This window comes from Coffea arabica, chromosome 10e, assembly GCF_036785885.1.
Source record: "Coffea arabica cultivar ET-39 chromosome 10e, Coffea Arabica ET-39 HiFi, whole genome shotgun sequence".
NCBI classification, from domain to species: domain Eukaryota; kingdom Viridiplantae; phylum Streptophyta; class Magnoliopsida; order Gentianales; family Rubiaceae; genus Coffea; species Coffea arabica.
The window spans coordinates 16,758,574-16,818,846 of record NC_092328.1 but is presented as its reverse complement, the minus strand read 5'-3'; the positions used below and the strand labels follow the sequence as shown (position 1 = coordinate 16,818,846).

At 36.3% G+C, this 60,273-nt stretch overlaps 3 protein-coding genes and 1 long non-coding RNA gene across 4 annotated transcripts; 2 read left to right on the top strand and 2 right to left on the bottom strand.

Moving 5' to 3' along the window:
* Nucleotides 1-849: 849 nt before the first annotated feature.
* On the top strand, nucleotides 850-4,284 carry LOC140015024 (taxadiene 5-alpha hydroxylase-like). Its single transcript, XM_072066830.1, has 3 exons — nucleotides 850-3,393; nucleotides 3,519-3,706; nucleotides 3,893-4,284. Exons 1-3 carry the CDS (start codon nucleotides 2,415-2,417, stop codon nucleotides 4,187-4,189), a joined length of 1,464 nt encoding a protein of 487 aa, XP_071922931.1. The 5' UTR covers nucleotides 850-2,414; the 3' UTR covers nucleotides 4,190-4,284.
* A 25,731-nt stretch (nucleotides 4,285-30,015) lies between these two features.
* On the top strand, nucleotides 30,016-33,696 carry LOC140015536 (uncharacterized). The gene is made up of 2 exons (XR_011822184.1): nucleotides 30,016-31,677; nucleotides 33,523-33,696. It is a non-coding gene; the product is annotated as an uncharacterized lncRNA (long non-coding RNA).
* Nucleotides 33,697-38,996: 5,300 nt separating this feature from the next.
* On the bottom strand, nucleotides 38,997-46,377 carry LOC113711352 (monocopper oxidase-like protein SKU5). Its single transcript, XM_027234518.2, has 10 exons — nucleotides 46,177-46,377; nucleotides 45,945-46,054; nucleotides 43,703-43,973; nucleotides 43,192-43,309; nucleotides 42,497-42,857; nucleotides 41,623-41,994; nucleotides 40,641-40,719; nucleotides 40,198-40,375; nucleotides 39,959-40,067; nucleotides 38,997-39,336 (listed from the first exon to the last, which is right to left on the bottom strand). The coding sequence occupies exons 1-10, from the start codon at nucleotides 46,324-46,326 to the stop codon at nucleotides 39,300-39,302; spliced, it is 1,785 nt and encodes a 594-aa protein (XP_027090319.2). The 5' UTR covers nucleotides 46,327-46,377; the 3' UTR covers nucleotides 38,997-39,299.
* A 1,608-nt stretch (nucleotides 46,378-47,985) lies between these two features.
* Nucleotides 47,986-49,047, bottom strand: LOC113711351 (uncharacterized). The gene has a single exon (XM_027234517.1). The coding sequence runs from the start codon at nucleotides 49,045-49,047 to the stop codon at nucleotides 47,986-47,988; it is 1,062 nt and encodes a 353-aa protein (XP_027090318.1).
* Between the last annotated feature and the right edge of the window lie 11,226 nt (nucleotides 49,048-60,273).

Genomic DNA, 60,273 nt, shown 5'->3' with positions numbered 1-60,273 from the left:
TGTTGCTCGGATGGTCCAAAATTGGTAAGGTGTACAATATAGAGTTTTTGGTGTGCACATGCATTGCATATGATCAGTCGGTTGGAGAAGCCGACTTTTAGTATTTGTTTTTATGTTTTTGACTCAATTGAAATTGTATTGTCCTGCATTACAATTCAATGTAAACTTAGAAATACTATGGAATTTAATTAGTAGATAGTGTGGTTGGGAACAAATATAGATATTTTTGAGGTTGCAGGTGCTTCATTTGACTTTTTAAGTATCTTTCGAGTTTTACAGTATAATTTTTAATTAATTCTATATACATGTAGTATATGTTCTTTATATATGTCATATCTTTGGTATAACTTTTTCCATTAGAGCAAATTTAAGAAAAATACAATACAAGTTAGCAACTTGAATCTGAATGGAGCAATGACTAAACAGATAAAGAAAAAAGTATAATTGTAATCGATATTCCAAAAAAGATAAAGAAAATGGTAAAATTGTTCATACGTGATACACTAAATATTAGATATGCTAAGTTAAGATCGACTGAAAATTATACTCGACTTTTATTTTCTTTCCAAATTTACAAACGTTATTTCATTTCATATACTCCAGCTTATTTCTTCGGGAAGTCAAAAATACCGCCCGACAAGGTAAAATAGCTTACTAATCTGTGATGGATAAAAGAAGGATATTTTTAGAAACCGCTCTTGAGGTTTCTGATAATTCAACAAGCTTCCCTCTAAGTTTAAAAATTACACTTGCCTCCCTTCATAGTAGAAACGTACTAAAATACCTTTTCCTTTAAGTAAAGACATATTTTCCACAAAGGAAAAAAAAGGAAATTAAACACATATTCCTACAAAGGAAAAGGAAACAAACAAATAAAAATGAAAAAAAAATAAAAGTACCTGCTCTTTTTCCTCTATCCACCTTCACAAACAAATTGTCAAATTGCCCTCCTCTTTTCTTTCCCCTTTCTCCCTTAGTGTTCACGTACCTTCACATACCTACTACCAATTAGTGTTTGCTACCTCTGCTACCCCTTTCCTTTTTCCTTGTTTCTCTCAGACTATTCATTTCCTCCATCTTGGTAAGTATGATCCCTGTAATTTTGCTTATTTTTTTGTTTTGCTTCTATGGGTTGCTAGAATTAGGTGTTCATAGAGATCAAAATGTCAGGGAAATGGAAGTTTTTTAGGGACAAGATTGATGGAAGGTTGTTGCAATTTGGACAGATATGATAAAGGGATAAGGAATCTGGTTTAGGGCAGATATTCGGTTTTAGTCGAGTAATGAGGTTGAATTTTAAGGTATCAAGAAGTGGTTGTCGCGGAAATATTTGACAGTTAGATAGCATTTGTTCGCAATTAGTATGGAATCAATAGCTTTGTGATTGAGAGCTATTAGGCTACTCAAATTGCTTGAAATGTATAGGATTTGGTTTTGAAGTATTCTTTCTGGGAAGAGAAGGTTACTTGTGATCGTCGAAAGTGAATTGGCAATTATTCTAGTGACGAGTTAAAGTTAAAGAATATATGTTATTAGGAAACTCTTCTTTTCTTGTTCTTTTGACTATAAAAGGATATTTTAAGGTATTTGGAAAAATACTTGTCTGATTTGGTCTACTTTGTGGCATAAACAATAAAAATAAGGGAGGTTTATATGATATTTAAAATTTGAAGGGAGCTTCTTGGAATTATTAGAAACCTTTGGGGAGATTATATAATTTGTTACCGAACTCAAGATTGGAGATATAGTAGACCTAAACTCCATTCCATTTTCTTGATAATATGGTCCTAAACTCTAATGAAGCCAAATTTAATTCGAGCCAAAACTCATCTAGAAGTTATAATCGTATAACACTTTAAGTTTTGGTGATAATTACCTTGGACCAATGACATTTTTGCTTGTTCTCAACTAATTCTCATAAAGCTTTGTTATTGTATTCTTCAATGATAGTAACTTCAAAATTTTAAAAGGGCGATTTATGCACTACAAAAGGGTAATTTGGTCATTAATTAGTCAAAATCAGCTTTTGTAGTTTGTTTTAAATATACCCGTATAGTTTTATTTATTTTTCAACAGCATAAGAGAACACACGAGTTATTTTTTAAAAAACTTCATTTTCACAAATTAATTATATAAGATTCGTTTTCACAAAATCAAAATTAGTGGAGAAAAAGCCCTTGAGATTAAAAGATTTAGAGTAGCTAAGTGGCTCTGATACCAGATTGGTTTCTGGTTTGTGGATTTAATTAAACAAATATTTGAGTATAGTAGAATGCTACAGATGGAACACTTGAAAAGGTTGACTTTAGTAATTTTCAACTGACGATACACGTCCCATCCTGCGGAGCTGATACTATAAATCTGCAGAATACTCGTCCGCCAAACCACACAAACACTAAGCTCCTCAGAACCTCATGTCCCTTCAATCTTCTTTCTTCAACACCAATATGGCTTTCGATTTAAACTTTCTTCTGCCTTTGTTTTCTGTATTTGTTGCATTGGCTCTTGCCATTGTGTTTTATAACTACAAGAGCTCTAGAGACAAGAAATTATTACCACCAGGAGAACTAGGCCTTCCTTGGATTGGTGAAACCTTAGACTTCCTCAAAGCCCAAAAAAATAACAAATTGTACCAGGAGTTTGTTCAACCAAGAATCAAGAAATATGGGAAGACCTTCAAAACTAGCTTGATGGGATCACCAACTGTGGTTGTAAATGGAGCTGAAGCCAATAAGTTCTTTCTGTCTAATGAATTCAAGTTGGTGGTCAGTTCATGGCCTACTTCAGCTGTTCAGCTCATGGGCTCTGATTCTATCATGGGAAAACAAGGGGATGCACACCGTTGCATTCGAGGAATCATTGCCACCAGCCTCAGCTGTTCTGGCCTGGAGGCAACGGTCCCAAAGATGTGCAACACCGTTCAGTTGCATTTGGACGAAAATTGGCAGGGTAAGAACATTATCAGCCTGTATAGGTTTACCAAAACTTTAACATTCAACATTGTGCTTAAATGCATGCTTGGAATTGAAGTAGAACAAAAAATGTTGGGAATCTTTGAGAGAGTCTTGGAAGGGGTGTTCTCTCCCCCAGTTAAATTCCCCGGGTCGGCGTTTTCCAGGGCAAAAAATGCAAGAGTTGAGGTAGAGAAGATGTTGCTAAATATAGTAAGAAAAAAGAGAGAAGAAATTGAATTCCAGCAAGGAGGAGAAGAGGGAGGAATGCTACTTTTCCGGCTGGTAAAGGCAATGATCCAAGGCGAAATGAGCGAGAAGGAAGTGGTGGATAATATGGTTCTGCTAGTTTTTGCTGCACATGATACCACGTCTTTTGCCATCACCATGACCTTTAGGATGTTGGCTCATCATCCAAAATGCTATTCCCAACTTCTTCAAGGTACATCACATTTTCATATTTTCTTGCTTGCTAATTCATGTTTAATTAGCCTAATAGGATTATCCTTTAATTTCATGTTGCAATTGTTATAATAATCTTATTTAATGTTATTAAATACATTGCAGAACATCTTGACATAAAGGACAACAGAAAACCAGGTGAAACCTTGACACTAGAGGACATAAAGAAGATGAATTATACTTGGCAAGTTGCTAGGGAAAGCATGAGGATGTACCCTCCCATCTTTGGCTCATTCAGAAAAACAATTGCAGACATTGAATTCGACGGATATACAATTCCAAAAGGCTGGAAGGTAAAATTTTCCCCAGCCCCAACAGTTCTTTTATTCTTGTTCAAAAGCAACATGGTTTCCGGGAGCTAGTAAAATCTCAGTTTTTCTCTTAGCCAAGGTTTTTATTAGTACTTTTTGCGACATTGAATTATTGGTTACAGCAACGGAAGATTAAAATCTAACAGGGGCTGTGCTTCCTCTCTGCAGGTGCTCTGGACTGCTTATGGAACACATTATGAATCAGAGTATTTTGAAGACCCTCTGACATTTAATCCAAGTAGATTTGAGAAGCCTGTTCAACCTTATGTTTATTCTCCATTTGGTGGAGGACCAAGGCAGTGTGCTGGATCTCAATTGGCCAAGTTAAACATCCTAATACTGATACATTTTGTGGTTACCCAATATGAATGGTCCTTAGTCAATCCTGAGGAACCTATAGCTGTGGATCCTCTACCATTTCCCTCTCACGGAATGCCAATTAGAATTTCTCCCAAGTTGTCATAAAATAAGATTGTAATTGGATTAGACATTTGTAACTTATAAAATTTTGCATTAAAAAGCTGTCTATGCTTCAAGAGAAGCAAATTGGCCTTCGTTCATTTTCTTATATTAATTCACTTGCTAGCAGTAACAACTTCAAGAATGCATAGAGGAGGGGGTGGGGGGTGGAAGGGGGGAGGAGGAGGAGGAGGAGCTGGGGGAGGGAGAGGGAGGTCGGAGAAGGGGAAAGAGGGAGAGAGAAGGGGGAAAAAGAGGGGGATTGTCGGCACCGGTGGGACAGGTGGTGGTGACGCGGCGGCGAACTAAAATGAGAGGTAGTAGTAGAAGAGAAAGATGGTGTGTATTTTTGATGTTTTGACTTTTGGATGTGTATATTTTAAGATTTTACGATGTTTTTGAGGTTATTATAGACAAAATTGTTAAAAAACTTGTTTGATTAAAACCCAAGCACATGCAATAGACATCAAATGGGGTAGCTTATATGTTTCGTGTTACAAGGAACCTGGTATTACCTAGTAATTAAAGATTCTGGCTACAGAGAACAGAGTATAATCTAGCAATCAAAGATTCTGACCTGTCACATCCTAGAATACGGGTTCAAGTCTCACTCAATTGTTCTTTCCTCTTTATTTTTCCCATTATTTTCCTTATTTTTTTTTTATTTTTTTACCAAAGACAAAGGGCACAAAAATGTCAAAGATGTCAAATGGCAACTTCAGAACTACACCTGCTTGAGCTCTGTTGTTATATATTTCTATGTTATACTTTATTATACAATTTTTTAAAGTGATAAGTGTCTCATGAATCAAGAGATTTTAAAACTTGAATTCTTATTTATTATTACATGGGACACGTGTCAATCAGATAGATAGTATAAAAAAAATATAGTAGAAAAAGTTGTAATAGGTGATTTTTTACCCGTATTACACCTCTTATTAATTAATGCTCTCCGAATCTAAGGCCATATCATTCTTTGTAGGTCAAACATGATTTTATTTCATGAGTTGCAGTTTGTCACAATAATTGATGGTAGTTACAAAGTACGTAATTCAGCTGGGATCGAGTATACATCTCTTCAGGCCTCTATGTGTCGTTTTCCTCCAACAAGGCAACAGCCAAGATTTTCGTTAAAAGTCCTTCCTAACGACTTTGTGTTGGTTCGGTTTTTCAGGTTACAACGGCTGTAGACCGGTGCAAATTTGACTTTTGACTTTAATGCATTAACAAAATTTTCCTATGTTGTTTGAGTCCTTATATCATCATCGTCTCGATACGAGGTACAGGAGCCAAAACAAGAACAACTTTCCTCACAATTTGCAGATTACTTATTAAGTTTGACTCCTGTATCTGTATCTGACACTAGATACAAAGCATAGAGGCAAAACAAGAATAAGTCTCGCATAAAAAATTATGGAAGGGCTATAAATATTTAGAAACAAGAACAACTTTCCTCACAATTTGCAGATTACTTATTAAGTTTGACTCCTGTATCCAGTGTTTTGAAAACCGGACCGGACCGGCCGGTTCGACCGGTTGAACCGCGAACCGGCCATGGCTCCGGTCCGGTTCAATGCCAGGTTTGACTTTGTCAAGAAACCGGTCAAAAATCGGTCGGACCGCGAAACCGCTGAACCGGATGTGAACCGGTTATTTCCGGTTTTTGAGTTTTCCTTTTTTTTTTTTTTTTTTTTTTTTTTTTTTTGCAAAATGTAGTTATCAAGATTCGAACTCAAGACCTTTGTAATAGAAGACCAATGTAGTAACCGTTGCACTATCACATCTTATTAGTTTTTTTTGATAACTTATTTATATAAAACAAACACTCATATTTCTTTTGTTCCATTTTTTTTATAAAATATCATCCTTTCATGACTCTTTCTTTTTAATCTTCAACACACACACACACACACACTCTCTCTCTCTATCATCTTTTCTTTTGCCACTCATTTTTTTAATCAAACCTCTTTATTTTTTATTTATTGATGTTTTCTTCCATATTTTAATTTTGTTTTTGTCCATTAAATTTAAAAAAGTTAAAAAAGAATTATTTTTCTTTAACCCAATTTATTTAATATCACAACCACTCACTTTTATCTCATTTTTTGTTTCTTATCAAATTTGCATTTCTATTTTCAATTCTCTTGATTTTCTTCGAACTCCAAACTTCCTTTTTTAAATTGTAAATTTAAATTCCAAAATGTAAATTAAAATTTAAGTTCACAATGTCTAAATTTTCATGGACGTGAATTTTGTATAATTTCAAATATTGTGATATTTTTGGATTATATTTAAGATTTTTTTGGTAGATATAATTGAAATTGAGATGAAATTTATTTGTTTTAACTTATAATTTAAAAAATTTATTTTTAAAAATCCAAATTATTCAAAAACAGTAAACTTTTCATCATATAAAGTATTAAATTATCCATTACATGTCTTATTTTGTACACATATATATTTATATAAATTATTTTTTAAAAAATTCATTGAACCGAGGTTGAACCGGTCCGACCGGTTGAACCTCGACCCTTTCACTTCACCGGTTCGATTAACGGTCCGGTTTTTAAAACATTGCCTGTATCTGTATCTGACACTAGATACAAAGCATAGAGGCAAAACAAGAATAAGTCTCGCATAAAAAATTATGGAAGGGCTATAAATATTTAGAAGATCAAATCAGCTGAAAACCGGTATGGAATGATGCGCGGCATGAAAATGCTCAGAATGAAAAGAAAATTAATACTATTATTCAGAGTAAATTGCAATAAGAAGTTCAAATGATCTACTAATAGTGCATTGATTCTTCTGCTGAAGCTACTTCCTAGCCTTCATCTGCAGCAGAAAATCTATGAAATCAACGTTCAATTTATAATCCCTTAGCTTGGTTAAACAACTTGACAAGGCTAAATTCCACTTTGGACACTTAAAATAATAGACACACTTTCACTTTAGGCTATAAAATTTATTTTTAGATACTTATCCCTTAAACTACAAAACTCATCATATTTTAGTTCTTAAATTTCGCTATTGACACTTTAACCCATTAAGGATAAAACAAATCCATCGCACTTTTGTTCTTAAATTTGGAACATCACTAGCCTGCTATTTTGTTAGTTTTGACAATTCCATGTGATGGATTTCATGGTTTTTTACTAGAAGTGTCCGGAAATGAAGTTTTAAGAACAAAAGGAATTTCATATTTATGGAGTAAAATATTCAAAAATAAAATCTAAGTACTAAAGTTGTAATATATCTATAGTTTAAGAGTCGAAAGTAGAATTTAGCCACTTGACAATGCATTTCCCCGATATTCTATTGGAATGGGAATCATGTTGTCTATTACGTGAATATGCATCAAATGTTCGGCTATGGTGGCGCGAATAGCACTCAAGAAAAATAGTTAGAATTCTCTGTATTATTATCCGATATCAAATTCAGTACCAATTCTACTTATCACATGAAAATAGAAAAAATTTAAATAAACAGCACATGACAAATTAAATAAAGAGAATACTTGACATAAGTATAGAAGCGACACTTGATATAAATATAGAAGTAGAACTGAGGATCCCATGTGCAAGACAAGACACGTTGCCAAAGATGGTCGGAAGATCACTAAATTCAAGCAAAAAGAAAATAATTGTATCTAGCCAGCGATCAATTACAGAAGAATTATTTGCAGCCTTGAGTATGCAAGAAGAAATTTGCATATATATCTTCCAAGTCAATTGTAGCAAACAAGATTTGTGCTACGTCCATGAAAAGTCTCATGGGGAACTCGCAGTAGTATAAGAACGTGTCGTGATCTTTACTTCAGTTCAAAAGTTGAGACCAAAATTCTCCATTATCAATACTCATTGCAACTAAAATTCCTAGCAGTTGATTAGCAAAGATGACCAAAAAAAAAAATTCTAGTATTCAAAGTCCTAGTATAATAATTTTTCTTTAGTTGGATGTCCTAAAATTAAATCACATTTCAAAATTATCACAATTATCACTTGGTAACTGGTGTCTTTTGCCGTTTGAAAAAAATGGACATTTACTTATATATATAAATATATATATATTAAAATCTATTCTTAAACATCAAGGGTTACTTGGCAAAATTATATGAATCCGCCTCATCTACACGGGGCCATTATCATCGTAAATAGTTGAATTCCCAACAAAAAAAAATTTTCTCCCATAAGAGAGAGATTAAATTTTTCTGATCTTTCCCTATGAGAGGAGCCTTTCTCTAGATTCTTTTGAGTTTATGTGAATAAACTCTCTTCTAAGTTTTTCTAATGAGATTTTTTTTATCTTCTAGAGTTGTCTAGTGAAAGTTTTCTTCTCTTCTAAACTTAGAGTTTTATTCTCTCGTAGGATTTCTAGTGAGATTTTTAGGTAGTTCTTTTTTTCATTTTGTTGGCATATTAAATCAAAACTCAAAATTATGAATTTTTCATATTATTATTTAGCAATGTTTTAGTCAAGTTAAAGTTTTAGTAATTCTATTTGAGTCCAATTATCGTGGTTTTGTTATGTAAGAATTAGTATTTTATTAGGAAATTTCTTATGATTATAAGACTTGTTTAACTAGTCATCTAATCTATAAATAAGGAGTCTTACTATTGTATCAATATAGAAGAGTAAAGGATTGAGAATTTTGTTATTATGTGTAATTAATGATATATTGGTGATATTTATTCCTCTTCTTCTCCCACACATACTCTTATGTGTGTAAATTGCCTCCCTATATACATTTATTTTATCAAATATATCTCCTATATATTTTGATAAAATTTTTTGGCTTGTACATCTGCTATCAGAGTTCTAGGTTCAAGAAATTGATCTTGAGATGCTTGTAAATATTGAAAAATTGTGCTGACTACGAGATTAGTCCTGGGTATTTTTCATGATTAGAGTTAGAGAATAAGAATTACTATAAAGAAATTAGTTGATCAAGTTAGACCACAAGGTTGGTCATGGAGAATTCAATTGATAAAGATTGGACCATGAATTGTCAAATTGATTGTTGTTGGAAAGACAGAGATCGAAGAAGAATCTTGTTAGTTGAATTGTGATTACGAAAATCACAAAGTGATGAGCAGTGACGAGTTGTCAATAGATTGAAAGCAAATTATGCGACTAAAACAGTCTATCCAGATACATGGATTATTGCAATTTAAAAAGTGTTTGTAGATGAAGAACTACTATAAAGTGATGTTGACTGAATTTGCAAGGGTGATTAATGTTCTGATTGTGTTGAACTCGATCCAAGAAAGAACTTGATTTAATAGAGACAATATTGACATATTAAATCAAGGCTCAAAAATAGGAATTTTTCATATTATTATTTAGTAGTGTTTTAGTCAAGTTAAAGTTTTTAATAATTCTATTTGAATCCAGTTATGGTAGTTTTGTTATGTAGGAATCAATATTTTATTAAAAAATTTTCTTATGATTGTAATACTTGTTTACCAAGTCATCTAATCTATAAATAGGGAATCTTATTATTGTATCAGTTGAGAAGAGTGAAAGATTGAAAGTCTTATTATTATGTGTAATTAATGATATATTGTTAATATTTATTCCTCTTTTTCTTCCACACATACTCTTATATGTGTAAATTGCCTCTTCATATACATTCATTTTGTCAAATATAACTCCTATATATTTTTGGTGAATTTTTTTGTGTTCTACACATTTTTTCTATTATTAGATTTGTGAGGACTCACAAATTTATCTATTTTAAACTCCTATTACTAGCTTATTTAAGTATTTAATTGCCCGTTTGCCCCGAATATTTCATTTCAATCTTTTTAGACCCAATTACATGGAGCTATGGCTTACGTGTATTTTTAAAATGACTTATTATAAAAATTTAATTTTTGAAAGTTCATTTAGTGAGAATAATGAATGCGCGTTTGGAGACAATAATCGATTCGAGGGGACAATGAGTTTGGAAAATTGGAGACTTGTACATTAGCCTTAAAATATGTATTTTTATGCCTAAATACTCAAGTATTAGTTAGTTATACTATCGTTATAAGAATTTCTTGGAAGTTTCACCGTAACGCGTGCAAATCGAAAGTTCACGTATATCGAGGTGGAGCGGTTAATTGGAGATTTAAGGAATTTATTCTAGACGATTAAGAGTAAATAATTATAATGTTTAAGAAAGTGCATTGGAGGTTTAGTGCATAAGTGAAACGAACCCAAGAGGAATCAGGCACAAAATGCCCGCGAACGCGCACTATTCCTAGTTGACTTTTGAAACATTTTTGTCCACAAACTTATAAGCTTCACAAGGAAGCTTCTTAGCTTCTTCATCAGAAACATCACTTCCTTTCTTCCTTTTAGCAGCCGAGCTTCACCAAGAAGAAGAAGAACAAAACCCATCATCATTCCACTTCAAATCTTGCACCTTTTCTCTCCAAAGCTAGGAAAAGGGCTTGCTTCTCACGGTTTTCTTTAGCTTCCAAGGACCGAAATTTTCTGTTTTAGTCACCTACAAAGGTAAACAACAATCAACCTCTTAAATCTTGATTTATAGAAGTTATCTTGCACTTGTGAGCTTATAGATTCACAAGGGTAGCTTTATATTGTTGGAAATCTTGTGAGTGGGCTCTATGAAATCCCACAATAGCTTGATGAACTGATTTGATGAGATTTGATGTTATTTATGTTGGATTAGTGCTTAATCTAGTGAAAATAAGTTGTATTGTGGAAGAAAGCTCAAAGGAAGTGAAAAGGAAATTTTACCGTTTTTGCCCCTGCTATTGCCGTGCACTTTGGTGCACTTTTTTGTGGTCCAATTGACTTTTTTTTTATTTATATGTGTAATATAGGTTGTGTGGAAAGTTTCTACAAAAAATTACGTGATTTGGATGAGCAAATGTTGAGATTTCAAAATTTTACCAAAACTAGAATTGTGTCCGTATTGCTCTGGCAGTGATTTTGTTTCGGCCATAACTCTTTGCTCCGACATCAAAATCGAGTGCTATTTGTGGCACTAGAAACTAGACATTTCCAGTTTTCTAACGGTTAAAATACATGCCCTGATTCCACCTGAGTGAGCCGTACCAACCTTGTAAAGTTGCCTATTCTGTTTCTCGTCTGTACTAGAAGCCCTGTTTTGAGCTGCGAATTGATGCTCAAATATGAGCTAGTTGTCGACAGAATTTTAAAATGATTCCTTCTGTGAAATTGTAGCTTTATGAATGTAGTTTTCAACGCGACTAACCACGCTCAATAATGAGTTGAATTGAGTGAGTTGTGGCCGGATTTCAGAGCTGTCTTCGTGAAAGAAAACCCTAATTCTGGACTGATTTATAGCTAATCTTGATTTGGGACTTGTTATTCGAAATCCTTGGTGTTAATCACCTACCAAACATATTTTGAATGTTTCCTAGACTTTGTCTTCATAAATGAATCATGTTCGAGGAATTTTCATTGGCCAAATGTTTGAGAAAAGAAAAACGAAAGTGTAAAGCATATTTGCCTTAGGTTCCGTTTGATAAAACTGAATCTGAATTCTGAAATCTGAATAGTGAAACAATTAATTTACTGAATTTTAAGCACTGAAAAGATATATATGAATGTCTGAATTTTAATGTTAAACCTATTTATACTGTTTGATAAATATTTATTATTGAATGTTTAATAAGTTAAATTTGACAAATTTGCCTTTATATCTTTCATCCAAAAAAGAAATAGAACCTATGATTTAATTAGCTAAAAATGTTAGGTATGAAAATGATAATATTTATTTTTAAATCAAATTAATATAAAAGATGAAATATATTATATGAGGAGTATGGAGAAAATGTGAAAATCATTCAAAAAGGAGAAAAAAGAAATAGAAAATCATTAGATAGAGAATATTAGATTGTTTAATTAGATAAGAATTTTGAACATAATTAACAAACAAGGGTAGATTTGGTAGATAAGATAAGGTAATTGAAGTAATTCTATTGATTCTTATCAGAATTAAGCATTCAGTTAGGATTCTTGTACTGAAAAAAATACGCACAGGTTCAGCACTACTTAACAAGTTCAGCAAATAGATTTTTATTTATCAAACACTCAAAACATCTGAATGTCTGAAAAAATTCAGATTCAACACTTTTTTATGTTATCAAACAGACCCTTAGCAGATTGTGGAAATTTAATGGTTTTGTTAACCGAACGAATTTTTGCATGAAATTTGACAGATGAATAGTTCTTATATGGTAGTATAATCATACCAAATTTGGTGCCATTCCGAGTCCATTTCGATACTCAACCAAAGTCTCAAAGTTCACCTTTTAAATCTGGAAAATCCTTGTTTAAGGAGGAAATTTCAGTAAATTTGAGCCGCCATATCTTGGTGCTCAAAACTTCGATTCTTGTTCCGTTTATTTTGTTTTAAACTTTTATTGTAACTCTAATTGAGCTCCAAATTTCAGAGGTTAGTTCGCATTGAGTGAATTTTGCCGAATTTCCAAACTTTGCCAAAAATCAACCCAAATCTGTCTTGGTATTCCAAAATAGCACTTTGAACCCAAAATTTGAATATCTTCTATTTGGAATCTGACAGGTGCCGAACCTGTGCAATAATAATAAATAAATAAATAAATAAATCCTAACTACCACCTGAAACAGTCAGTAATCAATTCGAGTACTGGAGCAGGGACTCTAGGTGTGCAATGAGTTACTTGATTCACCCTGTTCCCGAAGAGTTTGCTTAATCCGATATACCTGAATTAATTATTTAACTGAATTCCCTAACTAGTAGACAGTGGTAAGCAGGGTCGTCTCCTCAGGGACTAGCAAGATATTTTGTTTCTTTTCAAATCAAGATTAATGGGGGGTTTTGGTATCAAATGCCAACTAAACAAATTAAATGCAGAAAATAATTAATTAAAAGAAATAATAATGGAGAAGCTCTAGCCAAGGGTACACTTCAGAAATGGTTCATGCACTGATCATCGAATCACAGATAATTCCAACATTTATTAATAGATTGGTTATAGTTGTCTCGCACGCGCTAAACAACCAACCCTTCCTTAATTTATCGATAGCTAAGGTACGACCGTTAGCTATTTCTCTAACCCAAAAACAACCCTAGGTACGACCGTAGGATTTAATTCTTAGATTGCATTATTAATTAGAAAGGCCCAATCCTAGCTAACAAACACGCTACGAGGGTTTATTTAAGTTAGGTCAAATATTCCCCTGACACAAATCCAATTATGCCAGTTGCTACTGGGATAGAGATAACGAACAATTACGGATTCAATTACCCCTATATAGCAAAATAGCCTATGTGAATAATTAATTATTGCGCACTAATCAATCATACACAAGGCTATAACAATGAAAATCAGGGAACATATGAATATCAATAAATGAAGAAATAATTAAAAACGGTTTAGATCTCACAGTAATTGCCGAACCAAATCGTCAGTTATCCCTTTGACTAGAATTAGGGGTTTAGTTCCCCATTAGTGAACAGGCCGTGCGTACAAGGTAGGGAAAGGCCATCGATGCTTTGGTATTGACTCTCGTCCAATTCAGCAAAACCCAAGACGGAAAAGGGACCAATTGATTATAATTGCTTCCGATTGCCTTTCGCGGCTAAACGTACGAAGCGTAGGCACTATCTATACTTCGGTCAAAGCCAAATTGACAAACAGTTGGTAGGTCCACAATTGCGGCTAGCCTTTCCTTCCTTTGTTAGCAATGCATACGAGAGAAAAGATTCAATTCTCCTTGATTCCTCAATTTGGTCAAAACTAATCAAAAGCTAAGGAATTCCAGAGTCAACAAAAGATGGGAAGCAATACAAAAGTCAAGAATGGTGGCTTTGTTCTCTCCCCCCCCTCTTACAAAGCTGCGGCTTCCACTCCTTTAAGCATAGCCTCCCAGAAAACCTAAAAACCAAGCGAAAAAAACTAACTACCGCCTCATGTTGTCGACCGAAGTTCCAGGAAGGGATTTTTCCCTATCGCCAATTGTTGTGTTTTTCCTTTTTCCCAAAATAGAAATAACAAGACTCCCTCAAATAAAAATAAAAATAAAGTAAAATCTATTACAATTAAATGTCTTCAGCTCCCCAAGCGGGCCCCATGTACGATGGATCTTCTAAAACTCGAATTTAAGCACTTTCCATCATCCACTCCTGCAATTAGCACCAAAACAAAATATCAGTAGAATCCACCCAATTAATGAAAATATTTAGTCAATTAATTGTGCAATAATGCCCAAAATACCCACTAAAATGCACCATATCAGAATCATGGAAAAGTACCTTCTAAGAACTTTTAGTACTCTGGAAGTAGTTTCCAATGGAACCAAGTTTTCCAATTTTGGACTTACAAGGAGTGAGATACGATTTTTTAAAGATCGCTCGACAAATCTGAAATTTCCAAATTTAAAGGAAATTAAAGGTTGCGAACTCTCTATTTTCTTCGATATTGCTAGACCGTTTTACACTTGATTTCAAAGATGAAAATCAGATTTCACTTGTGTTTTAAACTCCATTTTTGAGCCTCGATTTATGAGTAATTAAGGCTCTCTTTTACGACATTTTCTTAATATTGTACAAAAGTACAATCTTTCTTGTAACAAGGGGGTTTATAAATAACGGTGTGTGATAGTCAATTATTATTTGCTTAGGTGCTCAAGGAGACCTTCAAGAGGATCTCAAGGGGAACACCTAAAGGCTTGTTTACGCACTCACTCCCTTGTTTCGATTGGTGAGTGTCAAGTGCATGAATTTGTTGCTAAGTGGTTAACTGTTTATTATCCGTTATGTGAATTGAAAATTTTGAGACGAGTGTACATTGCCACACTCGTTCTCTTTCGAACGAAATTATATTCGTATTTTGCTATGTGAATTCATATTCGACTTGTACATAGTAATGTGGATGTGATTCGTATTTGTGATTCGTATATGTGATTCGTATATGTGATTCGTACATGTGATTCGTATTTGTGATTCTTATTTGGAATCGTCGATTTGAGCGTTGGTCATCGACCACTAAACAATTATAAGTACCACACCGATTCAGGTGGGAGATACCTCTCGAGTCGTCTCAGTACCCTAAACCTATGAACGATAGCAAGTACCACACCGATTTGGATGGGAGGTACCTCTCGAATCGTCTCAGAACCATTAAACATTCTAAGTCGATTGGAGCGGTGTCTCATCAACCTTTGAACGATAGCAAGTACCACACCGATTTGGTGGGAGGTACCTCTCGAATCGTCTCTGTAGACACCAAAATTTTGTCAATTTTAATATTTTCTTGAATTTTTTCTATCTATTAAGTTATTTATTTTCTTGCGTCTTAATGTGCAAATTTTTCTTATAATTGCAGATTTTTTTTAGAAAAGAAAAAAAAGAGAAAAAAAAGAAAAACAAAAAAAAAGTTTAGTTTTTTAAAATAAAAAAAAACATCATCATGAGCCATCATGAGCCATCATGATGACTCATGATGGCATCACCACCTTTTGACTAGGAAAGGCTCTCAACGGATCCAATAAGAAGAAAATTGCATAAAAAGGACTCAAGGGAAAACTCATTTGGGAGACGACGGAATCCTCATTTCTCTCGGGAGAGCAACGGACAAAAGAGAGAAGAAAAGAAAACTCTCTCGGGGACTGACTCTCAGAGGTCCTTTGGCCGCAAAGAAAGCAAAAGAAGCAGAAGAAGAAAAATTGCCATAGACCTCCCTCATTTGCTCCCTCTCTCAGGCCTCGGGTGCAGAAGGGAAGAAAAATCTTTCGGCTCTCTCTCAGATTCTCTTCCTCATTTTTAGCAAAATAAAATACTCACTCTCAGATTTTCTCTTGGACAGGGCAAAGCCAATAAAAATTATTGGAGCTTGTAATTTCATCAAATTTTGTTTCTTTCATCTTTTTCAGTTTTTTCCTTTCCTTAATTTATTAAATTAAATACATGATTTGATGTTTGTTTGTCCCTTGGCTTCGTTTGTTGTTGTTACTGATATTGTTGAATTTTTGGGGAATCCATGAATAAACATAAAAAAAAAATGATTTCTGTGAATGCATGTTAATTGCTTGTGAAAATGCAAAAATAACAAAAAATGAATTTTGGGGACTGTTTTGATTTATTTTAGTTTTTTATGTTGTTTTCTTGCCGGATTAAATCATAGTTGTATTGCAGAAGTTGTAAGGAGTATTGTAATATATTTTTTATGATTTTTGGTGAAAGATTTGGGTGTTTTAAAAAATAAAAACTGGACTGTATTTTGACATTTTGGCCACTTTCAGATCATCTTTTGTAAAAACAAACTCCGAAAATGGAACCTACGCGAAAAATCGAGTGGGGAGGTGTATTTTGAGGATTTTTGGTGACCGGAGAGGTCATCGGCGGCGGCGGTCCGGTGGCGACGGCGCCACCGGCGGCCACCATGGCTGCCAGCTGAAGCTTCTTCGGTTGGCCGAAGAAGAAGGAAAGGAAACGTATGGGGAAGAAAAGAGAAAGAAAAGAAAAGAAAGAAAAGGAAAGTGGGTTGGGTTATTTGTTTTAGTGGGCTTGCGTTTGTTTTTAGTTGGATTTTGACTTGGGTTTTAGTTCTTTTTTTTGGGTTTTACGGATGGGCTTGGGAGTTGAATCCCATGTATTTCAGCTGGGTTTGTTTGACAAAAGAGATGGGCTGGGCCATTTATTTTCCTTTGGGTTTCGGTTGGGCTTAGGTAGTTTTTGGCCCAGAAATAAATAAAATGATGGCCCAGTGGCCCATTTGGCTGAGAAATCTGGTTACGAAATTGAAAATCAGTCCCTGTACCTTTGAGCATTTTCTCTATGGCCCTAAATATTTTGATTTCTTTCAATCAGGTCCTTAATATAATTGCAAATAGGTCCCTAAAATTTATTTTTATTTAATTTTTATCCCATATCTTTATGATAATTATAATTTACCCCAAAACTTTGTTTATTCTTGCAATTAGATCCCTAACAGATTGGATTGCTTAAATAGAAGTTGCTTTTCTTCTATAGTCATTGATTACACTTCATTTAAGTGTTTCAATTGATTGATTTTATTTTTATTTCCATTTGTTATGATTTATTTGTTAATTAGATTGGTGCCTTGATGATTTTGTTAATTTTGGAGGTAAATAGGGCAAATCCAATTTCCCATTTAGTCACCACTTCAAACGGGAGGTACCCCTATTTTTATTATTTCAATGTCAATTACGTGCTCTTATGTGCTTCTATGTGTTCCTATGTGTTTATGTATTTTTATATGCTTTATTTATTTGATTCAAATATTCATTCAAATTTTCTTATATACGTTTTAGTTAATTTTTATAATGATTCGAGAGGTATTTAAATACCTCAAAAATGTAATAGATAGGATAATTAGATTTGTTTTATTATATTTTTCCCTCCTAGATTGTAGTCAGGCGCTCCCCGATGTAATAGATAAGTTGTGTGTTTATGTGGCTTATGTGTTATGTGTTTTATCCGCTTTTCTTAGGACTTTGGCATATAGATATTATGCTTACGTGTTATGTGTTACGTGCTCTTATGTGTTTATTTGTTTTAATTTATGCTTTATTTGCTTCACTATATATTGTTAATGCATAACGTCACCACACTAGTCCAACGCTAGTTGTGGCTTCTCCCTCCGCTTACTTGCTAGTCCAACGCTAGTAAGTATTTTTAGAAATGGGTTAGTCCAACGCTATACCCTTAGATTGTTCATGCATTAGATTCATCTTTTGTGTGATATCCATTACATTTCCATGTATATTTTATTTTTTAGAATTTTCTCATTTGCATGATATTTTCTATTATATTATCCTCTACCCCCTACCCTCTATATGTGTTAATCAAATCATTTAGAATTGCACTTCATTTAAGAAATTGTGAAATAAGTTAGTTCATTTGCTTGTTCATATTAGGAGAATTATTTTTGAACATGGATATGGGTGATTATAACTCTTTAGTTTAAATACCCCATTAATCCTTGTATAAGAAAATTATGTCACGAGTTTTTGTCTCCCGTACCCATTATGCTGCATTTCCTTTTTCTTTGATCACTTATAACTATGTATATAATTTAATTTCTTTTCTTTACTTTTAATTTCATCATTTGCATACTCGTGACACTTTCAAGGAATTATTTTGGCCTTTGCATTTAATGCGATTGGTTCAATTAAACCCTTGAATGAACATTTGTTCCTTTCGATGTTTTTATGAATTTAGATTTGCATCCATGTAGAAAACATTCAAAATGTGATAAATTAAGGGTTAAAATAAGAAAATTTTGACTAAACCACGCAACTAGCTTAGACTAGGTTGAAAGGGTGCCTTAGGTTTGAGTTGATTGAACCTTTGCCTTCCCTTTCTTCAACCGTGACTCCCGAACTCATTTTCTCTTGTTTTCAAAGACCTGGAGTTGTCTAAAAGGGTTTTATTTTATTTTATTTTGTTAAAAATATTTTTGGGTGACTTGGTACACCCAAACTTGATACCAAGTGGCGACTCCTAATTTTTCTTCAAAACCCTTTTAGACTAAATTTTGGACCCAAATTGTCGCATTTTTTTTAAGTCCCATTCTTGGTCCTTTTCCGTTTATTATTAATAAATCACATTTTTTATAAACACTTTCTTTTTCCATCGCAAAAAAATGGGGCGCGACAACTTGGCGACTCCACTGGGGAGTTAGAGAGTCCAAGCACTTGACTTAGTCGTCTTTTCTCTTTTTTAACCCTTATATTTATCATATTTGGATGTTTTAGGTTACATTTTTCTTTTTTAGGATGTTTTGCATTTCACACTCGTAATCGTTCCTCGTCTTACGTGTATGTGATGAATGGCTTATTTATTTATTTATTCGTATCGCGCTTTGCATTTGGGTGGGGGAAAGTATCACCGTAGAGCCTCCACACGTGTTTTAATTATAATCTCTCCCCTCAAAAGGAAGCACTTCATACGTGCATGCATTATTTTTACCCTTTTTTATTTTTCTCGTGGGCGCCATCCCACATCTCCTTGTAGGATTAGGATCGATTTCCTTAGGTAGGCGGATGGTGTGCTCTGCGCCCATAGCGATGCCTAAGGGATCACTCAAGCCACCGACCGAAGGTTTTGGGATTGATGACCCTTAATTTTTTGGTCTGAAGGCTTGGGAGCCTGAAACCTTATCGAGTCTAGATGCATTAGTAAACCAAACCTCATGCATCCATATTAGAAATTACCTAGGATAGAGTCAGCCTATCCAATTAGGAACACTAAGCACGAGGGGAGGGATTTCACCCCTCTTTCTTTGCTTTATTTACTTTTTATTCTTGTATCATTTATTGTCACAATATGTTATATGTTACTTGTTGAACTAACCTCTCCTTGTTTTCCCTTTTCTGCATACACAAATTTTAGAAATAAGAGTTCTAACATGGTACTCGTTTAAGATAAGACCGCCTCTTATATCAAGCATGTTTAAATTTCAATCAATTGCATATGCATATGTATTGCACATCATTTTAGGCTTACTCCGACATTTAAAGGGGGCACTTTTAGGTCATATTTCAATTATTTCATTGCATATTTAATTGCTTTAATAAAATGGCATCATGCATAAACCCTAGGAAGGGAATGCCACATAGGGAATCCCGTGTTTAGGAATAAGCCACCTTGTGTCTCGGATATTTAATCCAGTGAAACTTGCACGTTTACATTTTGTACCATCCAAAGGGGTAGTGCACAAGGTAAGGTAAGATCCGATCGTTTTCATAGAGTGATCTTTGGAATATGAGCATCTAATAATCACTTTTTGGCCATTTTATCAAAAATTGGTAAAAATCCCTTGCGTGAAGGACATTAATTTGAAGAAATTCACAAATGATTCCTCCTATTGAGATGATAAATAAATTGAGGCCAAATTGTGATTTTAGAAGGCTCATAGACTAATTTTCTGAAACCACCAATGGCCGACCGATTCGATCAATCCATTTTGTCAATTCATAATCGATTTTAAATAAACCATTCGTTTGACCAATTTACCCTTTTTAGGGTTACCTGGTCGATTTTCAATAAATCGTCAATTCATTTGACTAATTTACCCTTTTTAGGGTCTTTTGACCAATTTACCCTTTTTAGGGTCATTCGGTCGCTTTTGAATAAATTATCAATTCAATTGACCAAATTACCCTTTTTAGGGTCTTTTGACCAATTTACCCTTTTTAGGGTCATTCGGCTGATTTTTGAATAAATCCCTAATTCAATTTCATTCATTTGACCAATTTACCCATTTTTAGGGCAACCGAGCCGATTTTGAATAAAACAAGTTTCGTTTGATCAATTTACCCTTTTTAGGGTGATCTGATTAATTTTGGATAAATTTCATTCAATTCATTTGACATGTTTCCCTTTTTAGGGTAATTCGGTCGATTTTAAATAAATTATCAATTTCATTCAACTCATTTGCCCTATTAGGGTTTCATTGTCAAATTCCAAATTGGGAAAAATCTAGTCAATTTTGAAGAAAACCGTCCATTGCATCCAATCACTTGATCAATTAGGGTTTTGACCCGTAATTCACTGAGAAATTTTATCAACGAATTCCAATCTCTTTGATAGGAAGTTCGTCAAGGTCAAACCCGTGCGTTTTTGCAAAATCTTGTACCGATCAAAAGTGATCCATCCATTCGGACGTTGACCTCATTTTGATAAATGTCTCTCGTCCCTCCAATTGATTAAATTTTTTTTTTTTTTTAAATTATTTTTCACTCAATGAGTTGATCAGATCTATCAGGTACGGTATAGTGCCTGCCTCAGAGGATTGCATTTTCATGCTAGGCCTACCCTTGGCACAAAAAGGGTTCCCCCATAGGACATGCATCCGAATTTTCTGGATATCTACTAACTCTTGTCTTTTTCTTTTTTCCTTTTTCTTTATTTTTATTAGAATAACTAAGCAAGGGTTAAATCTAAAGGCAATCTTTTCAAAACTTCTCAGGTAATATTTAAACATAACTTCTCGTCGGAGCCCCATCATAACGCGATCCCGTACTCAAGCACAGAGGAATCGTGTAAACATGAGTGCTCCGCCAGAATCATCCGATAAGGCTGTTGCAACTGCCCAGCCGGAAGCCGCAAGTCCTGGAGTTCAGTTGACTGAATTGCTCACAAGATTTGGAGAAATGGCATCCGAAATGGCCGCTCAAAAGAAATTGATCGGTGAGCTCATTAGTAGCGGAGTGCAACCTGAGCTTGGGCCTGCCACACAGCCACAATCCGAACCATTTATTATTCCTCCGATTCAAACCACCTTACCATTTGTTATTCCTCCAAATCAAACCACGTTTGAAAACCCGCAATATGCTTACACTCAAAATCCTCCATTCTATCCTCTTTACGGGCAAGGGTTTCCACCTCAAGGTGACCCAAACATACATCCGAATCCAGTTTTTTATCAAACTACCGCAGAGCCTGTGATACCGGAGCACACTTTCCAAAACAAGCCAGAAATGGGGGAATCTTCTGCTCCAATTGATATGAAATTGCTTAAGCGCCTGGACCGCTTTGATGAGTTTATAAGAAAGAGTCAGGGGTTGAACAAGCAAGGAGTGCTGGACTATGACGAGCTTTGTCTTTTCCCAAATGTGCAATTACCTGAGGGGTTCAAAACTCCGAAATTCAATAAATACGATGGCACGGGCAATCCCAAAACACACCTCCGATTGTTCGCCAACAAGTTGGGTAGGCCAACAGATGATGAAAATCTGCCTTTGAGGCTATTCCCAGAAAGTCTGGAGGGGGATGCACTCGACTGGTACTCCAAGCTGAAACCCGAAGAAGCAAAGACCTGGCTTGATTTGTCCAACGCTTTTGTAAGGCAATACGAGTATAATTGTGAGCTAGCTCCAACACGGACTACGCTGGAAGGGACAAAAAGAAAACCCTCTGAGGATCACAAGACTTATGCCAAGAGATGGAGGAAAATAGCTGCCAAAGTCGAGCCACCAATGACTGAGGACGAAATCATACGAACTTTCATTAAGGCACATGATCCGCCGTACTTTGAAGAAATTTTTCGCATGACTGGATGCTCATTTGCCGCAATTGTTAATAAGCTTGAGGAATTTGATGATTTCGTGAAGGCTGGAAAGATTGTTAATGTGTATGCCCTCAAATCGCAGTTGGATGCTTTGCAAAGCCAAGGTAGTAATGGGAAGAAGCAACAATTCCAAAAGAAAGAGGGGGAAACTGCTTTTGTCTGGGATCAAAACCCTACCCCAAAACCCAGATTTCGACGATACCCTACCTACTCCAACCCTTACCCTCATTATCCAAACTCTCATCCTGTATATCACGCCAATATCCACCACCCTCGACCTCGCCCAAACTATCCTAATCCACCTGTAGTCCCTTTTCAAATAACTCAGCCTAATTTTCAACAAATTCGACCCCGGCCCCTTTACAATCAACGACTTCCTCCACCAAATGGACTCACCTACAACTACCCTCAACCCACTGAACCTCAAAGGCAAAATCGCTATCGCACTTTTACTAATCTTGGCAGGCCTCTGGACCAATTGTATGAACAATTAAAGGCCGCTGGTAAAATCGGCGTAATTCCCCCTCCAGCTTACCCCCATGGCGCTCCTGCTGAATACAATCCACAGGCCACCTGTGCCTATCATTCGGGGGCACCTGGCCACCCAACCGCCGACTGCAGAGCACTTAAGAACAGAGTCCAAGATATGATCGAGGTAGGGGAAATAGTGCTAAGAGAAAAGAGTGAACAAGGACCAAATATAAGTACAAATCCTTTTCCTGAACACAAGGACACCTTTGAGGCATCCACCTCCAATGACGAAATTTGAAGGTCTTGAAAGAGCTCTTCACAATTTGGATGGCTGACTATCTTCCCTCTCGAAGGGAATTTTGATAAATCTAGGGGTTGTCATTTGCTAAAATTCAGGAAAACTTTTTCTTGCATATGTACATAGCTTAATGAAAGCATCTTTTGCAATTTGATCATTTGTTTATTTGATTATTGTTTTGATTTTTTGTTAATTCTTTGAGATGGCCAAAGGTGAAGTTATTTGACTCTTTGAATATCACTGTTTAAGAATTTGATGAAACCCTTTATTGAAAATCCCTCCATTGAGAAAGCCTTCATTAAGAAAATCCTTCATTGAGAAAGTTTTCATTGAGAAAAACCATTGAAAAATCCCTTCATTAAAAATCACTTTACTGGAAAAATCCCTTCGTTAAGGAATCCCTTCACCGGAAAAATTCTTTCATTTGAAAATTCCTTCATTGATAAATCCCTTCATTTGAGAAAATCTCTTTCCGGCCAGGTTGGAAGTTGATTGGTTAAAACAGTGTCATTAACGATTGATTCTGATGAAAAGGAGTTGAATGCTATGTGCCATGACCAATATTGTCAAAATGCATGGCCTATGTTCATAACAAAAGGGTCCGCCACCGATATCCTGAAAAAGGGAACAAAGTGCTAATGTGATTCAAATTGACAAAGCTTATTGGATGTTCAAGAGGTATTGCCTGGAGGAGTACTCATTTTGGGCAGAGATGGAAGGATAGACGTTCCCTCGACCTATCAACTCAGACATGTGTAAGAAGTTCTTTATTTGATTATGCAAATGCCCTCTAGAAAATCATGCAAGAGACGAGGCAAAAGTCAGGCCATGTTCCTTTCCAATCAAAATATTTCATCCCTAGTCGTCTCCTTTGAGCTATCAGAACAATAATTTTCGTTTGGCAACCCCTGAGAATTGCAAACCCCACACTGGGGCAAATTCATTTTGAAAATGATCAGAAAGGAAAGAAAAACCCCACACTGGGGCAAATTTATCTTTGAAAGAGATCTGAGGAAAAGAAAGAACCCCACACTGGGGCAAATTTATTTTGAAAGAGAGATGAAAAGGAAGAAAAAAGAACCCCATACTGGGGCAAATTTAGTTTTTGAAGAAAAATGCAAAAAGTGAGAAGAATGCAGTGAAGAAAATGCAAAGAAAGAAAAATCCAAGCAAACTGGGGCAAATTTTCCTCGGTTTCGTTCAAAATTCGGAGATGATCTAAAAATGATGCAATCTCAGGTTATTTCACACCTTTCATCAAGTCTGTTTTCAAGCCTCAACCTTTCTTGAAAAACACCCCACCTGACCTCATTACAAAAGCCCAAAGGTCCTGGCTTTCGTCACTTGCTGCATTTCTATTAGGGATTTTGCTAATCAACTGGCAAGTGATGTCCATAATGCCTTCGCTTAAGTCTATAAGGGAAGCGCATTTTACTGATGTCAGCATTTTTTTTTTCAACTCACACTCCTGAGGCGATTATAGTTGATCCCTTCCATTGCTTCCTTAGGTGAAAACCCGAAAGGGCACCTCGAAAGAAAGGAAAAAACAGAGAAAAGAAAAGGAGAAAAACAAAAGAAAAAGAGAAAAACAAAAGCAAAAACAAAACAAAAGAAAAGGAGTGGTGGCAACCTTGGTGAAAACCCGAAAGGGCGCCAAGGTAGGATTTCCACAATGAGCAAGCACAAGGAGGAACAACTGGCGGTTTGATCCATTTGGATTTCTCCTCATTTTGGTCATACCTCTGCCAATATTGAATTCCAGAACAAGGATATTCAGAGATTCGAATACGCATCCTTTGGCCAAAACTGTGTCATTTTGTAAAACATTCTTTGGCAAATACATTCTTAGGAAACTCATTTTTACCAAATTTCTTGCATTCATGGCATTTTTGTAGAATTTAAGCACAAATAGTAGTGAGTGCATTCTTGTGCATATTCATTTTTACATGACATGTGAATTTTTCTTGCATATCTCATGCTTTATCATTGAATTGTGGTAAATGACAACCCCCGTGGTTTATTCGAAGCATACTTGGGTTCAGTCATCTCCTAAAAAGGGCTAAGGTGCAGCCAAACCAATTACGAAGGTTTCGCAATATGGCAAAATGCTAACCCGGTCAGTCTGGAAAAGCAGAGACATTTGAAGTGATAAATCCAACCAAGTCAGATGCCGCGGCCAACTTTGACGAAGGCATCAAAAGGCTTATGTTTACGCGATTCTCCAAAGGCAAACGGATCAAATGATGGTGGCAATTCTTTTGTTTTTTCTCTTTTGCAGAAAAATTCCATGCATGGACGAAAACAATCACACCTCGCACTGGAATCGATGTTGGAAGGAGTCCTCTGGTGAACAAAGGCAAATCGAAAATGTTGCAAGCAAATTTGATTAAAAGGTGCAACAACATGGCGATACAGAATCAACTATGGACTCAAGTTGCAAAAATTCATCATACTGGGGCAAATTAATTTTTTGGAAAGATTCTCAAAAGTCAAAAAGAAAAGCGAAAAGAAAAGAAAAATCACCAGACAAAAATAAAAAAAAATCAATCAGATCAAGTTCATCACGGCAGGCTCGGGTTTTGATCCCACTGTCCGATTGTCAAAAGCATTTCATTTTCATTGCTACTGGAGCTGGGTTTGTCCCACCAGTAAGCATTTCGTTTACATCGCTACTGGAGCTGGGTTTGTCCCGCCAGTAAGCATTTCATTTTCATCGCTGCTGGAGCTGGGTTTGTCCCGCCAGTAAGCATGTTCATTTGCATTCGCCACTAGCCGTTGGGTTTGTCCCACTAGTGTGCCTTTCATTTGCATTCGCCACTAGCAGTTGGGTTTGTCCCACTAGTGTGCCTTTCATTTGCATCCGCCGCTAGCCGTTGGGTTTGTCCCACTAGTGTGCCTTTCATTTGCATCCGCCGCTAGCCGTTGGGTTTGTCCCACTAGTGTGCCTTTCATTTGCATCCGCCGCTAGCCGTTGGGTTTGTCCCACTAGTGTGCCTTTGCCGTTGGGTTTGTCCCACTAGTGTGCCTTTCATTTGCATTTGGGTTTGTCCCACTAGTGTGCCTTTCATTTGCATCCGCCGCTAGCCGTTGGGTTTGTCCCACTAGTGTGCCTTTCATTTGCATTCGCCGCTAGCCGTTGGGTTTGTCCCACTAGTGTGCCTTTTAATTGCATTCGCCGCTAGCCGTTGGGTTTGTCCCACTAGTGTGCCTTTCATTTGCATCCGCCGCTAGCCGTTGGGTTTGTCCCACTAGTGTGCCTTTCATTTGCATCCGCCCCTAGCCGTTGGGTTTGTCCCACTAGTGTGCCTTTTAATTGCATCCGCCGCTAGCCGTTGGGTTTGTCCCACTAGTGTGCCTTTCATTTGCATCCGCCGCTAGCCGTTGGGTTTGTCCCACTAGTGTGCCTTTTAATTGCATTCGCCGCTAGCCGTTGGGTTTGTCCCACTAGTGTGCCTTTTAATTGCATTCGCCGCTAGCCGTTGGGTTTGTCCCACTAGTGTGCCTTTCATTTGCATCCGCCCCTAGCCGTTGGGTTTGTCCCACTAGTGTGCCTTTCATTTGCATCCGCCGCTAGCCGTTGGGTTTGTCCCACTAGTGTGCCTTTCATTTGCGGTTTGTCCCACTAGTGTGCCTTTCATTTGCATCCGCCGCTAGCCGTTGGGTTTGTCCCACTAGTGTGCCTTTCATTTGCATCCGCCCCTAGCCGTTGGGTTTGTGCCACTAGTGTGCCTTTTAATTGCATCCGCCGCTAGCCGTTGGGTTTGTGCCACTAGTGTGCCTTTCATTTGCATCCGCCGCTAGCCGTTGGGTTTGTCCCACTAGTGTGCCTTTTAATTGCATTCGCCGCTAGCCGTTGGGTTTGTCCCACTAGTGTGCCTTTTAATTGCATTCGCCGCTAGCCGTTGGGTTTGTCCCACTAGTGTGCCTTTCATTTGCATCCGCCCCTAGCCGTTGGGTTTGTCCCACTAGTGTGCCTTTCATTTGCATCCGCCGCTAGCCGTTGGGTTTGTCCCACTAGTGTGCCTTTCATTTGCTTTCACCGCTAGCCGTTGGGTTTGTCCCACTAGTGTGCCTTTCATTTGCTTTCACCGCTAGCCGTTGGGTTTGTCCCACTAGTGTGCCTTTCATTTGCATTCGCCGCTAGCCGTTGGGTTTGTCCCACTAGTGTGCCTTTTAATTGCATCCGCCGCTAGCCGTTGGGTTTGTCCCACTAGTGTGCCTTTCATTTGCATCCGCCGCTAGCCGTTGGGTTTGTCCCACTAGTGTGCCTTTCATTTGCTTCCGCCGCTAGCCGTTGGGTTTGTCCCACCAGTAAGCATTTCGTTTACATCGCTACTGGAGCTGGGTTGGTCCCGCCAGTAAGCATTTCATTTTCATCGCTGCTGGAGCTGGGTTTCTCCCGCCAGTAAGCATGTTCATTTGCTTTCGCCACTAGCCGTTGGGTTTGTCCCACTAGTGTGGCTTTCATTTTCATCCGCCGCTAGCCGTTGGGTTTGTCCCACTAGTATGCCTTTCATTTGCATCCGCCGCTAGCCGTTGGGTTTGTCCCACTAGTGTGCCTTTCATTTGCTTTCACCACACACTTTTACTTGCATTCGCCGCTAGCCGTTGGGTTTGTTCCACTAGTGTGCCTTTTAATTGCATCCGCCGCTAGCCGTTGGGTTTGTCCCACTAGTGTGCCTTTCATTTGCATCCGCCGCTAGCCGTTGGGTTTGTCCCACTAGTGTGCACCATGATTTTAATTTTATTCGGGCCAGTCCCATGACTTTTAAATTTTATTCGGGCCAGTCCCATGATTTTAAATCTCTTGTTCGGGTCAGTCCCATGGCTTTTAAAATCTTGTTCGGGTCAGTCCCATGACTTTTAAATTTTATTCGGGTCAGTCCCATGATTTTGATTTTGTTCGGGTCAGTCCCATGATTTTAATTTTGTTTGGGCCAGTCCCATGATGTTAAATCTTATTCGGGTCAGTCCCATGATTTTAAATCCCTTGTTCGGGCCAGTCCCATGATTTTAAGATTTATTCGGGTCAGTCCCATGATTTTAAGCTTTATTCGGGTCAGTCCCATGACTTTTAAATTTTATTCGGGTCAGTCCCATGATTTTAATTTTGTTTGGGCCAGTCCCATGATGTTAAATCTTATTCGGGTCAGTCCCATGGTTTTAAATCCCTTGTTCGGGTCAGTCCCATGATTTTAATTTTATTCGGGCCAGTCCCATGATTAAAGTTTGTTCGGGTCAGTCTCATGTTTTAATTTCTCGTTCGGGTCAGTCCCATGTTTAATTTCTCGTTCGGGTAAGTCCCATGTTTAATTTCCTGTTCGGGTCAGTCCCATGTTTAATTTCCTGTTCGGGTCAGTCCCATGTTTAAATTCTCGAGCCAGTCCCACGATTTTTGAGTCAATCCCTTGATTTTCATTTTTTTGGGTCAATCCCTTGATTTTCATTTTTATTCGGGCCAGTCCCACGATTAAAGTTTGTTCGGGTCAGTCCCATGTTTTAATCTCTCGTTCGGGTCAGTCCCATGTTTAATTTCTCGTTCGGGTCAGTCCCATGTTTAATTTCCTGTTCGGCTCAGTCCCATGTTTAAATTCTCGAGTCAGTCCCATGATAAATTCTTGCTCGGGTCAGTTCCATGTTTAATTTCTCATTCAGGTCTATCCACCAATTTGTTATTTAAAAAAAAAAAATCATCAAATCAAGATCAAATTTAAATTTCTGTTGGAGCGTAATCGCGTCCCTCTGCGCATCAATTTAAATTCTTGTTGGTGAGTCTCAGCGTCCACCGCGCACGCTTCTATCTCCCATTCTTGACAAATTTAAATTTCTGTTGGAGCGTAATCGCGTCCCTCCGCGCATCAATTTAAATTCTTGTTGGTGAGTCTCAGCGTCCACCGCGCACCCTTCTATCTCCCATTCTTGACAATTTAAATTCCTGTTGGAGCGTAATCGCGTCCCTCCGCGAATCAATTTAAATTCTTGTTGGTGAGTCTCAGCGTCCACCGCGCACCCTTCTACCTCCCATTCTTGACAATTTAAATTTCTGTTGGAGCGTAATCGCGTCCCTCCGCGCATCAATTTAAATTCTTGTTGGTGAGTCTCAGCGTCCACCGCGCACCCTTCTACCTCCCATTCTTGACAATTTAAATTTCTGTTGGAGCGTAATCGCGTCCCTCCGCGCATCAATTTAAATTCCTGTTGACCGCGCACCCTTCTACCTCCCCTTCATCATCATATTTAAATTTCTGTTGGTGAGTCTCTGCGTCCACCGCGCACTCTTCTATCCCCCTTCTTGGAGCGTAACCGCGTCCCTCCGCGCATCTTTTTCTAATTATGACAAGTCACTTTTCTTGATTGTTTTGATTAATAATTGTGCTTTCTCATTCATTTTGTGTTTCATGTTTAGAAGTTCTGAGAGACCAAACTTTTTCGACTTTGCAAAGTTCACAGTTGGTCAATGTACTTGTTTCATTGTGGTTCACTTGCATTCGAACTACGTTTGACCTGATTCCCATGGTGGGATACGTAGGCAACTCTATATGAGTTCGGTCACGTGTTTTGCAACTTTATGACTTCTTGTGTTCAATAATTTCAACCAAGTGTTGACTTGTTTATTTTAACTCAGATGCAGTTAGAAAAAACAGGTAAGCAATTTGGTGTCTACGTCTTTGTCTTGACTTTCTTCGAAACTCTAGACAAAGAGGGGCAAGCTGTAGACACCAAAATTTTGTCAATTTTAATATTTTCTTGAATTTTTTCTATCTATTAAGTTATTTATTTTCTTGCGTCTTAATGTGCAAATTTTTCTTATAATTGCAGATTTTTTTTAGAAAAGAAAAAAAAGAGAAAAAAAAGAAAAACAAAAAAAAGTTTAGTTTTTTAAAATAAAAAAAAACATCATCATGAGCCATCATGAGCCATCATGATGACTCATGATGGCATCACCACCTTTTGACTAGGAAAGGCTCTCAACGGATCCAATAAGAAGAAAATTGCATAAAAAGGACTCAAGGGAAAACTCATTTGGGAGACGACGGAATCCTCATTTCTCTCGGGAGAGCAACGGACAAAAGAGAGAAGAAAAGAAAACTCTCTCGGGGACTGACTCTCAGAGGTCCTTTGGCCGCAAAGAAAGCAAAAGAAGCAGAAGAAGAAAAATTGCCATAGACCTCCCTCATTTGCTCCCTCTCTCAGGCCTCGGGTGCAGAAGGGAAGAAAAATCTTTCGGCTCTCTCTCAGATTCTCTTCCTCATTTTTAGCAAAATAAAATACTCACTCTCAGATTTTCTCTTGGACAGGGCAAAGCCAATAAAAATTATTGGAGCTTGTAATTTCATCAAATTTTGTCAAGAGACTACAATTTTCATTGAGGTATTTATTCTTCTTTCATCTTTTTCAGTTTTTTCCTTTCCTTAATTTATTAAATTAAATACATGATTTGATGTTTGTTTGTCCTTTGGCTTCGTTTGTTGTTGTTACTGATATTGTTGAATTTTTGGGGAATCCATGAATAAACATAAAAAAAAAATGATTTCTGTGAATGCATGTTAATTGCTTGTGAAAATGCAAAAATAACAAAAAATGAATTTTGGGGACTGTTTTGATTTATTTTAGTTTTTTATGTTGTTTTCTTGCCGGATTAAATCATAGTTGTATTGCAGAAGTTGTAAGGAGTATTGTAATATATTTTTTATGATTTTTGGTGAAAGATTTGGGTGTTTTAAAAAATAAAAACTGGACTGTATTTTGACATTTTGGCCACTTTCAGATCATCTTTTGTAAAAACAAACTCCGAAAATGGAATCTACGCGAAAAATCGAGTGGGGAGGTGTATTTTGAGGATTTTTGGTGACCGGAGAGGTCATCGGCGACGGCGGTCCGGTGGCGGCGGCGCCACCGGCGGCCACCATGGCTGCCAGCTGAAGCTTCTTCGGTTGGCCGAAGAAGAAGGAAAGGAAACGTATGGGGAAGAAAAGAGAAAGAAAAGAAAAGAAAGAAAAGGAAAGTGGGTTGGGTTATTTGTTTTAGTGGGCTTGCGTTTGTTTTTAGTTGGATTTTGACTTGGGTTTTAGTTCTTTTTTTTGGGTTTTACGGATGGGCTTGGGAGTTGAATCCCATGTATTTCAGCTGGGTTTGTTTGACAAAAGAGATGGGCTGGGCCATTTATTTTCCTTTGGGTTTCGGTTGGGCTTAGGTAGTTTTTGGCCCAGAAATAAATAAAATGATGGCCCAGTGGCCCATTTGGCTGAGAAATCTGGTTACGAAATTGAAAATCAGTCCCTGTACCTTTGAGCATTTTCTCTATGGCCCTAAATATTTTGATTTCTTTCAATCAGGTCCTTAATATAATTGCAAATAGGTCCCTAAAATTTATTTTTATTTAATTTTTATCCCATATCTTTATGATAATTATAATTTACCCCAAAACTTTGTTTATTCTTGCAATTAGATCCCTAACAGATTGGATTGCTTAAATAGAAGTTGCTTTTCTTCTATAGTCATTGATTACACTTCATTTAAGTGTTTCAATTGATTGATTTTATTTTTATTTCCATTTGTTATGATTTATTTGTTAATTAGATTGGTGCCTTGATGATTTTGTTAATTTTGGAGGTAAATAGGGCAAATCCAATTTCCCATTTAGTCACCACTTCAAACGGGAGGTACCCCTATTTTTATTATTTCAATGTCAATTACGTGCTCTTATGTGCTTCTATGTGTTCCTATGTGTTTATGTATTTTTATATGCTTTATTTATTTGATTCAAATATTCATTCAAATTTTCTTATATACGTTTTAGTTAATTTTTATAATGATTCGAGAGGTATTTAAATACCTCAAAAATGTAATAGATAGGATAATTAGATTTGTTTTATTATATTTTTCCCTCCTAGATTGTAGTCAGGCGCTCCCCGATGTAATAGATAAGTTGTGTGTTTATGTGGCTTATGTGTTATGTGTTTTATCCGCTTTTCTTAGGACTTTGGCATATAGATATTATGCTTACGTGTTATGTGTTACGTGCTCTTATGTGTTTATTTGTTTTAATTTATGCTTTATTTGCTTCACTATATATTGTTAATGCATAACGTCACCACACTAGTCCAACGCTAGTTGTGGCTTCTCCCTCCGCTTACTTGCTAGTCCAACGCTAGTAAGTATTTTTAGAAATGGGTTAGTCCAACGCTATACCCTTAGATTGTTCATGCATTAGATTCATCTTTTGTGTGATATCCATTACATTTCCATGTATATTTTATTTTTTAGAATTTTCTCATTTGCATGATATTTTCTATTATATTATCCTCTACCCCCTACCCTCTATATGTGTTAATCAAATCATTTAGAATTGCACTTCATTTAAGAAATTGTGAAATAAGTTAGTTCATTTGCTTGTTCATATTAGGAGAATTATTTTTGAACATGGATATGGGTGATTATAACTCTTTAGTTTAAATACCCCATTAATCCTTGTATAAGAAAATTATGTCACGAGTTTTTGTCTCCCGTACCCATTATGCTGCATTTCCTTTTTCTTTGATCACTTATAACTATGTATATAATTTAATTTCTTTTCTTTACTTTTAATTTCATCATTTGCATACTCGTGACACCTTCAAGGAATTATTTTGGCCTTTGCATTTAATGCGATTGGTTCAATTAAACCCTTGAATGAACATTTGTTCCTTTCGATGTTTTTATGAATTTAGATTTGCATCCATGTAGAAAACATTCAAAATGTGATAAATTAAGGGTTAAAATAAGAAAATTTTGACTAAACCACGCAACTAGCTTAGACTAGGTTGAAAGGGTGTCTTAGGTTTGAGTTGATTGAACCTTTGCCTTCCCTTTCTTCAACCGTGACTCCCGAACTCATTTTCTCTTGTTTTCAAAGACCTGGAGTTGTCTAAAAGGGTTTTATTTTATTTTATTTTGTTAAAAATATTTTGGGGTGACTTGGTACACCCAAACTTGATACCAAGTGGCGACTCCTAATTTTTCTTCAAAACCCTTTTAGACTAAATTTTGGACCCAAATTGTCGCATTTTTTTTAAGTCCCATTCTTGGTCCTTTTCCGTTTATTATTAATAAATCACATTTTTTATAAACACTTTCTTTTTCCATCGCAAAAAAATGGGGCGCGACAGTCTCAGAGCTATAAATTGAGCGATAGTAAATATCATACCGATTTGGGTGGGAGGTGCCTCTCAAGTCGTCTCAGAAACATAAATGAAATATGTAAAGTGCTATGAATTTAATTATCTACCCGGGTGACGGGGTGTCGTCACGAGAAGGTATTGAATTGAACTTGGGGCAAAGTAAACAAAGATTTAGCTCCTGAGAGCTCCTACATCCTACTCAAGGGGGTTTATTATAAATTGTGAATTTCTTGAATGTTATAGTTGTCACTGTTGTGTAAGTGCTATTGCTATTGAATTACTTGTCTTGCATATTTTCTTGGCCTCACGAGCGTCCGCTCACCCGTTAGATTTGTTTTTCCTTAACAGGAGCTAAAATGGGAGGAATTCTGGAGAAGCTTACTTGATGCTTCACTTGATTAGAATTGTGAATGTATTTGTTTAAAATTTGATTTTGGAAGCTGTATATTTTGGGAATGTAAAGTAATTGAGTAGATTATGATGTAAGACTTGAATATTTATTGAGGAATTGACCTTCCTTTATCTCTTCGATTTTTAGTATCGATTGGTTATTATTGAGTGTAAATTGAATTAGTACCGAGTTCTGGCGAGAGTTGGGCAGACATTCCGCCGATACCCTTGGGTTCGCCCTTGGGAGAAGTGGGGGCGTCACAAGATTTGAATTTTTTAGGTCTTGATCGTTAGATCTATAATTTCTTGATTCATTGGGCATATCTCACTATAATATTTGGATCAAAAGCAATTAATTAGTAAATCCAGTGATTGAATGCATGCATAAACTTTCTTGAAGTTACAATTATTTTATCTTAATTTTTATTTATTCTTCAAATTTGTAGTATCCATTTTTCTCATATCTATTCTTTGATATTTGTGTATGGTTAATGATGTAACTTCTGTAGATTTTAATGAAATTATGATGTTTTATATTAAAAAAAAAAAGCAATGTGGCTGGTGGAAATGGTAACTCAACAAATCTACTAATCATAGTTGCAGTAATAACACAACATTTCAGGAATTCAAGATTTTTTTTAAGTATAAGTAAGAGATTTCAAATCCGGTACCTCTTACACTCCCTCCACCATACCATTCAACACATTCCTTCCCCACGAATTCAAGCTATTACTTACTATATTACTTGCAGGTGGATCGGTGTATTTATAATTGATTAAAGTTATATCCAACCTAAAGTCATGATATACATTAGTATCTCTCTTCCCATCCATTCTCTCTGCCTTCACTTTACTGTGTTTCTTCCATAGGGGCGAGATCATGACCTCAAGTCAAGATCTCCTTTCCTCTTCCTTTGTTTTTATTTTTTGTTTAATAAAGTCTCTCTTAGGATATCCTATCCATTCTCTCTACTATTCTTTCTCCAAAGGAGAGAGATCTTGACCTCAAATCAAGGTCTCCCTTCCTCTTCCCTTGTTTTTATTTTTTGTTTAATAAAATTTCTCTTAAAATATCCTAGTGAGAGTTTTGTCTCTCTTAATGTTTTATTAATAAGAGTTTTCTTCTCTTCAAAGTTATTCCAGTGATAGTTTTGTTCAAATTTTGTTATTTTTTCCCAAATCTAAGAATATTTTTAGATCTATTTGTTAGATTTGGAATTCTTTGGGTCTTCTTGTCAGATCTCATAATTAGTTTTGATTTTGAACCAGTTGGACATCAGATCTAAAAGAATAGACATGCACATATATCTATGGAGTAGCTTGTGCAATTGGTTAGATCTGATGATTTGTGATTCACAGCATAATCTTTTATATTTTGTAACTGATTCACAACATAATCTTTTATATTTTGTAACTCTATTAAATCTAATGATTTTTCAAATCAAATATATTTGTAACATGTTCTATGTATTTTCTGTCCTTATTATAGATTGCTTTGTCAAACAAATTATGCTAGACGATTTCCAACTAATTTATTAATAATATTGACTTTTATTTTATAAAAAAAAAGTTATATCACAACCTAATCTGTTTTAGCAAACTTTTTACCAATCTTGCATATATTTTGCTTATCTTTATGTCGAAGGTTGGATTTGGGCAATTTAGAGCAGAACATGTAACTAGTCGATGGAACTTCACCATCAAGGTCGGGGTACGTCACTAAGTATTAATTTTCTTATCCATTCAACCAAAGCATTCAATTTATTCTTGTTCGTCCTACAAATATACTTCAAATGTCTAAAATTAGGACCAAAAAAATGTAGTTTTAGTTTTTAATATTTAGCATCTATAAAATTTTAGTTCCAAAAATTTTAACAAGAACAAATATGGTTCCAATGTATCCAATTTAAAATCGATTAAGAATATTTATAGAATTTTTTCCAATTACTGATAAAAAATAATCACGTGCAATAATTCTCACTTTCTATCCCTACCACCCCTAGGCGAAAAGCCTAAGACTCAAATTTTCCATATAGTTTAATAAATTTCCATTTTTTAAATTTCTTGGTAAATTAGTCATTTATGTATAATCATGTGAGTTATTCTTATTATTCAAAGTTAGATATTATTTTTCTTCTATTTTAAAACTTTAATTTAACAAACAAATGATTACACGTTTCTAGATCTGTCAATAATTGAAAAAGTCCATCACTTGTCCTAAATTTGCTTCGAAATGAAAATGCTGGGGATTAAATTTGTTTTTATAGATACTAAGTGTCAAATAATGGGGATCAGATTTGTTTTTGTCAAAACTTTAGGGACTAAATTTGTATATGTGTTGAACATTGAGAACCAAAACTGTATTTCTTCTCCCTTTAAAAGATTATAGCTAGGCAGATTGAGCATGAAATAGTACACATATTTACAATCACTAAAAACTATTGATATTCAAATCCTTTTTAAGGCTCATGGATTTGTTCTCGTTCAGTTATTTAACCTCAACTGTTAATATTCAAATCCTTTTTAAGACTCATGGATTTGTTCTTGTTTAATTATTTAACTTGATTATACACTCTGGTCTTGAAAACAATCAATTTTTCTGATGTTTTCATTCGTTTTTGTATTTTCTAATAGTAAAAAAAATCTTAAAATTTATAATCTATTAACAAGTAACTTTAGTCGATTCTAGATATTTTCTAGAATCACTTTTTTCTAATCAATTTTTTCAAAACCTAAATCGGATACAAACAAGCCCATGGTAGTTTACTATTTTCATTTGTCGCATGCCTTCATTATTGTCTTCTATAATCATTTTTTAATTAAAAAGATTCCTTTTGTCTCTTTTATAAATTGACTTTCACTTGAAGCTAATAAACCCTATTAAGTTATTAGTCCAAGCAGATTTCTAGGGATAGTACGGCGCTAAAACATTTTAATACTATTTGACTAACATATTGTCAGCACAATTTTTCGAACCTTCAAATTCAGTCGATGCATTTTTCATGCTCTGAGCACCCACAGTTTGCAAGGTTATACAACACCAAGTTTTTGGTTTGTGGATGCATGTGCACTGCATATGAGCAGTCGGTTGAAGAAGCCGACTTTTAATATTTATTTTTACGTTTTTGAATTAATTGAGATTGTATTGCCCTGCAATATAGTCCTTTTTAAAAAAAAATAAAACATCATAATTTCATTAAAATCTGCACTAATGACAGAAATTACATCACCAAATATACACAGATATCAAAGAACAAATATGAAGAAAGGATACTCTAAATCTGAAGAATAATAAAAATTACATTATAAATCTCCAAATTCAAAAAATGAGATAGAATAATTATAACTCCACGGACATCTGTACATACTTCTAATCACTAGATCTGTTGATTAACTGCTTCAAATCCAGATATTATGGTAAGATCCGCTGAAGGGATCCAAGAAATTCTAGATCTGATAATCAAAATATAAAAAAACTCAGATCTAATAAAAGAAAAATAAATAAAAAAAATATCAAAAATTTTCATTAGGAATTGAATCCCTAGCTAGGAAAGAATAAAACTCTCACTAAAAAATTTAAGAGACAAAAAAACTCTCACTAGACAATCCTAAAGAGAGAAGAAACTCTTACTAGAAAATTCTAAAAGAGATTTTAATCACACAAAAAACTATAGAGAGGACTCCTCTCAGAGGGAAAGGTTAGAAAAAATCTGTTCTTTTTCGTATGGGAGAGTTGAAGGGAGGTTTAGTTAGAGAGTTTTTTCTAGAGAGAAGGAAGAGAGATGAATTAAGTTTCTTGATTAGTGTAAAAGATAGCAACACATAATTCAATATAGTCCATTTTGAGTAAGGGATTATCATTGATTCTACACATTTATAACAGTACAAATCAAATCAAGACGACCTGAATCTAAATACGGCTGTGACTTGGCTTGGCTCTTGAACTTCCGTTAAAGTAAAATTGTTCACAAACGTTTAAAAGAAGCGTTCTAGAGACAAAAGAATCTTTTAATAAGAGTATTAGAAACCCATAATACTGGAAGTAGTACGATCAGTCAACTAAACTACAAAAAAAAAAAAATGCAAAACTGTTCTTAATACAACTGCTCTTTTAATAACATTATTAGCAATTCATAATGTTGGGAATAACACAATCATGATTTTGGTGATAATTGACTTGGAAAAATGACAATTTAGATTAAAAGATTTAGAGTAGCAGTTGAGTGGCTCTGCTACCAGCTTGGTTTCTGTTTGTGGATTTAATTAAACAAATATTGACTATTGTAGAATGCTACTGATGGAACAATTGAGAAGTTAGACAAGAATAAAATTCAATTAATGAAAAGTGGGTGTTCAGTACCAGACTTCTTGTTATATCCAATCATGTTTTTCGAATCTAATCAACATCTTTATAGGTCAAACATGATTTTATTTTAGAGTTTTAGTTAATCCCAATAATTGATGGTAGTTACAAAATAATCCCAACATGAAAAGTGTCGTTTTCCTCCAACAACAAAGAATTTTGTTGAAGTCATTTTTAACGAATTTGTGTTAGTTTGGTTTGTCAGTATACAAAGGCCATAAACCAGTGCAATTTGGACTTTTGACTTTAATGCATTAGCAAATTTTCCTATGTTGTTTGACTTTAATGCATTAGATACAATAACAAATTAATTAATGTTTTCCTCACAATTTGCAGATTTCCTATTATGTTTGACTCCTTTATCTGACACTGGATACAGAGTATAGAGGCTAAACAAGGATGAGTTTACCATAAAAAAATTATGGAATGGACTAATGCAAAATGTGGCTTGACTTGACATTTTCAAAAGAGCACATCGGCTGAAAGCAGGCATGATATGATGTGTGGCATGAAAATGCTTATAACGAACAGAAAATAAATACTACTTTTCAAACAAAATTGCAATAAGAACTTCAAATGGTTTACTAATTGTGCATCAGATCTCCAACTGAACCCACTATTTTGCTTTAGCTTTTGCAAAATTCGATTATGAAAAGTGATTATAGAGAATAATCAGAATCACGAAAAACTATTTTTTGGTTAATTGTGGATTTTAGCTGTTGTGCCTACTAAAAATCTATGATTTGAATACAAAGGCAAATGAAAACATCATAAAAAAAAAACTGATAATTCAAAATTAGAATCTATAATCAATTAAAATAATCAACCGCGAACAAGTTTATCTGTAGCAGTAAATCTATGCATCAAGTAGCCTGATTAAACGACTTTGACAATGTATTTCCCCGAAAATATTTTAGAATGGGAATCACGTTGTCTACCGTGTCAATGTGCATCAAATGTTCTGCAATGGTTGCGTGAATAAGCACCCAAGAAAACTTACGTTACAAAGATGATCAGAACATCAAAAAATTCAAGCAAAAACAAAAGAAATATATATAGCCAAAGGTCGATCACGGAAGAATTATTTGCAGCCTTAGTATATAAGCAAGAAGAAATTAAATGTCTTCCGATTCAATTGTAGCAAACAAGATTTGTCCAACGAATATGAAAAATTTGAACTTGAAGTAGCATAAGAATATGTCATGTTCTTTGCTTCGATTCCACAGTTGAGACCAAAATAGTCCAATATCAATACTGATTAGCAACTAAAATTCCTAGCCGTTGATTAGGGGAAAAAAAAGAATCTGCAGCAATTATCGGAAAATTTCTGTTTCATTATCCCTGATCACTATCCGCAGCAATTAGTGCTTCATCTATAGAGCCATGAGAAAGCCAAGGACGATTAGAAACCTGACAAAGTGCAAATGAGGATATTAGAAAAATGATATAGAAATCAATTTTATCCCAGAAATGTATCTTCTTCCTAAACCATAGTAATTCACATGTAGATATATCCTCCCTTCAATCCAAAGCTAGTCTATTATATTTCTGTTTATTGGATGTCCTAAAATGAAATCACCTTTTCAAAATCATCACAAATGTCACCTTTCCCTAGAATATAGAGGTTCTAAGTTCAAATTCTCTTTGAAAAAAATAGACATTTACTTCTAGATATTACGCTACTGTTAAATATCAAGAGTTATTTGGTAAGCTTATACAATCGCACCTCGTCTAATCCAAGCCATTATCATCGTAAATAGTTGAAGTCCTAAAAAATTTCTGTACTTTTAAATTCAATCGTGACAAGCTAATTTAAAGAGGGGAAGTATTAGACCAGTAGTTCATTATTATGCATGGAAGAATGAAATTTTTAGATAACTGCATATGCAATTCAGGAAGTAAGTAATAATGTTATAGTTTTTCCAGTGGATTTACCTCTTCTTTATTCTGCTTATTTTGTACCCTTAAACCATAAAATAAAAAATACTATCATTTTATAATTAGCATTAAGAATCAACTTGTGAATGATTACCATCCAATATTTGAAGTTGCTGCACTAGCTTTTTGCGGACTAGGTGGTGCTGGATTAGGCATTGGCTGTGGATTGGCAGGTGGAGGAGGAGGAGGAGCCAGCACTAGCCCTACACAAATTTCAGAAAAAAAAAAAAAAAAACAAGAGGGGCAAAAAAGAAGAAAGACCAAATATTTAGATGGTAAAAAATTGAAACAAAAAAAAAAAAACCAAATTTAGTATGAAGTTGCTAAACTAACCACAGTATAGTAAATTTTCTGGTGGAGGATGCTCTTTAGCTGGGTTGGGATCAGGGTCATGCACCCTGACATAGAGCTCTTGGCCCAGGTACCAATGCTTCAAATTTTGTGACCTTAAGTTCCACATTCCTGGATTATCCAAATATGCGTATACTGCCGTCCAGCCTTTTGGGTACACCTGTTCATTTTTGTAACAATCATCATTGATAACTTATTGGGAGAATTTATTTATATTACTTTTTCATATGTAAGTTCATTTGACTTATTTTTTGAGATAAAAATAACAAATTTATCAATAAGATTGTTGGAATTCATCTAACACCAATTGTTTTACAAGGGTTGGAGGGGAATTTCAAAGAGATTCAAGGGAATATCAATTTATTGGGATTATGTTTTGTGTTATTTTATATTTTGATTGTGTTTAAGGGGCTAAAAAAAGTTACCTGAACGGTAGAACGGACAACTGGATCGTAAAGATTGTATGTAGAACGAAATTCAGGAGTCCAATTTCCATAGCCATACCTAGAGATTTGGGAGCAGAACCAAGATTAGAAGTAGAATTTTGATTAAGTTGATGAAAACAAGACCAAAAGCGTGATTATTGTTAACTAAGGGGTGTTTGATAAATGAGTTTCAACCCCTTCTATGGGTTTCAAATTCAATTATACCCATACAAAATGTTTGCTTGAGGCCAATGAAAATAAATCAATGAGAATGATAGACCTCTTCTATGGGTCTTCTGATTAACGACCATTCACTAGAAAATCATCTTAATTATCTATTTTATTCTCTTTAAAAGTAAAAATACCCATCTTAATCTCCTTAAACATAAAAATATGAAAAAAAAAATGCCACCATCTGTGCTGGTTTCAACAAATGGGAGAAAAAGGAAAAGAAAAATGAAATCATGAAAAAGAAAATAATAAATTGTAAAATCCATTTCACATTAACAAACACACTATGGGTTCTCATCAAAATCCATTATCACTGACAACCCTATGATACCAATAGTGATAGTGATTGTGAAATTTGGATCAAACGGATATTGATATGGAACATTCAAAATATGAAGGCATTGTTTTTGTTTGCTTCAATTTGTCTAAAAATTAGTTTAAAACTATAAAACATTTTCAACGGGTTTTTTAAGGAATATCTTTTTGCAAGCGAAATCCATGGTAAGAAAATGCATTTTCATGGTACTTCTCAAATCTGTTTGTTTCATCTAACACAGCAGTAGTGGGTATCCACCCCCCCCCCCCCCAAACAAAAAAAAAGGAAAGAACATCTTTTTGTTGGTAGAATTAACTTTAAACTAGAACATGCTTAATGTCTGACCTAATTGATCAAGACACATTTCTATTTAACAAATGATTAGCTAATTCTAATGATTAAATAATAATTAATTACTCATACATAATTACTTACCCAACAGTATAGAATCCAAATCCGGCCAAGTGCCAAGAGTCTATATTCTGATGATGATTGAAAAAGACAATTTCCAGCCATCCCTTGTGGTTCCCACTTCTGACAAACGTGCCTTTAACAGCAAGAGATGATATGTGATGGACCGGAAAATCATCAAGAAGATAAACACCAGAGCCATTTAGAGCATAATCAGCCAATTTTAAAGCAGTGTTTGGAGTGTCGTATGACACATTGTTCACAGTATAGTGAACGAAACCATCTAGATTAGCAGTTACTCCTCCATGTAGAAGAAAGGATTGGGACAGTGTTACATTAGATACGTTGAAAGTCCCTTGTGGGTTAGGCCTTGCAGCACCTGTTGTCAAATTCCACCTACGTGCAAAGAACAATATTATTAGTTTCTGTATGGAGTCTTATATGAAGTTGATGCTTAATTTATTAAACATTAGATGATTTTCTGTATGGAGTCTTCTGTATGGGATGGTTGGGGGGTAGGGAAAGGAGGAGAAGAAAGGAGGGGAGAGGAGAAAGAAGAAGAGGGAGGAGGAGGAAGGAGGAAGGAGGAAACAGGGAGAGGGAGGAGAGAGGAGGGGGAAGGAGTGATGGTGGCGGTAGTGTTGAAGGAGGGAGCAGGAGAGAGGTGATGGCGATGATGGGTGGTAGTGTGTGGTGGGTGGAAGAAAAAAATCTAATTAAGCTTTTTATTTTTATTTTTATATTATTGTAAGTTGTATTTAAAATTGTGTGTTTTTAGAGTTATTTTTTGGAGTTGTTACTATGGAATCCACAAATAAAAATAATTTTTTTTTAAAAAAGCAATTCATACATAGCCTTGATTAGATTTTCTATCACTAATTTGTTGTAAAAAATTTACCTGACGGATCTTGCTTGAGTTATGGATGAGTTGATGTCAAATGGATCAGGTCCCTTAGGAAGAGGTCCATTTGGAGGTGTGGAAGAATTTTCATAATGTAGCACTCCAACTGCAATTAGACTGCTTTGATTTGTGTCAGCTATCATTTTAGGACTAGCCACGATGTAGTAATCAGCAGCATTTTGGTCAGCTGTGACAAGAACTGAATAGGATTGCCCAACATGCACGTCAAGAGTGTCCAAGGTGATTTGATTGGTGTATGAGCCTTCAGTTTCCACTAACAGCATTTTATGATTTTGGATTCTAAAATTGAAACTCCACGTAGTGCCAACATTTGAAATCCTGAACCGATATGTTTTTCCTAGTTGTAATGGAATCAAAATAAAAAAAAATGAGTTGTGTAGCTACCAAATAGTACAATAATTAATTCTAGAGAATATATTGAAAAACGTCTAACATAATCTGGAAAATATCAATTTAAACGACATACAATTTATATGACATGCACACACAAACTAAATCATAACCCACCTTTTTGATTTTAGAGATTTCTACGTTTATATCTAGAGTTAGTGCCGTTTTTTGCAGGTGCATTCTTATCTTAATCTTGGCTAAATAAAATCTTATTTGCTCATTCAGTGTTAACGTAACGGTCATGCTGATTTAAATTAAAATAGAATTTGGATTAATCTTACCTGGGGAGACTGTGAAGGATTCGTGGGCTGTTGTAAGTGGGTTCCCAAAAGGACCTTTTCCGTTCATGAGCATCCAAGTAGGCAAAGTATGTGAAGAATTCAATTGGGCTCTGACATCCTGCTCATCAATCCACGGCCGAAAGCACACAAAAATAATTGTAAGAATATGCTATGCTAACCCATTGATTGCAGTCTCCAATCGAGGCTCCAGTTGGTAATTAGCATCAGTTTTCTTATTCGACTCTTAAATCTTTCCCTCTTACTTTTCCCTTTTGAGATATAGAGTATATCCTTTAAACCGGGAAAATGACACATAGATAGAGAGATCGGTTATTGCTGCACGAACAGTGTGGAGAAAATTTTATTATGTTTTTATTTCGATTTTTCTATCTTATAACTAAGCAGCAAAACATGATTGGATTTTTCTTTGAATCATTTTCATACTATTAGGCAAGTTTGTTTACTAGTAATTACATGTGGTTTGGACATTTGGGGAACTTAAGTTGATCACCTTATAACTCTCTTGATGCCAATCACCAATAAGAAGGTCGAACTCATCTTGGGGCTTAGGAAATGGCACATTGATGACAATGCGATTGTTGACTCGAATTGGGCCGAATCCTCCCGCAGCCTTCTGAAACTTTGTTGTGGGGAAGTAAAAGAAGCTCCCAATCTGATCCTTCATTTGAAAAACGTAAGTCCAATTATTTCCTGGCTGGATTGGGCAGTTGGTCCCGGAAACCCCATCTTGCCATGAGTTCAGTCGCTGCTGAATGCCATTCCTGAAATCAAAAGGGTTTTGGCAAAAACTATCATATTTTAAATCAGGAATATTTATACCAATGTCAATAATTTATATTGGTATCCGTTGTTTGATTGATCATTATACTAATCATTTTGAACGAGTGTAACCGTGACTTGCCCTCATCCTCGAGCCCCCATTTTGAAAATCGGAGTGGGCCAGCTGGTTCAATAGGTTGAAATGTGAACCCGCTATGTTTTCGGTCCGATTTAGTAGTTGATCCAAAAGTTTAATTGAGCCAATCAAACTTGGTCAAGAACTAGTTGAACGAGTAAAGATTGGGAGGTTCATCAAAGAATTCACTAATTTTTTTATTTTTTAAAATAAGAATTTTAGCTTTATCCAAAATTTTTAATACTAAAATAGATAAACAATAAAAACTTTTGAACCGAAATTGAACCGGTCGAACCACAAACTTGAAGCTTCTGGTTCACTCCTTGATCCGCATTTAAATACATTGCCCAAAACCTCCCTCCCCTCCCCCAGCACTTTGAGACCTGGGCTTCAAAATTGGTTCACTCATAAATGTTTTGAAACCACCCCCATTATAAGCCAACGTGGGATGACATAAACCTGTCCCCAAACAGATTCACATATATATATTTGACCATAATTGTGAAATAAACGACGATGACATAAACCTGTACCCAAACAGCTCCTCATGTAATTTTGACACTAATTGTGAATGGGGGAGTCCTCTTTCTTTAGCTGAATGCCTTGGCCCATTGTTTTAAATCCCGGCCTCACAACTTCCATTTTACTCTATTTTAGGGGTAAGATATTTATTTCAAATTTTTTTATATCATGCTACGACTTATATATACCTTCGGTATAACTCCTTTACACCATATTAAAATTTATTTACACCCAAGGACAGACTTGTCTAAAATGAAACTCGTAAGGGCCATCCACCTTGGTTTTACCAAGGAAGCTTCTTGAACGCCCTAGGGCATTTATCTAAGACCTTTATATCTATAAACAATTATTTGAAAAAGAAAAGAAGAAATTGGGATCGAAACGGATGATAGAGACGCAGCCTCGGGGAAGAGAGAGAACAAATTGAAATGTTATCCATGCATGCAGCTTCGTTATTCTTACAAAATAAACAATTTTGACTTTAAGCATAGTGTTCTGATTTAATTGCCAAGTGAATTGCCGTCGAGGGTTGCAATGTTCTTGTTTGTTTTATTGCCAAACCTACTTTTCACTAGACAAAAGAGAAATCCAAATTTATGGAGCACCTCATGGGTTCTTATCTCTTTTATACTCCTAAATTCTCCTTAATAATCACAATCTTAAAATATCAATTAATTTATTGAGTTATTCAACGACCGTGACTAGTGGGAATGGATTTACATTCACACCTTGTGGTTTCACCCCCATTGTATTGGACTTAGAAGGACTTGTTTGATTCCTTTGTTTCGTTATTCTTACAAAATACACAAATTGAAATGTTATCCATGCATGCAGCTTCATTATATAGATGTCCAATGGATATTGGACACTGATTGGTCTAATTGTTAATATTTCCTAAAAAAAAGTGTCTAAATATAATGGGTGAAAATAAATGTGAACGGACGCAAATAATTAGTAAATTAGGTGCACTTAACGTAATTAAATAACTCATATTTTCCTTTTGAAGGTAACTTGGTAAACTAATTTGGAAAGGTTAGAGTTCCCAAGTATTTCTCGGAGTTACCATATTTGATGATGCTTGAAATTAAAGGTACCTAAGAAATAACTACCATGATTTACTCAATTAATTAGGTTTTCCTTAATTGTGAATTTTTTTTTTTTTGCCATTTTTGCATGCAGTTGGGAATCAGAAAGACAACTTATATAACACAAAAAAAAAACAGAAATATTTATTAATCAAACGATAATTGACTATAGGGCAAATAAAAATGCAAAATAATAAAAAAGGTGTTTAACAACAACGGAAAGCTTTTACCATGTCATGAGTAGAGGCTCGTCCAAGTCATTGAAAACATTGACATGAATATTGTCGTTGGTTGTAGAATTGATAAGAGGTCCCGGAAACATGCCATTGATGGTGATAACCTATTCATCCAACAGAAACATAGAAATACTAAACAAAAAATTACCTAAATATAAGAAAATCACAGACTCAATGTTCAACAAAATCCAGCAAGAAGAACTGAGAATTGGGATCACAAAGTTACCGGCTGATTGACTGAGACAATTGGCTTGATTCTTGTATCGATTGCAACATGCCATTCTAGGAAAATATCCTCTCCTTTTGCAAAAGAGACCAGGAAAATCAACAAAAACCCAAGGAGAAATTTGCATGCACCGTTGCTTAAGCTAGCCATTGGTTTTGGAGAAAGAAGGGGTTAGCGTTAATCTGGGGTGCGAGAAATTATACAAAGAAAGTTACAACTGTATTATAAAGTATTAGTTTCTGGTGGAAACCAAGGATACTGGTGATAATTCCGGAGCATGCACAGAAAGGAGACAAGAAGAGAGTAACAAAGAGCTAAACTTTGCTGTTTCGGTGCTGAATGAGAAATACGAAGTTCTCTATTTAACAGCAATATTCTTGTTTATATTAGTAAGTTGCCTCTATTTCTTGTTCCTGCAGTTTGTGACATTTTTTTAAGGTATGTTCGTCTCTAAGCAGGACTCTTATGGCCTGCCAAGGAAACTGATATCTTTTTGGGATCTTGAATAGATGCGTATTGAAGATTTCTTTAGTATCAAAATCACGAAAAGTTAGAGAAATTTTTTCTTTATTTGTTTCCTTGAATGTTTTTTCTCATTTGTCTTTATTACCTGTTAATTTCAGTTTCTGGACTAGAGACGTACAAATACAATTTACTTCCAAACATACATAACTAGCGCTCAACAATGAGAAAAAAAATTAAAAAAAAAAAACTCCTACCATACACTAACAACGGCTTCTCAAATCACAAGCAATTTTCAAACTCAAGCAATTTTCAAACAATATTCTCTAACATAGATATCATTCTCTCACCGGGAGAAAGGCCCTCTTTTATTTTTCAATAAAATCATTGAGAATTGTTAATAAATCGTACACACACACTTATCTCTGCCCTATAGAAAGGAGTATTTTATTTTATTGTACTCAAATGTACGAAAGTAGAAACATTTAAACCTTGTAAATGTATCGTTTAGCTTGAAAAAACGTTGACTAGGCCCCTTGGGGTTGGCTCGGATGGTTTCGGGATAGACTAGTTAGGTCTCGAGGTCGTGTATTCAAGTCTCTATCGCTTGTGTATCCTTGGGGGCAGGATGCACAGACACAGAGAGATTAGTCTGAAAAAGTTGAAATATTCCCTGTGTTGAAAAAAAAATTGAAAAACGTTAACTAGATCCGGTAGAGTGCTATGGTACTTAATTATTATCATTGTATTAATGATACTTTGCCAATTAATGTCTTAGTCCAAATCTGCGTACGGCTTCTCCTCAAACAAACCTTTTTTGAGCAATCACAACTACTTCCATTCCATGGTTCTGGTTATGTCGAATGACAACGACGGTTTGTCGTTGTTGTCCATTAGCAGCTTGCCATTGATGTTATTTGCAAAGAGGCATACTTAGATCTCAGACACTGTGATCTACAAACTTACAGTCACCTATTATAACAAGTTTTTGTAATACCACAAAACACTTTTTCAACATTGCTAATTTATGCTCCAAAAAAAAAAAAAATTGCTAATCTATGTGTAGCCCCAATTTTACTTAATATCTTTTTCTCATGCTTAGTGCTCCCTTTCTCCATCTATTCCCCATCTTCCCACCTTTCCTAGGCTTCCACTGCCTTTACATTGTCTACTTTCCTCCACTCACCCTTCCTTACTGTGCCTCTTTTGCTTCATTCTAGGTGCCCTGAACACAAAATATTTATTATTCAATTTTGATACGAAATAAGAATCAGGGCACCCACACTTTTTTTTTTTTTTGACAAACGATACCAATTTTATATATATTAACACTTGAAATTACAAGAGTTAATTACAAAACGGGGTAACTACCCCCATATCTTTCCTAGCTAGTTCTGATAACCAAGATGGGAATGATCCCTCCCATTCAATTATCCTAACTGACTTAACTACAAATTGAGCCAAAGCATGGCTACAAGTATTAGCAGTCCTGGGAATAAACAAAAACACACAACAGTCAAAGTTCTTCTTCAAGTCTTCAATGTCATCCAGGATCGTTTGCAACTTACAATCCTGTCTATTGCTTGAGTTGATTAGGCTTACCACACATTTGCAATCAGATTGGACCTCTATTGTAGTCCATCCTGCATTTTTGGCCATTTCCAACGCACTCCTTATTGCCATTGCTTCCTCGATTGCTGGTACTCCTCTCCTCCGTGTCACGATGCCTTTAGCTTTCACTATCTTTCCACGCCAATTCCGTGCAATGATCCCCAGGCCTGTCCGGACCATCTTAGCTGAGAGTGCCGCATCCGTGTGTATCCTTATCACCCCTTCTTTAGGTGGTTCCCATTTCTGTTGTGATTGCCCATTCTCCTCGGCTGGTGTAGCTGGTCTTCCATTGGTTTCGTTGCAAGCTTCATACTCAAGCCATTCACTGTGAGCTTTGTCGACAATCAGTTTTGCATTCCCCCTCTCAGCTTGGAAAGTCATTTTGTTTCTAGCCTTCCACACTTGCCATAAAATGCTAACCGTAAGCTGGATTCTGTCCAGGCCATGCGCCTCCTTTGCTGATTGCATCACAGCAACCCACCAGTTCCAAAAGTTGCCTTGTAGTTCAGCTATCCCATCCCATTTCACTGGAGCAAGTTTCCATACCACTTTGGCAGTTGGGCAAAAGAATAACATATGTTCAATGGTTTCAGCATTGTCACCACAGCAGGAACATATGTTACTTCCCTTTCCTATCCTCTTAAAAAGTGTTTCATTTGCAGGCAAGGCATTTTGTAGGCATCTCCATAGGAAGTGTTTTAGTTTCAGCTTGATATTCAAACTCCACAGCCTTTTCCATACCGTATGTTTCCTAATTTCCCAACTCGTCTCAGGTTCATGTGCCGTTTTGCTCCTCATGTTGTCAACTGTCCCTTTTGCGACAGCTTAGCCAGTCTTTACTGTGTAACTTCCAGATTGGCTATACTGCCAATAAAACCTGTCTTTCCTGCCAAAAATACTAAGAGGGATGCTGGAGATGAGAGTGATGTCTTCACTCCTGAACCACAGCTGCAGGAGATCAGATTTCCACCTCCCATCCTCAATTAATTCATGGACATATACGAGTGGGCAGCTTGTTGGTCTTGGAGTTGATACACAACCATTGGTCGATCCAGGTATCCACTTATCCTCCCAAATCCTCACTGTTCTACCATCTCCCACCCGCTTCCATAGCCCTTGTTGCAATAACTCTTCCCCCTTGTGGATACTTTTCCAGCACCAAGAAGCCGTGGGCGGGGGTTGTGTTTCTATCCAGTTTCCCTCTTTCATGTACTTTGCTTACTAGCAAATTTGGATTAGTGATGACTCTCCAAATTTGCTTCGCAAGCAAAGCTAGATTGAGAATCTCTAAGTCCCTAAAACCCAACCCCCCTCTACCCTTCACATCTGACAGCTTGCTCCATTTGACCCAATGCATCTTCTTTTCGATTCCCCCCCTCCCCACCAAAATCTAGCTAACCTAGAACTAATCTCCTTACACAACCCACTAGGGAGTTTGAAGCAAGACATAATGTAATTAGGCATGGCCATGATTACAGATTTCATCAGAATCTCTTTACCCCCTTGACTGAGCAGCTTGTGTTTCTACCCTTGCAACTTGCTATTTATCTTGTCTTTCAGGTACCCAAACACCTGGTTCTTATCTCTTCCTATAGTCATAGGTAGACCTAGATACTTACCACTTTGGGCCTCCCTCATATTATCCAACACCTTACACACCTCCTTCCTAATCCTGTTGGGAGTGTTTTTAGAGAAAAACATGGCAGATTTTTCAAAGTTCACAACCTGTCCAGATGCTTGGCCATAGTGGTTGATGACTTCCTTAATCTTCAGAACTTCCTTCTTACTTGCTTTGCAACACAACAAGGAGTCGTCTGCAAAAAACAAATGTGACACCATGGGGCTGTCTTTACTGACTTTGATTCCAGTGAGTTCCTTTCGATCCACAGCTTTATTGATTAAATTGGAAAATCCTTCAGTGCACAAGATGAACAGGTATGGAGATAAGGGGTCTCCTTGCCGAATGCCTCTAGAAGGCTTAATATATCCAACCTTCCTACCATTCAAGTTAAAGGAATATGAAACAGAGGAAATACAAGCCATGATCCATTGGACAAAAATAGGACAAAAACCCATGTGTATCATAATTCTCCCCAAATATTTCCACTCCACCCTATCATAAGCCTTGGACATATCTAGCTTAATGGACATGAAACCAACTTTTCCAGATCTTTTGTTTTTCAAGAAATGTAAAATTTCATGGGCAATCATGACATTGTCTAAGATCTGTCTCCCTGGGACAAAGGCTGACTGTGAGGGGGTAATACAGGGGTGAAGGACAGATTTCAGCCTATTAGCTAAGATTTTGGAGATAATTTTGTAAAGCACTGAGCATAAGCTAATAGGTCTGAAGTTAGAGAGAATCACTGGATTGTCGACCTTTGGAATTAAGGAAATTAAAGTTTCATTTACAGATTTAAGGAGGTTTCTAGTATGAAAAAAACTAGTAATGGCATGTATCAAATCATCTTTAATGATGTGCCAATATCTTTGAAAAAATAGAGAGGACATACCATCAACTCCAGGGGCTGTGTTAGGGAACATAGAGAAAGTAGCGTGTTGTATCTCCTTCTCGTCCACTGGTTTAATCAACTTTGTGTTCATAAGATGGGAAATAGTGCGAGGTATTCCCTGTAGCACTTCATCAAACTCAGAAGGTTCCGTGGAGGTGAAAAGTTCCTGATAGTGTTTGCTCAGTTCCTCTTCCACTTCTTGTTCGCCTCTACACCACTCTCCATTCGCCTTTTGCAGCATATTGATTCTGTTCCTTTTCCTTTTTGCCATGACACTTAAGTGAAAGTAGGCTGTATTTTTGTCCCCCTCTTTGAGCCATCTACTTCTTGATTTTTGACTCCAATAAAGCTCTTCATCCTTGTAGGCCTTGCTCAATTGTAGCTTCAGGTTCGCCGCAGTCCCCTTGTCCCACTCTTCTTGCTCCCTTAGTGCTTTCAATTGTCCTTTTAATTCCTGGATTACTGCCCGTGAGTTACCTTTTGTTGTTCTATGCCAATCGATTAGAGCTAACCTGCACTCTTTTATTCTTCTTACCACCTTGAACATTCGAGAACCATGTTGATCTTTGCCCCACGCATTCTTGACGACTACCTCAGAAGAGTTGTCTTTTGCCCAACGTTGGTCAAAAAAGAATCTTCGTTTCACTCTCTTTTGCGCCGGGCTAAAGTCTAAGAGAAGAAGACTGTGGTCAGATGCCTCCTTTTCCACATGCTCACAGATTGCTTTCTCATATTGTTGCACCCAGCCCACACTCCCTAAACATCTATCTAACCTTTCTTTTATTGCCCCTTGCCCTTCCCAAGTGTTGCTCCAGGTCCACGGTGCTCCCTCGTATCCTATATCCACTAACTCATTCTCAGAGATGAATCTATTAAACTCCCTAAAGCTCCCCTCCGCTCTCTCTCTCCCTCCCCATTTCTCCCCATTGGAACAAATATCATTAAAGTCACCCACTAGGATCCACTTATCTCCCCATTCCCTCTTTTTTTCCTCTATTTCCTTCCATTGTTGCTTTCTTATACTTTCCTCTGTACTTGCATAGATTCCTACCATCCACCAGTGGTCGTTATTGTTCTCATCCACAACCTCTGCTGCAATATACCAATCCGTACCATATACATTCCCCAAAGTAATCTCCGCATTCCAGAACAAAGCTAACCCCCCTGCTTTACCTTTAGAATTAATCACATAACTATTCTCCATTCTAACTCTTTTTTGTATCGATTTCATGAATGGTTCCTGATTTTTCGTCTCACTCAAAAAAACTATACTAGGAGAGTGGAGGTGAATTACCTCCTTGAGTTGGGGAATTGTCAAGGGGCCTCCTGCACCTTGACAATTCCACACCGCAACCTTCATTGATAAGGTGGAGGCATTGCGGGGCTAGCCTCCAATTCCCCTCCTTGTTGGGTCATAGCTGGAAGCACTTTTGCAAGCTTGTGCTTTGGACCCTCGACATTGTCCTCGTCCATCATGTCCAGGTCTTGTCTGGTGTCCTGCTCTTTTCGCTTCCCCCCTAGCCTGCTCAGCAACCCATTATCCGTTAGCTCCCGTGAAGGTGCTCTTGTGGTACGCAAGCTCCTCCTCCATTGTTTCACCCCCCCTTGTATCTTTCCTTTCCCTGGAGGCTTACCATTTTTATGCGCCATTCCTGTTTCTGTACCTAGCAAGTTCCTCTTCTCAGCTGCAGCCACCAATTCGCTGACCGTGTCTTCTTCTGTTTCCATGGCCTCTTCGGGTATGATTACATTTCGAACTCTACCTTCCCCCAGGTCCACTGTGACCTTACTGATTTCAACGATTTCCTTCCCTTCACACCTGCTTTCCTCTCTTAAGTAGTTCCTCATGATTGACTCCTGTCTCCCTACATTTTTTCCCCTCAGTGTTTTCGCCCAGAATTTCTCTCCACTTATCCTCATTTTCTGCTTCTCTCTTATCCTTATCCATGTCCTTTCTTTCCTCCCTTCTGGTACTTGTTCCAGCTACCACCTCAGGCCCTTTGCCCATGGTGATTCCAGCATTTGGTCCAGTCATATTGCTTGCAGGAGTTACCACCACTGCCTTGTGATTTATTTCGCTGCCATCCATTTTCGTAGTTCGCAAAGGAGAGACCATTATGTTCCCTCCTCTCAGCCATGCCCCATACTGACCCTCCCTCCTCGACTGCCCCTCCTTCCTTCCCCCAGTACATAGTTTGTCCCCATGTCCAACTATCCCACATTTGTAACAAAAATCCGGACATCGCTCATATTTGAATTCTACCCAAGTACTCACACCTTCCAGCGATACTAGAGTTCCTCTCGGCAGAGCCTGCAGCAGGTCTATCTCCGCTAATATTTTTAAGTGCCTCCTCTCCTTCCTCCCTCCTGGTGGAACAATTACCTCCCTGGTGGCTCTAAAAACTCTCCCTAATTAGAATCCCACTGTTCTACACACCCAGTGGACGGGTAAGTTCCAAATTTGTACCCAAAGCCAAGCAAACCTGAAGTGGTTGGGGTTTCTGTCACACCCCAACTCCCACTCTTTGACCACTAGGATTTGATTATCCATGACCCAAGGCCCTCCCATGAGAACTTTCTCACGATCTTGTTCCTTTTCTAACTGAAACTGAAAGATATTTGGGCCCAGTTCCGTAACTACCATATTCCTCGGATACCCCCAAGCATGATTAGTGAAGTTTTTGATGCCAGTGAAGTTTGCCACCTTTTCTCCTATCAATTTCCCAACAAGACACCTACTGCAATCTTGGACCCCCTCACTTATATCCTCGGAACATAGAGCTATCCCTTCCCTCTCTGACTGTGATAGCTCAAATTTACTAAAGGCTCGAGCTAGCTCGTCCTCCATTTTGTCGAACACCTGCTGTGCCTGGTAACCCGCACACTATTTCCCTTCTTAGTAGCACCAGTTGGTTAAACCTGCAAAACAGAGGAGAAAAACACACCGAAAAAAACAACTCAGAAAACTAACTCCCTATAACAATCTACACCACTGATCTAGCAAGGCACCTAAGCTCCCACCCAGAAAGGTTATGGTTAATATCCGATAGTTATCCTATGGATCATGGTTACATTTCCACTTGGAAACAGAGTAGTAGTCTCGAAAGTGATCAGAGTAGATGACCCAATTGGGTGGTTTCAGACGTACAGAAGGTGAGCAGATACTATTGTTTGTTTGAAAACCAAGAACTCTCTACTTTGGATTGCCGCTAACCGCATGAGGCGTGAAACCTCCTAGAGGCAGGAGATGTGCTCTCAAATAAGAGAGAGAGGCTCTCAAAGTAGAGAGAGAACTTCCTTTGGTTGCTACTCTTACGAATCAGGGCACCCACACAACCATCAAAAAACTCAAGAATTAGGTTGCACAAAACCTAAGGATAATTTGGAAGACAAGAAGGTAGGAGGGGAAAAGAAGGTTTAATTAAAGATGATAGAGAACGTTGGGTATGGGTGACAACCTGGTGTTGCCCTCCACTTTTTCTACCTTTCTTGTTCAAGCCTTGATTCCCAATTGAGTTGTATAACAAATTTAAGTTAATCTTGATTTGTGATATTGTGAACTTTTCTTTTACTAATTATGATTTGTGAAAGCAAAAAATGCCACAAAAGTCATGGTAGAAGGCAGGAGCTTTGTTCATACAAGGCGGAGAAGATGGTTAAGGTTGCTTGTGAATACAGGAGATTGACAACGCGAGGAGGCTGAGGGGACTGTTGGCAAAATTTGGAACTATGGGAGAAGAGTATATAAGTTGATTTGCTTTGCTTATATAACGAGGCAAGCCGGTAAACATTTTATTCCAAAGTGATCGCATGGCTATAAGGCGTCTGTAACTCAGAACAAGTTACGGACTGTGATAGTGCTATTTTCCTACTTGCAAAATAGAAATTAATGTTGATTATAACTACAACTGATATTTGATAGGTATAAAGAAAAGTTTAACATCTCTTTTCATAAGGGTAAGATCCCAATTTATTTTCTTTGTTTCAAAGGACTAAGAGCCGTATTTTTTGTAATTCAATTTAAAAATCATTTTCATGACTTGATACCTGAAATTAATATCAAAAAGTGACGCCAATTAGTCAAAAAGCACTTGATTTAGAACCAATTAACCACATTCTACATTATCAAGTCCCAAATTTTGACCATGACTAGCAGTATTATAGTCGAAAAAATGAAGATAGCATTAAGCCAGTATTTGAGGTCAAATTAGCTCATAACTCTCAATTTTCTAGTGTTGTTTATAATTGTGTATTCCAATAGATTTTGTCTCAGGTTGAAAAATAAAGAGACTTCCAATCATTTTATAATGTTTAGTTTCTTATTGGGCTTGCATTAAATTGGTAACTAGTGTGGGTTCGTATGCATAAAGCAGTTTACAAAGCACACTATAAATATCAGCCACTCCTCGTTTACAAAGCACATTCACAACACAAAACTCCAGTTGAACTTTTCTAGCTTCTCACTCTTTCCTCCTTCTTCTCTTTATTCTCTTTTCTCCTTCTCTACTGGGTTTATACGATATTTTCTATTTTCGTTTCTTCTTGTTTACAAGAAGAAGGCTTGTTTAATTTTGGAAAAATATTTCAATTTTTTGAAATAATTTCTAAAAACAATGCTATTTAGCATGACTCAAGTTTGTTCAAATTATGTCTTCAATTTTGTTAGCATTGTTCATATTATTTTGCAACAATCTAAGAAACTATGGCCTCCAACAATGTTAGCAAATCACATCCATCATCAACATCAGTTGTAGTCGCATTGCCATACGCTAAGCCTTTTCCAGACATCTCCAAAATTGAAATTTCACTAATGAAAACTTCAAAAGGTGGCAAGAATGTGTACACTCATTACTCGACATCCACGGAGTTGCCTATGTACTAATTAATGCTCAACTTGCTGTAATTGCAAATGCTAAGTCACAATAGTCATAACAATATGCTAACAAGGTATGTCGACATACTATTTTACAAATACTTTCTAATGAAATATTTGACATAGACTCCAGCTGCAAGGAAGCCAAATCTATTTTTGAAGCTTTGATAACAAAGTTTACTATTGAATATGCAACCAAGCAAAAATTTGTCGAAGAAAAGTACTACCGGTGGTAGATGACCGACGACAAGGAAATGAAGGTTCAAATCATAGACTACTAAATGTTACTTGAAAATTTGAAAAATGAAGACATCAGTCTACACGAGAAATTTGCTATAGACATGCTAATTGAAAAGTTGCCAAAATCATGGACTGACTACAAAAATAACCTAAAACATAAGCAGAAGAATTACACCATTGAAGAACTTGTGAAACACATCCTCATTGAAGATTCCAACAGGAAGGAGTTAAAACCAGCCAAAACCAAGGAGATGACCTTCAAAATCAATATGGTACAAAACAACAATAAGAGGTACATCGACAAGTCCCAAAGTCATAAGTCCAATAATTCCAACTTTAAGAAAAAGAGAGGCAATTGCTACGTTTGTGAAAAACCAAGACACCATATTGCCCGTTGTAGATACAGAAACAAAGGTGACAAAGCAAATGCTAATCCTCCTAAAGTTAATTTAATCGAAGGAGATGAAATAATTGTTGCAGTCATCTCTCAAGTGAACATTGCAGAGGATGTGAAAGAATGGATGTTAGACTCTGAGGCTATTTAGCACATATGTGCAAATTGAGAAGCATTTACCTCCTATACTTCAATAGGGGATGATGAAGAAGTGGTCTACCTTTGAGACTCACAAACTACTTGTGAGGACCCGAAAATTTTCTCATTTTATCTCATATTACTGGCTTATCTAAATGTTTATCCACCTGTTCTCTCCGAACCATTTATTTCAACCCTTTTAAATTCATTTTTATGGAATCATATCCTATTTATACTTTTAAAACGTCTCGCTAACAAATTTAAATTTTTTGAAGGCTCGTTTATTAAGGAATAACAAATACACACCTTCAAGATGACAGTCAATCTGAGAGTATAATGATTTTGGAGAATTAAGGATGATCAATAGGGGACTAAGGAGAGTTAATTGAGAGATTAGATGTAATTAAGTTAAATAAAGTTTTTATTACACGTACGTCGATAATTTCTCGAAAGTCGTACCACATGACAAATTGGAGACTTGAGAAATTAATACTAGATTCATGTGAGGACTCGCAAATTTACTTATTTTAAATTCCTATTATTAGTTTATTTAAATATTTAATTGCCCGTTTGCTCCGAATATTTTATTCCAACTTTTTTAGACCCGATTACATGGAACTATGACTTGCATATAATTTTAAAATGACTTGTTACAAAATTTAATTTTTGGAAGCTCGTCTAGTGAGAATAGTGAATACGCGTTTGGAGGCAATAATCGATTTGAGGGTACAGTGAGCTTGGAGATTGAAGACTCATATATTAGTCTTAAAATAAGTATTTTTATGATTAAGTACTCAAGTATTAGCTAGTAATACTACCGTTACAAGAATTCCTTAGAAACTTCGCTTTATCACGTACAAATCGAAAATACGCGTTTTCGCGTGGGCGATTAATTGAGGGACATTAGACCTTTAATTTTAGACTATTAAGAGTGAATAATAATAGTATCAATGCAAGTGCATTAGAGGTTTAGTGCACAAGTGAAACAAACTTGAGAGAAAACGCGCGTGTACGCGCACTATTCCTAGTTGACTTTTGAAGCACTTTTGGCCACACACTTTTAAGCTTCCTCAAGAAGCTTCATTATCAGCAAAACACTCACTCTTTCTCTCCTCAAAGCAGCCGTGCAACACTAGGAGGAAGAATAACCAAAAGCTCTTCATTTTCTTGCTTCATTTCTTGACTAAATCTTCTCAAAATCGCACTATACCTTGCAAATAACTTGGAGATCAACTTAAGCTAGGAAAGGGGCAGCACTCTCACGGTTTTCTTGAGCTTCAAAGGGCCGAAAATTTCTGGTTTAATCATCTAAGGAGGTAACTAACGATCAAACCCTTGAATCTTAGTTTATGTAAGTTATATTGATCTTAGAATCTTGTAACTTCATGTGGGTAGTCTTGGATTGTTGTAGATCTTGTGAGTGGGCTCTATGAAATTCCACAATGGATTTGATGATCTGATGTGATGTTGTTTGGTGTCATTTATGTTGAATTAGTGGTTAAACTAGTGATTATAAGTTGAAAAGTGGAAAGAAAACTCAAAGGAAACAAAAGGAAGAAAGTGCCGGTTCTGTCCCTGCTTTGCTGCACCTGTTGGTGCAAATTTTTGTGGTCCAATTGACTTTATTTTGATGTAGATATGTTGTATAGGTTGTGTGGAAAGTTTCCACCAAAAATCACATGATGTGGATGGGTAAATGTTTAGATTTCAAAATGGTTTCAAAACTGGAAATTGTGTCCCAAATTGCTCTGGCAGCAAATTTCAAACGACTATAACTCATTGCTTCGATGTCAAAATCGAGTGATATTTGTGGAATTAGAAACTAGACACTTCCAATTTTCTAACGGTATAAAATGCATCCCATAATTCCACTTGAATGAACCGTACCAGCCTTTCAAATTCACCTGTCCTGTTTCTCGGATGAGTTGGGAAGCCTGTTATGAGCTGCGAATTGTTGCCTGGAAATGAACTAGTTATGGACAGAATTCAAAATGATTTCTTCTGAGAAATCGTATCCCTATGAATTTAGTTTCCAATGCCACCAACCACACTCAATTCAAAGTTGAATTAAGTGTATTATGGCCAAATTTCAGACCTGCGTCATTGCTTGAAAACCCTCATTTTTGGATTGATCAATGGCCAATTTTGTTTGGGACTTGTTATTTCGAAATTCTTGGTGTTAACCACCTATCAAAAGTATCTTGGATATTTATTAGACCTTGTCTTCATAAATGAACCATGTTTGAGATGATTTCATTGAACCAAAAGTTAAAAAAGGGAAAATTGAAGTACAAGGCAGATTTGCCTTGGAAAATTCTTGGAATTTTAGTGACTTTGTAAACTGACTTTCCGTATGAATTTTTATATGAAATTTGACAGAGGAATATCCCTTATATGATAGGGTAATACTACCAAATTTGGTACCATTCCAAGTCCATTTCGATACCCAATCGAAGTCCCAAAGTTCAAGCTTCAAATATGGAAAATCTTTGTTTAGTGAGGAAATTTCAGCAAATTTGAGCTGCTATATCTTGGCGCTCAAAACTCTGATTTTTGTTCTGCTTGTTATGTTTTAAACTTTGATTGTAACTCTAACTCAGTTTAAATTTCAAAGGCTAGTTCACATTCTGTGAATTTTGCCGAATTTTCAAAATTGGCCAAAAATCAACCTCGAAACTGTCTCGATAGCCCAAAACAGCAACTTGAAGCCAAAATTGGAATGTCTTCCATTTGGAATCATGGAAAAGTGCCTTCTAGAAACTTTTAGTACTCTGGAAGTAGTTTCCAACGGTACCAAGTCTTTTAATTTTGGACTTACATAGAGTGAGATACAATTTTTCTAGGATTACTTGTCAAATCTAAAATTTCCGAACTTATAGAAAATTGAGTTTTTAGAACTTACCTTTTTCCTTCGATATTGCTTGATCATTTTGCACTTGATTTCAAAGATAGAAATCAGATTTCTTCTATGTTTTTAAACCCCACTTTTGAGTCTCGATTTACGAGTAATTAAGGCTCATTTTCATGATATTTTCTCGATTGTACAAGTGTGCAATCTTCTGTGATAATTGGGGGTTTCTAAGTGGTAGTTCATTATTAATTGCTCAGGCACTTAAGAGGACCTTCAAGAGGATCCCACGGTGGACGGCTGAACCCTAAAGTGTGTTTCACTTCTTGATTACTTGGTGAGTGTCAAATGTATGTAAACTTGATACGTGCTTAATTACTATTAGTGATTAGGGATTTTGAAAATGGAGTCGAGTGTATACTTTACCGCACTCGTTCTCATTTAAATAAATCATGATTGAATTGATTGAAATGGAATGAATGATTGAATTGTATTGAATAAATTGAATGAAATGAATGATTGAATTGTATTGAATGATTGAATGAATGAATTGGTATGCTATGGCTGTATATGTCGTTGGAGTGAATCTCCTCGACTCATAAATGTTAAGTGGGGAACGCCCAATTTCCACTAGCCAACCTTAGACTCGAGCTAGTATGGGTTTGGTCGGGCTCCTTGGTGAACCATGAGAAAATATAAGCTTGACCTATTGAGAGATCTTGCTTGGCATACTCGAGCAGTATCGTCTCAAACAAATGAAAGACGGGCCTGGTACAGGGGTATGTAACGGTGAATGGGGACATGATAAGTGAAGTTCTACGGACCATGGCCTACCTGATTGACGGAGTGTCAATTCGTGGAGGTTCTTGATCGTACAAGTGAAAAATAGCTCCTGAGAGTTCTTATATCCTTGAATTGTTTTTGTTTACTTTTCTAACTCGAATTGATAGTTACTTGAATATTATTGTTTTACTCATCAATTGGGATTGTTATTTGAACAATGTGCTTGCATGTGTGT

What these genes read in the sequence shown, in the direction of transcription:
- LOC140015024 (XM_072066830.1), top strand. Translation starts at nt 2,415, where the DNA reads ATGTCCCTTCAATCTTCTTTCTTCAACACCAATATGGCTTTCGATTTA. An exon ending in CTATTCCCAACTTCTTCAAG is followed by an intron (nt 3,394 to 3,518) that starts GTACATCACATT and finishes AATACATTGCAG; the next exon opens with AACATCTTGACATAAAGGAC. An exon ending in CAATTCCAAAAGGCTGGAAG is followed by an intron (nt 3,707 to 3,892) that starts GTAAAATTTTCC and finishes TCCTCTCTGCAG; the next exon opens with GTGCTCTGGACTGCTTATGG.
- LOC113711352 (XM_027234518.2), bottom strand. Translation starts at nt 46,326, where the DNA reads ATGGCTAGCTTAAGCAACGGTGCATGCAAATTTCTCCTTGGGTTTTTG. An exon ending in ATCCTTCACAGTCTCCCCAG is followed by an intron (nt 42,858 to 43,191) that starts GTAAGATTAATC and finishes CATTACAACTAG; the next exon opens with GAAAAACATATCGGTTCAGG. An exon ending in GCAACTTCAAATATTGGATG is followed by an intron (nt 39,337 to 39,958) that starts GTAATCATTCAC and finishes GCACTTTGTCAG; the next exon opens with GTTTCTAATCGTCCTTGGCT.
- LOC113711351 (XM_027234517.1), bottom strand. Translation starts at nt 49,047, where the DNA reads ATGAGGAGCAAAACGGCACATGAACCTGAGACGAGTTGGGAAATTAGG.